This window comes from Mesoplodon bidens (genome assembly GCF_964165515.1).
Source record: "Mesoplodon bidens genome assembly, chromosome: X".
NCBI classification, from domain to species: domain Eukaryota; kingdom Metazoa; phylum Chordata; class Mammalia; order Artiodactyla; family Ziphiidae; genus Mesoplodon; species Mesoplodon bidens.
The window spans coordinates 98572301-98642492 of NC_138163.1; the positions used below are offsets into that span (position 1 = coordinate 98572301).

At 46.5% G+C, this 70192-nt stretch overlaps 4 protein-coding genes across 12 annotated transcripts in view; 1 reads left to right on the forward strand and 3 right to left on the reverse strand.

Annotated features, from left to right (window-relative positions):
• Positions 1–1853: 1853 nt before the first annotated feature.
• On the reverse strand, positions 1854–31116 carry RBM10 (RNA binding motif protein 10). Of its 7 annotated transcripts, none has more exons than XM_081223234.1 (24): positions 30761–31116; positions 28772–28913; positions 16883–17108; positions 15188–15418; positions 13262–13331; positions 11257–11330; positions 9741–9827; positions 7600–7660; positions 7280–7456; positions 6738–6898; positions 6462–6559; positions 6287–6374; positions 5494–5608; positions 5248–5390; positions 5045–5162; positions 4869–4960; positions 4613–4777; positions 3472–3621; positions 3311–3376; positions 3047–3235; positions 2893–2967; positions 2497–2603; positions 2292–2421; positions 1854–2197 (listed from the first exon to the last, which is right to left on the reverse strand). In XM_081223234.1, the coding sequence occupies exons 1-24, from the start codon at positions 30828–30830 to the stop codon at positions 2072–2074; spliced, it is 2961 nt and encodes a 986-aa protein (XP_081079360.1). In that variant the 5' UTR covers positions 30831–31116; the 3' UTR covers positions 1854–2071. The 7 variants fall into 7 exon arrangements, with proteins under 7 accessions (XP_081079360.1, XP_081079359.1, XP_081079363.1 ...); XM_081223233.1 differs by having other exon boundaries at positions 5494–5680; positions 30761–31115; XM_081223237.1 differs by having other exon boundaries at positions 5494–5680; positions 30792–31071.
• Positions 31117–31441: 325 nt separating this feature from the next.
• Positions 31442–33718, forward strand: NDUFB11 (NADH:ubiquinone oxidoreductase subunit B11). The gene is made up of 3 exons (XM_081222315.1): positions 31442–31704; positions 33205–33335; positions 33491–33718. Exons 1-3 carry the CDS (start codon positions 31498–31500, stop codon positions 33615–33617), a joined length of 465 nt encoding a protein of 154 aa, XP_081078441.1. The 5' UTR covers positions 31442–31497; the 3' UTR covers positions 33618–33718.
• A 14294-nt stretch (positions 33719–48012) lies between these two features.
• Positions 48013–48901, reverse strand: LOC308609142 (ran-specific GTPase-activating protein). Its single transcript, XM_081222686.1, has one exon. It carries the CDS (start codon positions 48773–48775, stop codon positions 48155–48157), a length of 621 nt encoding a protein of 206 aa, XP_081078812.1. The 5' UTR covers positions 48776–48901; the 3' UTR covers positions 48013–48154.
• A 14887-nt stretch (positions 48902–63788) lies between these two features.
• RGN (regucalcin) overlaps positions 63789–70192 on the reverse strand; it is a 14848-nt gene continuing 8444 nt past the window's right edge. For all 3 annotated transcript variants that reach the window (XM_081222085.1, XM_081222083.1, XM_081222084.1), the window contains 4 exons: positions 67545–67760; positions 65904–66035; positions 65387–65541; positions 63789–64707 (listed from right to left, as the gene is read on the reverse strand). In XM_081222085.1, the coding sequence (XP_081078211.1) occupies positions 64657–64707; positions 65387–65541; positions 65904–66035; positions 67545–67760 (554 nt within the window). In that variant the 3' untranslated portion in view covers positions 63789–64656. The remainder of the gene's footprint in view (positions 64708–65386; positions 65542–65903; positions 66036–67544; positions 67761–70192) is intronic.

A 70192-nucleotide genomic window follows, 5' to 3' on the forward strand; every position in this document is an offset into this window, starting at 1 on the left:
GTAGACTGTCCCTCAGTTTGGCTTTGTCTGATGTTTCCTTGTGGTTAGATTCATGCTCTGCATATTGCCTGGGAATATCACAAAAGTGATGCTGTTTAATCATTTCATCCTATCCGATGGCTCAGGATTTTAATACTGATAATGTTCACTTTGTTCCCCTCATTAAGATGGTATCTGCCAGGTTTCTCTACTATAAAGATACTATTTTCCCCCTTTGGAATTAACTAACATGTATCTCGTGGAGAGATACTTTGAATCTGTGTAAATATCCTGTTTACATCGAAGTGTAACCGCTAGCTTTAGCACCCAGAGATTTCATAACATTAACAGAACATCATCATTGTGCCGTGATTATTAGTTGACATTCTACTGTATAGGAGATATTTCTCTTCTCCTCCACGTATTTATTCTTTTATCCATTAATTTCTGTAAGTATGGACTTACGGATTCTTGAACCTTATCAAATGCTCTTTCTGTGGTTGAGATTGTTACATTTGTTTACTTTTGGTCTGTTAATGTAGAACACTGCATATATAGCTTCTCTAACGTTGACTCAATTTTGCACTCCTGAGATAAACTATTTGATCGAAACATATTTGCTAAATATAATATTGGATTCATTTAGCTAAGTTTTTTTTTTTAATAAATGTATTTCTTTCTTTTTGGCCGCATCGGGTCTTTGTTGCTGTGTGCAGGCTTTCTCTAGCTGCGGCAAGCGGGGGCTACTCTTCCTTGAGCGGGCTTCTCACTGTGGTGGCTTCTCTTGCTGTGGAGCACGGGCTCTAGGCATGCGGGCTTCAGTAGTTGTGGCACATGGGCTCAGTAGTTGTGGCTCACAGGCTCTAGAGCGCAGGCTCAGTAGTTGTGATGCACGGGCTTACTTGCTCCACGGCGTGTGGGATCTTCCCGGATCAGGGCTCGAACCCGTGTCCCCCGCATTGGCAGGCGGATTGTTAACCACTGCGCCACCAGGGAAGCCGTAGCTAAGACTTTATTGAGGATTTTTAATCTACGGGTGTAAGTGGCTTGAAATGTTCTCTTCTTGAATTATCTCATCTGTTTTGGGGATCAAGATTACACCAGCCTCGGGCCTTTTCATCCCTCTCCTTACAACTTGTGTAGGGTGATGTCACAATGCAGACTACTAAGTGAGGGAGGAGGGGCTTTGAACCACTTGCTCTTCCTACACTACCTCCCTTCCACCTTCTTGTCTTAAAAGCATGTATGTTTGGGGGAGGGGCGGTTCCTGGCCCCGTTTCACAGCCCAGCCCCCCAAGGCCCGGAGAAGGCAGCCCCAGCTTCGTGTTCCACTGCACTCAGACCTGTGCTGAGAGCACACGCATACTTGTGAATCACAGGGTGTAGATTGGTTAGTGGGACTGGAGGGATAGGGTGCTGTGGTAAAAGCCGTGGAGCGGATGGGGACGAGGGTGGACCCAACTGGTGGGGCATCCCTGGGACTGGCAGGCTGATTCTCTTATCTCCACACCTCTGGCGTCCTCAGCCTGTTGAGGGCACCACTGGCGCCAGAGTGGCTATCGTTGTTCACTCAGAGATGCCCTCAGGCATTGTCCCCAGACCCAAGTACAGTTTAGCCTTGCAGCCGTACAGCAAGTGCAGCTGCGGGGTGGCAAGGCCAGGGGATGGGGGGTTCCTAGTCCTGGCTGTGACCCAGAGGGTCTTCAAGCCTGACGGTGCCCTGGTGGTGCTTGGTTTCCTGGTACAGCATGATCTGCTGGACCCGATAATGGTGAGGGGCTGTGACCAAGATCTTGTCCATCTGTGTTTATGTCCCTGTATCTGTGTGGGCCACAAACCACTCTGGGACATGAGAAAGAGACATGCAAGCTGCGGACTTTTCAGCTTTTATTACAAAAAGAAATACATGAACCCAGCCCAGTTTTCCAATAAAAGTCACCAACTCAAAAGTCTGACTTGGTCAGGGCCTCTCTGGATAAGGGGCTGGGATGGTAGACAGGCGCAGGGCCCCCGCTCTGACCACCCAACAATTTCATTCACCCCCGCTCCAGGCTGGACACCCAACATAAGTATAAGTAGGTCTTGCAGCTGCTCACTGGGCCTCGTTGAAGCGGGTCACCATTGTCTTGTGCAGCGTCTCCTTGTATGACTCGGTTGAGGTGACCCCATAGGAGCTGCCTCGGGCACCCAAGCCGGAGCCCCGCACCCGTGTCTGGGCCTGTGTGAGGGAGGCAGACTCTGTCAGGTTGGGCAGGGGCCAGGGCTACAGCAGAGAGTACTGGAGGATGGGGATGGGATCCCCGCAGACTCACCTCAATGGGAGTCACAATGCCCTGTTTCTTGCGGCCCAGGCCACTGCCCTCTTTCCAGCCCATAGCCTGGAGCATGCGACTGCCAATGTTGTCACTGCCCAGCCCATCCCGCGTGGGCTGCTCAAAGTCCCTGCAGGAGACAGTGGCACAGTGTGAGCGACTGGCCTGCCGGCCCCAGGTCCCCGACCCGGCCCCGGGCACTCACACAGAGGCCGCAGACATGCCGCTATACTTCCTCCTCTTGGGCTCCGGCGGCTCAGGGATGCCATACTTCTCTCTGCGTTCAGCTGCGCGGTCCCGGTACTTCATTTGCTGAAAGAGTGTGTGTGAGAATGAAGGAGCTGATCGCTATTTGCAGGAAACATGGGCACAGCTGGGGGGCCCCCACAGGGAGCTAGATCTGGCGAACAGATCTGTGGTCCTGTGAATGCCGGCAGCCAGCATGGGGGAATCGGGAAGAAGCCTTGCAGGGACAAGACGTGAGGTGGCTGATGGCAGCCAGGCTGTGTCTAGCTGAGGAACCTGAGCGCCAGCTGCCTGCACGGACGGAGCGCTTGGTAAGGAACCGAGGGATGGAGCCCAGGAGTGGGTCACACCTCACCTCCATGTCATTCTTCTCAAGTGCCTCCAGCTCATTTTCTGACAGGTGGGCTCGCCGGTGAATCTCAAGGTTTTGCTGCAAGGAGGACAGGAGGAGGAGTGAAGCGGCTGGGCCGGGCCAGGACAGGGTTCCTGGCCAAGCCTCCCTCAGTCACCTTGTGGAGCCCGGAGAGCTGCTGGTGGCGGATGAGTGCCTCCTTGCTGGGGAACTGGCGCCGGCAGAGCAGACAGGCCAGCTTCTGCCAGTCAGTGAGCTTCTCCTCCCGCTCCGGGCCCCCGCGCTCTTGCTCCTCCTCGCTGTCACTCTCCCCGCTGTAGGCTGCCACCAGCCCCCTCGGTGGGCTCTGTAAAAGGTGAGGGCGAGAGATCAGGCCTGGCTAGCTCAGAGCCCCGCCCTTCTTTCTGCCCTGGGCACTCACTGGGCGGTCATCACTGGCCAGTTTTGGGAGGTCCATGCTGGTGTGCTGTCTCTCGGCTAGTGCTCCCTGGGGTGGAGGAACACAGAAATTCAGAGATTCCAAGGAAGGACCAAAGGGATGACGAGACTGGGGGCAGGGCGCGGATGGACAGCCACACACACCTTCTTCTCGAGGATGGCGTAGCCGGCATCTGCCGTGGCCGACTCCCGCCTTTCATCGTCTCGCAGGGAACTGATGGGCTGGAAGCTGTTTTTGAAGTTTTCTTTTTGCTTGTTGAGGCTGCGGGCCCAGCGTTCCATGTCCTTGGCAATCTAGGGGCGAGGGTGGGGGTGAGGCTCCTAGGAATCCTCCGACTGCTGGGGTCACCAACTCCAACCTCGGCCCTTGCAGCAGCCCGCCCCTTCCTGCCTTGCAGCCTCAAGCAGAAGGTGAGAGAGGCCGAGGTGAAAGTCCCCATTCCTCTGTCATCCTGTCATCAGTGCTCCTCAGCACGCCCCTCCCCGGCTGTGCCCCCATTCTCCTCATGGGCACCCACGCTGTTAGGTTTGCCGTGTGTTTTCATTTTATCGTTCTAAAATGCAAAGCATGGCTTGCTCTGTGTATAATTTTAATTTACACGTGTGATACTATGCCACGTTCCATGTCGTTGCCCAACCCCAACCCCCAGGCACAACACCATTTTTAGAATTTACCGGGCTGCCAAAGGAACACGTAGTTCTTGCTTCTAAGTGTTGCACCCAGACTGTCATATTCTTCCTCCACAGACAAGACACTGAGGTTCCCTCCAACTGCCCACCACCACAGAACACTGCGATGGTTGTCTTCCTGCCCACCCCTTTACGGGCCCGCGAGAAGTTCTCTGGGCTGTATATACACAGACAGACGCGGACCCACCCTCAGGTGGGGTTCTGGGCCCAAAGGAGCATGCACGTGCATTTGTTTCCACAGGAAGGGCTAGCCTGGCTTCAGGCGTGCCCCCACCAGCCCACATTGCCACCAACAGCACAAAGGTTCCCACCAGGGGGTGGGAGAGCAGACAGGGTACACTTGGATGGCACTGGCCACCTCAGGGAGGTGGGCAGCCCTACCATGTACCTGGTAGGGAGACGGCCCTGGCTCAAGGTCACGCAGCAAAGAGCAGAGCTGGACCGGGAGCCTGGTCTCTCCTGAGCACAAGTACTGCCCACGTGCACATCCACCGCCATCCCCTCCCTTGGCAGCGGAGGATAACAGATGACAGAATGGCACTCATCAGAAGACACCTAACGGCCAGCCAGTGACTGCTGGACTCCCAGTGTTCACCTGTTGGGCCGTCTTGGTCTTGTGCTTTTCCTTCTTCTCTTTGCCCTCCTTTGAGGGCGCCCCCGTTTCCTTATGCCCATCAGCTGACTGCTCCAGGGCAGGAACATAGGTCCGCCTTTCCCCATCCCAGTACAGGTACTGCTGGCTCTGAGCATTGTAGTAGTACTGGGGGAGGTAGGGGAGAAGGGGCGTGAGGGAAGACCTCGCTCGAGGAGGGGACTGCAGACCCCGCCCACTCCCCAGACTGCCCTATCACCTGAGAGTTGGGGTCGTAGTAGAGGCCAGTCTGGGGGTCATAGTAGTAGCCAGATGTCTCGTCGTACTGGTAGGTGGAGACGTCAGGAACAGCTGGAGAGTGGGAAGAGGGGGTCGCACTCCTCTCTGCTTTGTTAAGGAACTCCCCACCCCTCACCGTAGGCCATGGCTACTCACGGTACTGGCTGTAGGACTCCTGGGCAGAGGGACTCGTGGCTGGTGGCAGGGAAGAGCTGGGATGGGTGGGGCTCTGGAGCTCAGATTTGAGCACAGCGGGTGACATGATGGTGTATGACTAGTCACGGGGCAAGACAGGGGAACAGGGCTCAGTGTCTACCAGTGCCCCCATGGCCCCCAGGACCTCCCTTGATTTTCCTCACCTGGCTGTTGGCAGCAGTGCCCTGGCTGCCACTCGCTTCAGCTGCTGACTGCTGGTAGACACCAGGGGTGGCACCAGGCTGGGTGCGGGAGAAAGCCTGCAGGGACACAGAGTCTGCCCCAGGCTCCAGGGAGGCCTCGGGACCTGTAAAGGGGGACAGGGAAAAAGGAGAACGTGAACGGCAGGGCCCAGGACCCTATGCTTGCCGGTCCCCACCATGGGCTCAGGGAGAGATGCTGAGGCTAACCTGCTCCGGCTGGGTCCCCTTTGGTTCCAGTGATGCCGGGGCCCTTCGCGCCCTTGAGGTAGCCATGGGCATAGAGAGAGGACTCTGTGCCCTGGCTGCTGCCATAGCCCTCATCCTGTTGGTAGTAGCTGTAGTCGACCGGTGGCTCCTCGGGGGTGGCCCAGGCACCCTCCCCACCCTGGGAGGCCTGAGGGGCAGGTGGGAGGGGTTCATTAGCAGAGGAGGGGGCACAGAGGGGAGGGGAACCGGCTAAGAGACGTCTGCCCACAGGTGAAGCAAGTGTCGGCTGACAGAAAGCATGCAGCCCTCAAACAAGGGCCACCCGGCCAGAGCAGAGCAGGGTGGTGACAAAAACAAGACTGGAACAAAGACACGCGCCAGAACGCTCCCAGGGCTGACACTGGTACGTGTGTCGCGTGATACATGTGTTGGGTGTCAGACCAAGCAAGATACCATCCTCCCCTTCTTTATTCTCATCTGCCAATTTTCTTACAGCCACTTATACATTCCCTTTTATCAAGAAAGGTTGTAACAATTCAGGATGATCTACAACTACCAAACAGAACAGACAAGCAGCCGCGACGGCGCTGAAAAGGAAAGCCGGGGAGGAGGTGCCCGGGAAGGCAGCTGCAGTGAGGACCCCACAGCCCCCACCGGCGACCACTGTGAGAGGTTTTCGGGGCCACAGGAAGCCAAAAACAGCAAGCCAGCCCTCCTGTTTGCAGAGAGGGAGCGGGAGGGTGGAGGCGGCCCAGGTACAGGGATGCTGGGGTGGAGGGGAGTCTCTGAGTACCTGCGAGATGGCCCACTGGGCCGCGGCAATGGCAGTGCTGGCCACAGAGGCAGCATTGATGCGACTGCCTTCGTTGGAGGCCATGTCCCTGGGGAGGATGTCAGAGACTGGGAGTGAGACAGGGGGCCCCAAGCTGGGGGGCAAGCTGGGAAAGGACACAGGTGGGGGCCCTGACCTCTTAGAACCCTTGGCAAACTCAACGTTGATGGTCTTGCCGTCGATGGTGAGCGGCGGGTGCAGGGCCTGCAGGATCTGCAGCAGCTGGGCTGCCTCCTGGGGGAGGCGGGGTGGGGGGGGGCAGGGGCAGAAGGGTCAGGCCCGGGGAGGTCCCCGGCTCCATTGCCCCATTTCCAGGCTTGGGGCCGCGGTGGGGGGCTAGGGTCAGGGTCCCTCCTCCCTGCCCCGGGGGCCGGGATCCTGGCTGCCCGGCCCCCCCCTGTGCCGCCCTCACCACGATGGTGGAGAGCTGGATGAAGGCAAAGCCACGGTTCAGTTGGGTCTGCTTGTCCTTGATGACGCGTACGTTGGAGGAGGACAGCACTGCGTAGGGTGCCAGGGCCCCCAGGATGGAGTCCATGGTGCTGTGTGGGTTCAGGTTGCGCAAAATGATGGCTGCAGGAAGGGGCCCAGCATTAGGGAGCACCCCTGATATTCCGCTCCGGCCCTACCCTCTGGTGGCTCCCCACTGCTCCCTCTCCCCTGGCCTCCGCGTCCTTGCGCCTGCTGCTTCCCCTCACCTCTTCCTCTCAGATAAACTCTGCCTGTCAGTCCAAGTCCCAGCTCAGTCGCCCACCTGCTGAGAACCTTCTCAACATACCCCCAAAGTCGAGTTTGGCAATGCTCTTCCTCTGCTCTCCCTACATTACGTGTCTGCCCCCCACCAGGCAGAGGCCCCTGGGAGGATGAAGTCCTGGTCACCACCATCTCTCCGGCCTTGGAGAGCCCGACCTAGACACCCTAAGGCAGGGAGGAAGGAAGGAACAACTGACTCACTGTCATTGGCGTTCTCTGAGCTCGGCTCCGAGCCCTGTGACAGGGCCTGGGAGGCCAGCACTCCCTGGGCCTGGTAGGGCTGTGGCAGCGGCAGCAGGCCCTGGCTTAGCTCCCGACCACCCAGCGGTAGTGTCTGTTGATCCAACCTTGCGCCCAGGGGCAGCTTCTGCTCTGCCTCTGTCAGGGGCAGCAGAAGACAGGCCAGTGACAAAGGGGGAGGGGCTCCCAGGCTGGTCTCCCTCCTCCCAGAGCACCGGCCCCTCCCCCTTCTCCCCCTTCCCAGCAGCGTCCCAGGGAAGAGGGAGCTAGGAGGGCCATACCTGACTTGGGTACACCACATTTGAAGCACTTCTCACGGCGTTTGAAGTTCTGGACGCCACACTGTGAGGCACAGGCCAGGCTATCAGAGGGGGTGGGGCTTTCCACTGCGCCCTCCAAACGTGGATCCAGAGATCCCCCAGGGAACCCGCCACGCCCCGGGCAGGTCCCAGGGTCAGGGGTGGCAGGGGGCTTCGGGGCTCTGGCTGTCATCCTCGGTCCCGTGAATCTTCCCTTTACGTGGTCTCAAATTTGTTCTCAGTGCCAACCCCTCAACTCAGGAATCCGTGACTCCCCCACCTCTGTTACCAACTGCCGCCTGCTCCGAGGTACCGACTCCCAGAAATGCCCCCACCTCCAAAGTCCCTTTGGTAGGTTCCTCTTCCCAAAATGTACTTCCCTATTCAGAAACCTTCGTTATTTCTATCCCTCAAAGCCAGCAGCCCCTCTGTTGCCAGACTCCCACCCCCCCTTCATCTCGAGGACTGGGTTGGATCCTGCCGCTCTTGAGAAATAAATCTGCCTGGGATATTGCAGCCTCTGGAGACCCCCAGCTTTCACCACGTTTCTATCTGTGATCCATGGTCACGTACTAAGCACTGCTCCCGTGCCAGGCTCCGTGCAGGACGTGGCCTCTGCCCTCCTGGCCTAACAGTGGGGAGCAGATGTAGCACAGAGGGGCAGCAGGTGAGTCTGTGGAAATGGTCCCCCCCCAGGGGCTCTGGGAGGGGAGCAGGCCTAGAGGCCCAGCTCACTCAGCTGGGTACACTCAGCAGGGCTGTTTGATCTGGGAGGTCCAAGAGTTTGGTTTGGTTTTGCTGGGAAGCGACTGCTGGCAGAGGCAGCAAGAGATTTTGTGTAGGAGGGTGAGGAGAGAGGCAAAAGCAAAGGCTGGACAGGGGAGGTGACACTAGATCACAGAGGGTGGTCACACTCAAGCTCAGAGTTGTGGGGGTTTTCAGCAGAGGAGGAGGGACGTGGTCAGAAGTGGTTTTGAGGAATGTCACCAATGAGGGAGTGGGAGAAAGAGGCAAGAGGCCAGCACACCAGAGAGGGGCCTGTGGCGACTGTGTGGGGGAGGAGGTGAGGACTGGCCTGAGCAGTGGGAATGGCAAGAGGGGGCATTTCTGTGATGGAAGTGACAAGGCTGGAGAGCAACAGGATGTGGTGGATAAAGGAGAGAAAAGAAGAGAATCCCCTAGTTTCAAGGAGTATCTGAAAATACAGGAGGGATGGAGTCCTCCCGTCACTGTCCCTACCTCTCCAGAGAGGTTGGACACCCGCCTTCTGATATTACTTTTTTGGTTTTGAAATAAGCAGGAACCACTCCCCTTACTGGGCAGAGTTCCTCTTGGGGAGAGGGCCTCCGCAAGCTCTCAGGTCTCCCCTTAGGTCTCAGGGCCGCCAGCCGGCTGCAGGAGGTGAGGCTGTAGAGTCCCAAGGCTGCTTGTGAGGCTGGCCCCAGGGGAGATCTGAACTCACGGTGGCATCCATGGCCCACGATCAGGAGCAAGGCACAACTCAAGGTTCCATCTCTCTGAGCCTCAGCCTCCTCTTAGGGAATATGACTGCAGAGAGCTACAGCTTGTACCCTCAGTCTCAGGCGGACATGGCTTTGTCAGAGGTGGGGGTCACCTGACACAGGCTCTCAGAACACCCTACACGTTCCTTCAGGACAAGAGCTGACACTGAACATTGTTAACGGCGGGCCAGGTGTCATTCCAAGTGTTACCCTCTCATCACCACATTTCAATCCTCCCAACCACCTTTGGGGAGCGGGGTCATTGGTATTTGCGTCGTAGAGATGGGGAGAGTGAGGCAAAGAGAGGTTAAATACCCTGACGAAAATCAAGGCAGATTTGGGAGAGTCTAACTTCAGCTAGTCTGGTTCTGAAGCCCACATTTTATAGATCACACTATGCCTCCACTGTCACTAGTCACTTACATAAACATCTGTTTCAAGTCTACTGGGGCTTCAGGCAAGATCGTGCCGCATGAGGGCAGAGCCTGGCGCCAAGCGAAAGCTCAGTACAAACTGGTGGGTGGGTGGCAAGGAGCAGCGCTGCTTGAGCTGAGCCAGTCCTCCACACCCACGCCACTCAGAGGCCCCGGGGAGACAGAGACGTTGCCACCGCCCCTGTACCTTATTACACAGCCAGTCCTCATTGATCTTGGGCTTGGGGTCGCTGTAGTGCATGGACACCTTCTGGCCCAGGATGTTGAGGGAGTGCTGCGGGGAAAAGCAGAGCACAGTGAGGCCTGGGCAGCAGTGCCCCACGCACCGTCTCAGCACAGGAGAAGAGAGTGAGCGAGCCCTTCAGCTGGATGGATGAGGGACAGGGAACGGAGGGAGGTCGGAGAACTGACGAGGGAAGAAGGAAGGGAAGGAGGGAGGGAAAGCGCCACAGCCCTCGGGCGCAGCTGTTTGCTGCCTTTCCGGGCACGCGCACACACACGTGAACACACGCCACCAGGCACACAGTGCTCGGCTGCCCGAAGCTTGCCGGACAGCGGGGGAAACCCCCACTCGGCCCTGACACTGCCAGGCCACACCCAGGGCCAGCACTACACAGGCTACACTTGGGATGAGGGGGGACGGGGACGGGAGGGGAGGGAGAGGAGGGGAGAGAAAGAGAGAAAGAGAGAGCGCACGCGCACTAGTGCTGGAGAAGGGGAAAAAGAAAGAGCCATATTTAAAAGATGGACGGTCCTGCTGTGAGGCTGTCTTCCCGTGGCTGGCTCGGTCCTGGGTCCATGGCACTAGCCTGTGGACCGGCAGAGATGGCCCCAGGGCCGCCCCTGCTGAGCCTCCCTTCCACCACATCGCCCCTTCCTCCCCTGAGGCTTTCCTTCAGTGCCCCACACCAGTGAGCTGGGCTCTGGGTGGGCGAGCAGAAGCTTTGGGTCTCCGAAGGTCCCAAAGCTGCTGGGTTGGGAGCCCGTGCCAGGCTGGGGGAGCAGGCTCCCCTCCCTCCCGGACAGCACGGCTCCTCGCTGAGAGGGCAGGCCTGTCCCTAGCGGAGTGGGGCAAGTGGTGACTCCTGTGGGGGCTAGGTGCAGTGGGAGGGGTGGGGTGACCGAAGTGAGTCCTGGTGAATGAAACCATCGCTCCCGACTGGTACTTTCGATCAACAGAGCGGTGCGGGCCTGTCCCGTGGAAATCAAAGGACCGAACTCACATGCAGGGACAGAGCTGGCAAAACAGGACTTGCTAGTTAGTGTGCCAACAGCTAAGTTCCCCAATGGCTGGACTTCCAGCGGTGCCCAAGAGTGGAACAGAGTCCTGGCTCTGCCTGACCCCAGAGCAGGGCGGTCCCCCGGGGAGTGGGAACTTAGGTGGAAAAACCCCACCCCCACCCCACCCCCCAAGGCAGCCCTTTCTCTGAAAGCTCAGCCAGGAGAGGAAGAGAGGCAGAGCTAATGCCTGGCCAGTGGGAAGGGCCAGTGGTGAGTGTGGGTTCCTGATGGGAAGCCCAGTGGGTAGCGAGAGATGGGAAGAGGAGATAGTGAGGGTCAGGAAGGGGGAGAGAGAGGGGGTGGGGGAATGGGACACAGGGCCACAGGGCAGGGAACTGTGTCCGTAAGAATCAGGCGATGGGGAGCGCTCGATTACAAAGTAGTATTTGTTTGGGGGGGGGGTTCAAGTGCGGCAAAGCAACCTGATTGGCTTCCATCCATCGTGTAGCGTCCTGCAAGTGACTAAACTCGACGAAGGCGAAGCCCCGGCTCTGACCTGGAGACAGCATTCAGATACAGACGCAGTGGGTTAGTCAACAGCTTTGGACACACGGCGTTCCCGGGGGCGGGACCCGAGGGGAGAGGACTGGGGGGGCAGAGAGGGAAGTGGGGAGAGGAAAAAGGAAGAAAGGGAGAGAGAGAAGCAAAGAAAGACCAGGGTGTGGGAAGCAAGGTAGATGGTCGGGAGGGGCAGGAAAGAGGGAAGCGGGAGGGAAGAAAACAGAGCTGGAGGGCGGTTGGGGGCAGGGGATACACACACGCCAGCTGGGAAGAAAGACAGAGAGAGATGGGGCTCAGGCACACCTGCCCGGACAGCCTGGGGTGACAGAGACGGAGAGAAGGAGCTGGGAGGGAAAGGGTACAAGAGAGGTCTCCAGAGCAGGAAGGAGGACAGAAGGGCAAGGCAGCTGGCTTCACATGGGCCAGAATAAATAACCAAACGGCGGGGCCCAGCACAAGGCCAGGGCAGCCCAGGAGGGGTCCTGTAACAGGTGTTTAATCAAAGGAGCAAAAGAGAAGCTGGGCCAGGCTGCTCGGGGAGGCTTGGAAGGCTCTAGGCCCAACAGGAACCAGAGGGAGTTAGGGACACAAGGTCACCTCAGCCTCACCACAGTCCAAGGGAAGGTTGGCCTCACCAGGGAGCCACCTCAGGGCCAAGCTGGGAAGATTACAGCCACCTACAGTCCAGGTCCTCCAAGACAGCAGGAGAATGGGGGCCAGGATCGTCCAGGTAGATCTTAAAGAATCAGCAGGTGCCTGGGAGAAGTGCCCAGGGCCACAGAGAGGGCTGCACCTGGGACACCGCCTCAGGGAGACCAGAGTCCTGTCAGCTTGGCTGGGGTACAGCAGAGCAAGACCTACATGCTATCAAGAGAGACTCCAGGCCTGGCCAGGGCTGGGAAAAGGATCCAGGGCTTGATACCACGGGGAAGTAGCTCCTTCTTTGGAGGTGCACACACAGTGGGGGCTTAGACACGGCGGGACTTGAGGGGCATGCTTGATCTCCAAAAGAATAACCATTAGGATGCACAGGAGGATGGAATGGTATAATTAAAGAGAGAGAGAGAGAGAGAGAGAGAGAGAGAGAAAGGGAGGGAGAGAGGGAGATAGACAGAAAGGGAGGGAGAGAGGGAGAGAGAGAGAAACGGAGGGAGAGAGGGAGAGAGAGGGAGAGAGAGGGAGAGAGAGGGAGAGAGAGAGGGAGAGAGAGAAAGAGAGAGAGAGATGAAAAGAGAGAGATGGAGGCATGGGGAGGAGAGAGACTGAGATGCAGAGAGAAGCCCAGGCAGAACGAGGCCCCACTGTGCCTGCCCTGGGGAGCCTGAGCCAGAGGTCCTGCAGAGACAACCCCCCACCACCCTACTAACCTCAGGCCAGCTCCAAGCAGCCTGCAAGAGGGAGGGAGGGAATAAGCGAGGCCAGCGATCCTGGCTGCTCCTTGGGATGCACCCTTGGACAAGAGCCATCCCCTGCCTCCCCTCTTGGGACACATGGGTGGGGCCATGTCAGACCTCTTTCTGGTCAGAGGCTGTTACCAGAAAAATGTGGGGGAGAGCAAGGCGCAGGGGAAGGAGAAGAAAGGAGAGGGAAGGGAGGCTACTGGGGGGACGGGGTTACCATCTCAGATACTCAGAGTCCCAAAGAGGAGGTTCCCCGGAGCCTGGCCCTGGCCCTGCCCCCGGGGAGCACTCAGCTCATCTCAGAGCTGCACCCCCTCCCTGACAGCCTCGCACAAAAGGCTACTGGCCGGAGCTGTGAGGAGAGTGGGATGAGGGGGAGAGAAGAAGAGGGTACCCCCAAGCTGCCCATTCCCAGCTGTGGCAGGAAGGCAGGGTAGGGAGGGTGAGGGAAAAGGCAGAGGCAGGAGGGAGACTCGGAGGCTGAGGCTGGCCAGCGGAAGAGGAGGGTACTAGAACAAAAGCTCACCTGAGGATTTGTTCCGCATCAGCCGGACCTCCCGTGCTTGGACGCCGTGGGACTGCAGCTGGCCACGGATCTGTACGGGGAGATACGGATTGGAGCAAGCTCAGCACGAGGGGGCTACTGGGTACCTGGGGCTGGCTGGAGGCCTCCAGGACCCCGGAGGGTCATAGGGGATGTGCACACACTGTCTCCTCTCTGTCTCTCAGGGCTTTCCCCCAAGTGACCACAGCCCCAGCCCCACACCAGTACCCAGTCTCAGCTTTCAGCCCCAGACTTGCAGAGTGAGTCAAATGAGAAAAGGGGCATGGTGCAAGGTGAAGCATGGCAGCATAACGACCCTCAGGGGTAGAGAAGAGCAAGAGAGCAAGCGAGCCAGCAGCTCAAGAGTGGTGGGCAGGGGTGGTCGGACAACAGGCTTGGTGCAGCCACAGAGCAAGGAAAGCTGGCAAGCAATTCTGGCCCTTTGCAAAGGGACTGCCCTCCGGCTTGCATCAAGAGAGACCCATGACACAAGTACGAAACTGTGAAGGACTGGGGTCTGAGCAAACCCCAACCATGTGTGCTAGACCATAAATGGAGCAGTAACTTGGGGTGGAAACCAAAAGGCATGGCCGTGGGATTTGGAAAGCTTCCTGGATGACCTAAGCCAGAGGGAAGCTGCAGATACAATTTGGGATTTGGACCAGGCGAGGCAGAGTCTCTAGGCCAGTGGTGCCTCTCCCAAGCGACTGGGAGCCTGTGCTGGGCATTCTTGGGCAGCAGCCTTAATGCCTCTGGGCCTCAGTTTCCTCATCAGGTTCAACAACAGAAGGGAAATTAAACATACACATACAAGGCTGAAAAAGAAAGACGCAGAGGAGCAGATCAGGACTGCTAACACTAAGGGAGAGTTCAGGAAACAGCTAGAATGTGGGCTCTGGGGTTCAGCTGTCCAGGTTCAGACCCCAGCTCTGCTGTGCCACTCACTGGCTGTGGGACCTGAGGCAAACTGCTTCACTGCTGGGGGGCCTGGCTTCCTCATCCGTAGAATGAAAATACAAAGAGTAGCTTCCCTACAGGGTGGCTGTGCAGATTAAATCAGACCTGACATGTGGCCCACCCTGTGATAAATCCTTCACAGATGTCAGCACTCAGTTACCGTCTGACCCTGAACAGTGCAGCTGGGCCAGACCTGAAAGCTCTCAAGCACACAGGAGGGATTTTCTCTGCGACAACATAGGCAGCCAGCAGGTTTCAGAGGAGAGATGAGCAGAGAATTCACGGGCAGTGGGGAGGAGGAGGAGAACTGGGGAGGCTAGTGAGGAGGCTGTTCTAGTGGCCCACTTGGGGTTTTCCTGCTCTCTAGGAGAGGTCTGCACGAGAAGGGAGGAGGATCGGAGGGAACGTCACACAGGAAAACAGGGTGGGAAGGCTGCAGCAGCAATGAAGTCAAAGGAGAACCCAAGGCTCTGTGGTCGTGCCAGTGAGGAGATCTGATGCTGCTGGCAAAAGAGGGTGGAGGGCGGGGAATGAGAATAAAACCTCAGAAAATCTCACGGGGAGCCTCCCCACCCCCCAGGCCGCAGGGTCTCCACATCATCTCTGCCACCAGAAATATCTGGCACTGGGACTGGTGAGCATCTGGCCTTTGATGGACATTTGCAGAATGGATGGATGGCCAGTGGAATGTGCGGAAGGAATGCTCTGTTCCCTCCCCCACCCACCACCACAGCCCCTGGGCCAAGTCAGCCTATCCAACGCTCCTCCCTTCCAGACTAGGAGACAACCGGGCCTACCTGGGGGACGGATCAGTGCTGGCGGACAGAAGCTAGTGCGGATAAGGCATGAAAAGTGCTGAGGTTGGGGGTAAGGGAGAAGCTGAGGGCCCTGGAGGAGACCCAGCCTGGCCTCCTGCTCTGCCACCTGCCCAGGGACACGGGGGGCACGTACGTCATCCTCAGTGGCTGCCTGTGGCAGCATCCTCAGCATGACGATGTTACTGGCCTTCTCCTCCTCCTCCTCCTCCTCCTCCTCCTCCTCCTCCTCCCCTTGCTCGGTCCGATAGTCCTGGTCCCGATAGTCGCCGTCTCGGGGGAAGCCTGGTGGGCCGGTGGGGCTGTGCCTGTGCCGCCGCCGCCGCCTACGCTGAGTCTCGGAGCCCGGGGAGGCCTCGTAGGAATCCTGGCCAACAGAATGAGACGAGAGACACCAGACGGGCAGTCAGTCTGGGGTGGGCCTAGGAGCTGGCCGCTGGCTCTCCGAGGCAGGCAGGCTCTGAAAGCCAGGGGTGGGCGGGCTCCGGCTAAAGGTTTGGGGCAGGCAAGGTGGGTAGGCCCTGGACTGCAACCCTTCTGGGGTTGGAGATTCTCGCCAGGATGCTTTTGGGGGCTGCTTTGGTGGGGAGTGGGGAGAGGCTGGTGGCAGTATTGGTGTGGGAGAGGAACTCCCCACAGACAGGTGACCAGACACCACTTGAAACCTCCTTGGGAAGAGACCATTTGGGGTTGGCACACTAAACCCTGCTGTTTCTCCCCCCTCCTCCCTCGCCAGCTCAGCTAGCATGTGCACAATTGTTCCCTGTGCCATGGAAGGCCACACCTCGCTTAAGATTCCCAGCTTGGGTCCTGCCACCAAGTCGTGGGTTTCGGAATGGCTTAAGACCTCAGCCAGAGCCAGCCAGCAGGGCCTGGCAAAGGTGCGAGGGCTACAGTGCTGCCTTCCGGTCCCTGATCCTCTGCCTGGCCAGTCCTCCATCACCACCAGGCTCTCTCCTAACAGGGTGTGCTCACTGGATTCCTGGGCGTTGCCCAAACCATCCTTCCAGGACTAAGCAAGCCAGGCCTGGGTCCACACCCTTCCTGCCCTCACAGAGGCCAGATAGCTCAGTGCTCCACTCTTCCTGGTCCACCCAGGGCCCGGCCAGTGCCCTGGAGACATCCAGGCACAGCCCACAGCTGCCACTGAGGAAGCTTGGTTGCCCACCACAGGGGTCTTTCCACTGGACCCCCCAGAGGGTGGCCGGCAGCCCACACTCTGCTTCCCACTGGGAAGGAGAGCTGTCTGCTTGTGTGGACCAGGGCCCTGACACCCCCTCAACTTGGGGTTCCCATAAGGCAAGGCTGCTTCTTCCCGTCAGATCGGGGCTCCCTGATGGTGAGCACCATGCCTCCCCACTCAGGCCAGGGCTAACTATCCAACATGGAAATGGCTAGCTTCTGAGCTCAAAGGAGAGGCCTGAGGGGACTTCCCCTTCTGTCTAGAGGCTCTGCCACCACTGGGAATGCCCACGGTCAACCCCCCAGAGCTGCTCTGCTTGGTGATATCCAAGTGCCCTCCCAACCCTAGATGCCGGGTCCCCAAATTGGCTGGGAGCAGGCAGTATAGGGCTTGCAGTGAACCCTGAACAACAGGGAGGAAGGGAGACAGGTGGTGGCCAGGGGCCCTCAGAAGTATAGAGCCAAGCACGTGGAAGTTAGGGAGACCCAACTTGGGAGAGGAGCCCTCAGAGAGGGGAGTGGGGACAGACCCTCCAGGTGAGGCAAAGCCACCGAGCACAGTCTGAAGGCATGGGAGCTGAGAGCTACCTGCACACGGTGCTGCAGCCAGACAGAGGCCCTGCAGGAGCTGGCCCTCCCCCGCCCTCACCTCTGCACTCTGCTCCTCGGACGAGTCATCATAGTCGTGCTTGCCCTCCTGGCTGCCATACTCGCGGGGATAGGAGCGGTAGTCCATGTCCCGGTAGTCGTGATCCCGGCTGCGGTTCTCCCCACCATCATCCTGTGAACGATCGGCAGCTCCGTAACGGCCAGTCCTGTCTCCACGACCCCCTCTGGGGAAAGAAGGATGGGGAGGGAAGAAAGGGCAGTCCTTTCTGAAAGGTGCAAGAGGTGAGAGTGACCCCACCCACACCCTCCCCCTAGACCCTCAGCACCGCCCCCTGACAGGGATCCCTACATGCTGACCCCGTGGGGCCAACTGGCTCCCACCTCTCCCTCAAATCCAACCCACTTCTCTCCTTCCCTTCCCCACCTCTCCATTCCCTCACTGGGCCCTCAGATGTGGAACCCCGACTGGTTTCCTCACCTCCACCCAGGCCTCCCCTAGTTCACTCTCTATACCCCAAATGTGAATGAGGGTTTCACGAGGCAAAGTCAATCAAGCCCAACCATATTGCTCCTTACAAAACACCAAAATGCTCACCAAGGTCCTACAAGAACTGCAGGGTCCTGCGGGAAGAGGTCCCTGCTGACCTTTTTCCTTCCACCTCATCGTGCACTGCGCTACTCTGCCCCTCTGTTCCACGGTCACCTTGCTATAGCACTGGCAGCTGTCTGTTTGTACGTATGTATGTATGTATTTATTTTGTGCGGGCCTTTCTCTGGCTGCGGCGAGCGGAGGCTACTCTTCGTTGCGGTACGCGGGCTTCTCATTCTATGTATGTATGTATGTGTGTATTTATTCCGCGCGGGCTTTTCTCTGGTTGCGGAGAGCGGAGGCTACTCTTCACTGCGGTACGCGGGCTTCTCATTGTATGTATGTATGTATGTATGTATATATTTATTTATTTCGCGTGGGCTTTTCTCTGGTTGCGGGGAGCAGGGGCTACTCTTCGTTGCAGTGCGCGGGCTTCTCATTGCAGTGGCTTCTCTTGTTGCGGAGCACGGGCTCTAGGCATGCGGGCTTCAGCAGTATGGGCTCAGTAGTCGTGGCTTGTGGGCTCTAGGGCGCAGGCTCAGTATTTGTGGCACATGGGCTTAGTTGCTCCGCGGCATGTGGGATCTTCCTGGACCAGGGCTTGAGCCCGTGTCCCCTGCATTGGCAGGCGGATTCTTAACCACTGCGCCACCAGCGAAGCCCCTGGCAGCTGATTTGTTAAAATTTCTCCTACTGCAATAATTATAAAATAATTATCTCAACATTGATTTAATGTGCATTTCTTTGATGATTTTAAAAAATTACTAGACTGAGTTTTGGGAGATGAGGGAACCACCTGTTCGGTTCACTGCCCTATTCCCCAAAGCTTAGCTTAGTGCCTAATACTCAGCAGGTGCCCAATAATTATTCTTTGATAAGATAATGACTCTAAAGAGCACCGAGGAACCACTGGACCATCAGGAAACTCCCTCTAAAAGTATTCTAAAAGCAACCAATACGTATCTACTTAAAACAAGACAAAAATGGACACCACCATAGACTACTACTAGCAGGATCCCAATCCTGGTCAGAAATGATACTAGAATATCCTATATCAACACCATTGTTAACATTATTCTAAGATACTCGCTATTAAACAATTAAACAAAGGAAAAAAAAGATTAAAAGCTGGAAAGGAAAAGGTAAAATTACCATTACTTGTAGATGATATGAGGATGTATCTGCCTAAGCCTAAGAGAATCAACTGAGAAATGATTATAAATAATAAGATAAATCAGTAAAGATGCTGGGTTCAAAATTAATACGCAGAAATAAAAATTGTGCTTGTATTCAGAGAGCCACTGTTTAGAAATAGGAAGATCCCAAGTATCACTGCATCAAAAAGGTTAAATACCTAGACATGTGCAAGATCTTATGACTATACTTCACACATATAAGCCAGGATACATTTGAAATGGGTCAAAGATTTAAATGGAAGAAATGAAACCACAGAGGAAAAGAAGAATAAAACACGAGACAGTTTTTGTTTTCTTTGTTTTTTTTTTTGTGGTACGCGGGCCTCTCACTGTTGTGGCCTCTCCTGTGGCGGAGCACAAGCTCCGGACGTGCAGGCTCAGCGGCCATGGCTCATGGGCCCAGCCGCTCCGCGGCATGTGGGATCTTCCCGGACCGGGGCACGAACCCGTGTCCCCTGCATCGGCAGGCGGACTCTCAACCACTGCGCCACCAGGGAAGCCCATGAGATAATTTTTTGATAATCCTGAAATGGGGAAAACTATGACCCAAATCCAGAAGCCACAGAAGAAAAGACTATTAAATCTGACTACATAAAAATAAAACATTTCTCCTTGGAAAAAACAAAAACCATCACAAGTAAAGTCAAGACAAACAATAAACAGGGAAAATCTAAGGGGAAAAAAAGGGAACTGAATTCACAGAAAATAATACAGTTGACCCTTGAACAATGCGGGGGTTAGGGGCACCGACCCTCTGCTCAGTTGAAAATCCGAGTATAACTTATAGTCAGGCCTCTGTATCTGTGGTTCCTCCACATGCTCAGATTCAACCAACCATGGATCCTGTAGCATTGTACTATTTACTATTGAAAAGAATCTGTGTATCAGTGGACCTAGGCAGTTCAAACCTGTGTTGTTCAAGGGTCAACTGTACAGATGGTTTATATTTGAAAAGATGCTCTATCTCACTCATAATGAAAGATGACAATTAAAACTATACTGGATAGGTCATTTTTATAACACTTAAAATTTATTTTTGTATATTTTTCCTAAAGCATTTTTATTGTGATAAAATATATATAACAAGAACTTTACCATTTTTTAAAAATAATTATTTTTATTTTTATTTATTTACTATTTTTGGCTGTGCTGGGTCTTCGTTGCTGCACGCGGGCTTTCTCTAGTTGTGGTGAGTGGGGGCTACTCTTCGTTGCAGTGCGCGGGCTTCTCTTGTAGTGGAGCGCAGGCTCTGGAGTGTGTAGGCTTCAGTAGATGCGGTACATGGGTTCTCGAGCGCAGGCTCAGTAGTCGTGGTGCACGGGCTTAGTTGCTCCGCGGCATGTGGGATCTTCCCGGACCAGGGGTCAAACCTGTGTCCCCTGCATTGGCAGGCGGATTCTTTTTTTTTAATTAATTAATTTATTTTTTTTACAACTTTATTGGAGTATAATTGCTTTACAATGGTGTGTTAGTTTCTACTTTATAACAAAGTGAATCAGTTATACATATACATCTGTTCCCATATCCCTCCCCTCTTGCGTCTCCCTCCCTCCCACCCTCCCTATCCCACCCCTCCAGGCGGTCACAAAGCACCGATCTGGCAGGCGGATTCTTAACCACTGAGCCACCAGGGAAGCCCAAGGACTTTACCATTTTAAAGTGTACAACTCAGTGGCACAAAGTACACTCAAAATGTTGTACAGTCATCACCACTATCTATTTCTAGAACCTTTTCATCACCCCAAACAGAAACTCTGTACTCTAATTAAACAATAATTCCCCACACCACCTGGCAACCTCTACTCTACTTTCTGTCTCTATGAGTTTGCCTATTCTAGGTACCTCATACAAATGGACTCATATAACATTTGTCCCTTTGTGTCTGGCTTATCTCATTTAGCAGAATGTTTTCAAGGTTCATGTTGTAGAATGCATCAGAATTTCATTTATTTTTATGGCCATATATGTATGTATGGTATATACCACATCTGTTGATGGACACCTGGGTTGTTTCCACCTACTGGTTGTTTTGGATACTGTGAACAATGCTGCTATGAACACTGGTGTACAAGTATCTGTTTGAGTCCCTGCTTTCAGTTCTTTTGGGTACACACCCAGGAGTGGAATTGCTGAATCCTATGGTAACTGATTTTTTGAGGAACTGCCAAACAGTGTTCCATAGTAGCTGTACCATTATACATTCCTACCAGCAATGCACAAAGCTTCCAATTTCTCCACATCCTCACTAACACTTGTTATTTTGCATTTTTCATGTGCTTATTGGCCAATTATACATCTTCTTTGGAGAAATGTCTATTGAAGTCTTTTGCCCATTTTTGAATTAGGTTTTTCTGTTGCTCTTGTAGGAGTTCTTTATACATCCTGGGTGTTAATCCCTTATCAGATATATGATTTGCAAACACATTCTCCCATTCTGTGGGATGTCTTTTCATTCTTTTGAATAGCATTCTTTGATGTATAAAAGTTTCTAATTTGATAAAGTCAAACTTATTTTTAAGAAATGATAATTTTAGATTTACAGAAAAGTTCAAAGATAATACAATTCTCATATACCTTTCACCCAGTTTCTCCTAATGCAAAGAGAACCATGGTGCATTTGCCAGAACTAAAAAGTTAACTAAACTGTAGACTTCATTAGCATTTCACCAGTTTTTCCACTACTATCCCCTTTCTGTTCCAGGATCTAATCCAAGATACCACATTGCATTTAGTCATCATGCCCCCTTAGTCTCCTCTGGCCTGTGAAAGTTTCTCAGTCTTGCCTTGTTTTTTTATGACCTTGACACAATTTTGAAGCATAATGGTCAGTTATGGTTTTTTGAAGAATACAATAGAGGTGCCCTTCTGATCACATCAGATCTCAGGGGCATGCTATCAACGTGACTTACCACTGGCGACGCTGAACTTGATCATCTGGTTATGGTGGGGTCTGCCAGGTTTCTCCGCTGTAAAGTTTCTTTTTCCTTTACACTCTATTCTTTAGAAGCGAGTCACTAAGATCAGCCCACACTCAAGAGGAGGAAAATTAAGCTCTACTTCCTAGAGTCGGGAGTATCTACATATACTATTTGGAATTCTTCTGTAAGGAAGATCTGTGATCAAATGTTTTTAACTCAACAAATCTGCAAAAGTCCAAATGTTTGACAACAAACTGTTGGTAAGGCTGTATGGGAAATAGGCACTCTCATATTGGTAGTAGGAGTGAAACTGGAACAATCCTCATGGAGGGGAATTTGTCAATAGCTGGCAAAACTAAAAATCTATATACTCTCTGACCCCCCCAATTCACCTTCTAGGAATTTAATGTACCGATACACTTGCACATATACAGAAACAGTATTCTCAATGCAACAATGTTTATAACAGCGAAGGACAAGAAACAACTTAGAGAAGAGTCAGGAAAATTCTGTTTAAAAAAAGACTAATGATGGAGAGAGGAACCCCACCAAATATTAAAACATATTATAAAGATGGAGCAATTGAAACACAAATGGACAGATCGGCAAAATCAAATAGAGTTCATAGCATACAAACACACATATGGAAATTTAGAATCAGCCCAAGGTTGCATTTCAAATGAACAAGGAGAAAATGGATTAGTCAATAAATACTAGTTGTGATAACTGTCTAGCTCAGGAATTGCTAAACCACAGCCAGGGGCCAAATTCAGTCACCTAAATAAAGTTTTCTTGAACACAGCTATACCCGTTCATTTACATATTGTCTGTGGTTGCCTTCCGCAGACTGGTTGTGACAGACTGTATGGTCTTCGATGCCAAAAAATATTTACTATCAGGTCCTTTACAGAAAAAGTTTGTTGACCTTTAAGAAAATAAAGTTGTTTATCTACCTCATTTCTTACACCAAGTAAATTCTAGATGGATCAAAAATTTAAGTCCCTGAATAGACACCTTAAAAATATTAGAAAGAAAATGTAAGAAAAAACTGATTACCTCAAGAATGGGGAAGATCTTTATAAGTAAGGCATAACCCAGAAGTCATAAAATTAAGAAAAAAGATAAATCTGGCTTCATAAAAATTTTAAATATCTAGAGTATAAAAAATACCATAAACAAATAAACATGTGATAAAACAAATATGGTAAAATGTTAATGGTAGAATCCAGTGGATGGATATAGAGGTGTTCACTGTAAAATTTTTCAACTTTGCTATATGCTTGAAATTTCATAATAAAATACTGGAAACCCCCCAAAAAGCTAAAAGGTAATTAACAAATGGGAAAAATAAAATGTTTCCAGACATTTCAGTTGGTTTGCAATTTTTCAAAATTGTTCATTCATTTATTCATTCAACAAATAGTAATGTAACATTTGCTGTGTGTCAGGTGCTATTCTAGGTGCTGAGGATACTGCTGTGAACAAAATGAAGTCTCTGTCCTTGTGAGCTTGGCTTAGAACCCAAATTGTTTCCTTAATGATAGATGCCTAGACAAGAAGTGGCTGGTGTGAGAGATATGAGTATTTTTAAGGTTTTTGATATGTACAATGTTTTTCATTGTTGCTTAATGTAGGTATCCCTCGATATTTGTACTCTAATTATCAGAATATAAGAACTGAACAGATTTGGGGACTTCCCTGGTGGTGCAGTGGTTAAGAATCTGCCTGCCAATGCAGGGGACACGGGTTCGAGCCCTGGTCCAGGAAGATCCCACATGCCACGGAGCAACTAAGCCTATGCGCTGCAACTACTAAGCCCGCGTGCCACAACTACTGAAGTCTGCGCACCTAGAGCCGGTGCTCCTCAACAAGAGAAGCCACTGCAATGAGAATCCCGTGCACCGCAACGAAGAGTAGCCCCCGCTCGCCACAACTAGAGAAAGCCCCCACACAGCAACAAAGACCCAACACAGCCAAAAAAAATAAAATAAAATAAAATAAAAACCAAAAACACTGAATAGAGTTGAATAAATGTTCAGATGAAATCTTGAACTGACACTCAGCATCTAAACCAAATAAATTTGGATATTGAACTCTTGCTATCTAAACTCAGGAAGGGAAAAGATTTGGATAGTAAGGGATACTTTTCATTGGCCAGAGAGCACTTTGACTAAATACCTTCCAAAGGTAGTCCCCATTCACAATACATTTCTAGGAAGCTGGACTGAATCATAATATAAGAGGATCTCCACAAAATGAGTATAACATAAAATGCCGTAATTGGCAGAAGTAGACAAAATGACAATGAAAAACCCAGGCCCCTTTAAAGGTGAGCTTTACCAAACTTTCAGGGGACAGATAAGTCTTACATGAGTTCCTCCAATAAAGAGAGAAATAGCAAAAGATGCCCAATTCATGTCATGAGGCCATCTTGATTCAATGCCAGATAAATACCAGAAAAGGAAATTATAGGACCCCATCACTGATGGACACAGATGCAAATATCCTAAATAAAACAATTATCTAATCAAATGTAACAGTGTTTTAAAAGTATACACAACATTATTTAAATAATTTTTCTTCCAAAAATTCATGAGTAAACATTAGAAAAACAAATTGAGAAACATCTACAAAACAACCGACATGTACTCTTTAAACATCAAGTTCATAAAAGACAAAGACTGAGTAACTATTCCAGATTAAAGGAGACTAAGAAACAAAGTAGCTCAATGTGATGTGTGATCTTGGATTGGATACTGGATTAGGGAAAAACAGCTATAAAAGACATTTTTGGAAGAACTGATGACATGTGAATATAGACTTTAAGACAAAAGTATTGTATCAATGTTAAATTTCTTGATATTGACAAGCATCCTGTGATTATGAAAGAGAAAGTGGAACAAACATGCTGTAGTACTTACCGGTCATGTCTGCCACTAACTCAAATGAGTCAGAAAAAAAATGTTATGTATAGAAAGTGGAGGAGGGGTAGAGGGAAGGGAGAAGGAAGAGGGGAAGGGAGAGGGGAGGAGAAAAGGGAGAGGGGAGAAAAAAAGAGGGGGAAGGAGGAAGGAGTAGGCTTGTAGGTAGGTAAAGCAAATGTTGGCAAAATGTTTACAATTAGTGGTTCTGGGTAGAGGATTAAGGGAGTTCGTTGTACTTGCAATTTTTTTTTTTGTAAATCTGAAGTTTTTTCAAAATGAGAAGTTATAAACATACACATACATACCATGATCAAGGAGGGTATATCTCAATAATATCAAGGATGCAACTGAATGCAATTTATGAAGTTGATGGACAAAAGGAGGAAAAAAATCACGTAATTATGAAGTTCAATACTCATTTCTGTTCAGTCTTAGCAAACTAAAATTAGAGAACTTTCTTGATTTATTAAAGACTATATTCTAAAAGCCTACAGTATACATCACACTTGATGGTTAAGCAAAAGGGGTTGCCTATCAGGCCTGGATTGACTGTCTGTCTGCAGATATCCTTTATGGGAAAGAAAATAAACTATAGTGTTTAAGCCATTATTCTTTGGATTTTCAGTTACAACCTGCCAAAATGAATCTATACTTGTGATTCTTAACTAAAATGAATCTTAATCAGCATCACGGATATTATTTAACATGGTATCAAAAGTCCTGGTCAGTGCTATAAGTGAGGAAAAAGAAATAAGAAAAGCCAGGATTGGTTTGTATACAACATGGCTAACTACTTAGAAAGACCATCAAAGCCAACAATGAATGAGTAGAGATAACAATGGAACACAGCAGAGATAAGATAACTTACAAAAACCAACAGCTTTCCTCTACCCCAGTAAATACCAGCTTGGAAAATAAAAAGACGAGATGCGAATAAAGACTACTGAAGCACCTAGGAATTACTTTAACAAACAATACACGACCAGATTAAACTTAAAAGCTTTTGCACAGCAAAGAAAACCATCAACAAAACAAAACAAAATGACCGACTGAATGGAAGAAAATATTTGCAAATTATATGACCAATAAGGGGTTAATATCCAAAATATATAAACAGCTCATACAACTCAATATCAAACAAACAAACAGAAACAAACAAACCCAACTTACAAATGGACAGAAGACCTGAATAGACATTTTTCCAAAGAAGACATACAGATGGCCAAGAGGCACATGAAAAGATGTTCAACATCGTTAATCATCAGAGAAATGCAAATTAAAACCACAATGAGGTATCACCTCACACCTGTCAGAATGGCTATCATCAAAAAGAACACAGACAACAAATGTTGGTGAGGATGTGGAGAAAAGGGGACCCTCGTACACTGTTGGTGGGAATGTAAACTGGTGCAGCGACTGTGGAAAACAGTATGAAGGCATCTCAAAAAACTAAAAATAGTCCACTCCTGGGTATATATCTGAAAAAAATGCAAACACTAATTCAAAAAGATACATGTACCCCAATGTTCAGAGCAGCATTATTTACAACTGCCAAGATATGGAAGCAACTTAAGTGTGCATCAACAGATAAATGGCTAAAGAAGATGTGGTACATATATACAATGGAATACTACTCCGCCATAAAGAAGAATGAAATTTTGCCATTTGCAACATGGATGGACTTGGAGGGTATTAATGCTAAATGAAGTAAGTCAGAGAAAGATAAATTCTGTATATCACTTATATGTGGAATCTAAAACTTAAAACAAACTAATGAATATAACAAAACAGAAACAAGTTCACAGATTAGAGAACTAGTGGTTACCAGTGGGAAAAAGGAAGGGGGGAGGGACAAGATAGGGGTAGGGCATTAAGAGGTACAAACTATTATGTATAAAATAAATAAGCTATAAGGATAGATTGTACAACGTAGGGAATATAGCCAGTATTTTATAATAACTATGAATGGAATATATAATCTTTAAAAACTGTATCACTGTGCTGCACACCTGAAACTTATATAATATTATACATCAATTATACATCAATTTAAAAAAAAGGAATACCAAAGACCTGCATTTTGGTTTATTCAGATTTTTATGTCCTTTAAATTTTATAGATCTTTGTGACCTGTTTCAGAGGATGAGATGACTACTTACAAAACTGACAATTCTCCCCAAATTAATATATAAATTCAATGCAATCTCAATCAAAATTCTTGAACTTTTTGAAGGACTTGATAAGTTCTTTATATAAAGCTCCAAAATGACTCAATCAACTTTGAAAAATAAGATCAAAGTAGGAGCTATTAAGACATTCTATAAGGCCACAGTAAGAAAAACAGTAGGGTTCTGCACCAGAATAACAAATAGACCAATGAAACAAATCGGATCACTCAAGGCAGATCCATGTACATGAGGAAACTTAAAATGAGATGAGGTACTGCAAATCAATAAAGAAACAATGGAGTATCTGGGGGGCTGTACTGGGAAAACTGCCCACTATATGGAGGAAAATAAAACCAGAACCTACATTATAACATATTCAAAAGTGGCCTCTAGATGGATTTAAAGATGTGAATGCAAAAGGTAAAACTATAGAGTGAGAACAATCTTTGTGACCCAGAGATAGGAATAGAGAAGATTCTGAAAGGACAGGTTATAGGACAAAAAAGTGATGAATTTCAGCACACCAAAATTTAAAACAGGTATCCATCCTTGAGGCAATCATTAAGTAAAAGGCAGTAGGCACACCCCATGGTGTCTTCGGGACCAACTAGAAGCAAAGCACTAACATACACATGGCAATACAGACAGATCTTAAAAATGCAGGGCTGAGTAATACAAAGTCCAGGAAACAGAATGAAGACTGTAATATTCTTCCATTTGTGTAAATTGAAAACACACACACTCGAAACAACAGTACATATTTTAGAAGGATACATTTCAAACACAACAGAGCAGCTGCCTACAGCTATGGGTATTGGAAATAAAAAAGGAAAAAATAAATATGGCAAGAGAAGGTCTTGTACCAACCTATGATAGAAATGTACCTTGAACTGGAAAAGTATGATTAACTCAAACCTCTGCACTTGAGGTCCTTTAAAAGCCAAAAGAAAGCCAGTGGCTTTATATGGTAATAAAGTCTGAGGCAAGTATCTTACCTACTCAAACTCAGAAACTACCACAGAGCTCTTCCAGTGAATACCATCCAAAATCGAATGCCTTTCAAAAGACATTCTGAAAGAAAGTCAAGGCTGAATAACACTAGAGGATGACCACATCTCAAGTTTGGGCTCATCACTTTTCAGAAAACAAAATATTGTAATTCTATATTTTTGAAAAGGTAGTGGTAGCAGAAACCCTTTGTAAGACATTAAAAAAATTATTTCCTCCCTGACTTTTCATAAATCTACTGACTCTTAATAGAGGCTCTCTGGGACAATTAGGTCTACTTTCCTCTACAATCTTTAAATGTCAGGAGTAAATCATCTTCGTTAGAGGTGATCCACCAGTATGGTAAGGGAATGGCCCAGGATCTCTGTATTTCACCAAGTGTCCCAACTGTTTTTTGTTCGTACCAGAGTTTAAAAATAACTGTATAAGAGTGTCCCATTCCAAGACAAGTATCACACCAACTTCAGCCCACCCTGTCCCTGAATCCTAAATCTTAAAAATGCAGTGCTGAGTAATACTATCTGACCTGGCTTGCCCCATACATTTTCTGGGCAAATTCCTGACTTTGAAGGCACCACTCCTCTCCATCCCTCAAACCCAAAGCTACAGCCCACACCTCTCTCCTGAGAATCCACAGCACTTACAACCCACCCACTGCTCATCTGTCATGCACCTCTGCCTCTCCTCCTGCAGTGGCTGTCCACACCTTGGTGAATGGCACCATATACCTATCTGGGTCATCCAAACTGGAAACCTAGGCATCAGTCTCCATTCCTCCCTTTCTCTTGATCCCTTCCCACCCTGCAACCAAACATGGCACCTATCAAGCTGTTTTGTAATGAATGACCTGTAAACTGTGTGGTCTCCCTTGTGAGACCCTAAGTAAGGAGAAGGCTACAATCTTATTTGTCTCAATTCACCAATGCACTCCCAGAGCCTAGCACAGGTCCTGGCTCACAAGTGCCAAGTAAAAATGTCTGCTGAAAAGAAACCAATCATCTGCTGTGCTGTTTTTTTTTGTTGTTGTTGTTTTCTGCACAAAAGCCCTCTCCTAGCACTTTCCTGGATCAACTCTCACACAGGACAAGCCTAGGTTGCTTGGTAAAGGTGGGAGCAGGTAACTCACCGTCTTTCATACTCCATGTCCTGATAGGGCCTGCGGGGGCTGCTGGGGCCCCTCCTCAGCCGCTGGCTCCGTTTCACTTCCCAGCCACCCCCGCTGCTGCCACCATGATCTGCCAGCCTGGGTGATGCCTCCTGCAGGGACTCTGGAGAGAGCAGAAGGAAGGGGTCAAGGCAGTTGGGGCAGAGAGGGCCTCCTTGAGAAACGCTTATTGTGAAGGCTTTCTGCTGTCCCTGAGCCCAGCGACGCTGTTTCCCAACTCCTAGCGCTCCTGTGGACCAGAGCAGGAAGGCAGTCCCTATTTGGCCTGCTGCTTCGTTTCCCTACAAACGTGAGGCTACAGCCGGCCGCCCTAGAAACAGCATGGCCTTCAGCAGACAGCATCTTGCAGAGACCCGGTGGTGCCACCAATTCTGTGATCAGGGCTTTGCCATCTGAGACTGGGAGACAAGTCAAGCCCGGAGCTACCTGCCCAGGGGGGCTCTAAGTGCTGGATGACTTGTCTGAGATCAGGCACATGAGGCATGGAGGCGAGACTTCACAACGGGAGTCCCAGGCACCCACCAGGCTTCTTCCATGAGCCCTCAGGTGCCATTTCATCCTCCCAAGAAGACGCTGGCTGCCCACTATGAGGCAGCAGGAGACCACGAAAGGCTCAGGGGGCGAAGGGGTAACTTGGCAATGAGACAGCTGCCGCCTCCCTAGGCTCCCAGCCAACACAGTTTTGGCCCTCACAGGGCAACTGGCTCAGCCCTGAGCCCTGTCTCTTATGCACAGCCAGGTCCCCCAAGGCGGCTCCCTCTCCAGGGCTCCGGGCCCAAGTTATTCAGACGTAATAAGGAGCCCTTTCGGAGCCTGTTTTGAACCGCTGTTACTCTGCTGGGATGGAAGGGCAGTCCCTTCCCGCAACCCTCAGGGCTGCGGTGAGAACGAAGGAAGGCCTGAGAGCCATGTGACCGGGCCAGGGGTCACCACGAAGTATCCCAGAATCTTCAGGCCCCACCCTCTAAACAAGAATCAGGCAAAGTCAGGCGTTAACAGCACCTGCCCAACACTAGGTTGCCACCACACCTTTCCTCCTTGTATACACTCACACCAATCTTCTCTTCCTCTTCAAGCCACAGGGAACCAGAGTTACCTGCTCCCAGATGGGTAAGAGTTCGAATCACAACCAGGGGCCCCAGTAGATGAGAGCCAGAGACAAAACCCTCAGTAGATCTGGAAAAGGGGCCAGAGTCATACACTGGTATCCACAACAGATAGGGACCAAAGTCACAGACTCGAGCCCCGAATAACTACGGGCCAAAATCACAGACAGGAACCCACAATCAACACGGGCCATAATCACACACGGAGGCCCCCTTTCACAGGATGAGCGTCAGAGTAACAGATACGAACCCCCCCCCCCAAAAAAAGAAGGGGAAATAAGTCTTACACACGTTCCTTGCACTCCCCGCCCCCACCCAGTAAGTGGATTAGGGCCAATCGTAAGAAGACTTTCTATGGATAAGGACCCCTCCCCATGGATAAGGACCAGGGTTAGACACACACTCCGAGGATAGAGACCCGAGTCATACCGACGTTCTCCCTCCTCCCCCACCCAAGAATAAGGACCAGAGCCACAAAACACTTCCCCATGGGTAGGTAAGTACCAAAGTCACACACGAGAGCAGAGAGCACACTTCCATGAATAAAAAGCAAAGTCGCAGACACCCGCCTCCCACAGATAAAGTTCGGCGTCGCAGACACACTGAACCACAGTAGCCCACTCCCATTCGTCCCTCCCTTCCCCCAACCCGCGTGCACCCATCCAGTGTCCCAATCGCGCACGCGCCTCTGCTCTCTAAAGGAGAAAAACAAAAAACAAAAAGACACCCCCTCCCCGGCTCAGCGTGCAAGCATCGATCGGTTCTTCGCGAAGCCCAGACCCGCCGCCCGCAGTCCGCCCTCCCGCCTCCTCTACGCACCCCGTCCCCCACCCGGGCCCCTTACCTCCGCCCCCACGATCAGCGTCGACGCTCACCTTCTCGGCCCGGGCTGTCAAGGGAGGGCTCTCGGACATCACCTCGGCCCGCCGCCACCTCCTCCAACTCTCCCAGCTCACCCGGAGCCGATCCGCGCAGCTACCAAGTCCGAGGCTAGGGGCGGAAGGGCGGAGGAGAGGGGGAAGGGCGGAGGAGGGAGGGAGGGAGGGGAGAAGCGCGAGGCGCGCTACCCTCCCCTGGAAACCCACTGCCGCCCACTCCCAGCCGGCCGCGATCACCAGCACAAAATGGCGACGACAAGAAGGGAGCCGGTGCTTCGACCACCATCCACCTACTAAGGGAGCGGGCTCTGGCCTGCCCAGTCTATTGGTCGCCGTCCGCCAACGGCCAGCCCCGGCTTGCTCTGATTGGCAAGTGTACACCACCTCCCCGCTCCCCCGTGTGTACGCCCACAAGTCGAGAAAAGGAGCAGCAACTGGCCAATCCAGCGAGGCGCTTTTAAGAAAGCTTGGCTTCCTTCTAAGATGAAAGACCAACGGAAGCTCCGCCCTTCTCGCAAGAGGGCGAGGGAGCTCTCTGTGCGATTGGTTGGAACGGAATCTACACAAGTGCTACATTTATTTTCTCAGCTCGGGACCTATTTAGTGCGGCGGGGGCGGAGCGACAATTCTCGCGCTCGGACCAGCTGCAGCTGCGCAGTCACATTTCCGTCCCCGCCCCCGAGAAACTGCAGAACGATCTGTCATGGCGGCCGGGATGTTAGGTTTGTGCGGCCGCCGCCTTTTGGCGGTGGCGGCGAGGCGAGGGCTCCCGGCTGCCCGTGTCCGCTGGGAATCCAGCTCCTCCAGGGCTGTGATCGCCCCGTCCGCTGTGGCGGGAAAGCGGCCGCCGGAACCGACTTTACGCTGGCAGGAGGACCCAGATCCCGAGGACGAAAACCTCTACGAGAAGGTGAGAGGGAGGGGAAACGGGACGCCGGAAGGGTCAATCGGGGACCGGCGGATGGGGCGCCGTAGAGGACGTTCTTAGTCGGCTGAAGATTGCGCAGCTGGCGAAATCCTCGAAGATTTGGGAATTTTGCCTAGCTTGTTTTCCTCCTTTGTCCCCCGATCACCTTCGGGTTCAGGGCCAGAGGCGAGATCGGCCTTATTTTGCAGACAGATATCAACCCTGAAGTGGACATTGCTCAAAACACATTTGAAGCAATATAACAACAGTAATACTAAACACTGATATAGTGCTTGTTCAGGTGTTTGAAACACTTTAGAGATATTAACTCATTTAATCCTCATAACAGCCTTATTTCGAGGTAGGTAGTATTAGTGTACCCATTCTACAGATGAGGAAACTGAAGCATAAAGATGTTAAGTGACTTGTCCAAGCTCACATAACTGAATGTGTGGTGGAGCCAGGTCTGCTGTGCTATACCGATATCAGAGACTGAAATCAGAACGCCTGGGTTGGAATACAGGCAGTGACCTTGGGCAAGTAGCTAAACCCCTTGGTGCCTCAATTTCTATGTAAGATGGGGGAAGTGTTAGGACACCTTCTAAGTAAATAAAATACTACAGTACACCTGCCTCGTGTAATTAAATGAGTCAAAATGCTCAAAACAGCAGGTGGCACTTAGTAAGTACTCACCATCAGAAGGTGTTAATTATTCTTGCCACTTTCCACTTCACTGGGATATTGTGCAGTTTGTGCTTGTGAAAAGGCCTGGCATATAATAGGTACTTCATTAATACTAATCTCTGGTTGACGGGCTGGGATATATAGGATGCTTATTCATTTATTCATTCATTCTGTAACTATGTATTGAGGGCCTGCTGTAATGCCAGGTTAAGTTCAGGGTGCTTAGGGATTCAGCAGTATGGAAATCAGATAAAGCCCTTGCTTTCACAGAGCTTACGCGGTAGTGGAGAATACTGAAAATAAACATGTAAAATGTCAGAAAACAGTAATATAGAGTATGTAATCAATAATATAAGATGATGTGATCAGAGGATTTGGAGGATATGCTACTTTGTTAAACTAGTAAATGCTAGAAAGTTAAGCAAGGTAAGAGGATGGAGAGTGACTTGGGGGTAGGGAGTTAATAGGTTGAGCCATTTTTGACCTGTAAAAATGGCAGTTTTCTATAGTTCAACTTAATAGATAAGGTGACTAGGGAGTGCCTCCTAAGGGGAGTGAAGATGAAGCCAAAACCTTGAATGAGGAGACAGATCCAGCCACGACTAGATCTGGGGGAAAGGCTTTCCAGGCGGAGGGAACAGCAGGTGCAAAGGCCCTGTGGTGGGAAGGAGCTTGACAAGTCCTAAGAATAGAGAGGAATTTAGGGAGGGAGGGGAGATTGGTCCAAGGTGAAATTGGAGACCAGGTTATGCAGTGCCAGCATAAGGCTTTGTGGAGCAGCAGGAAGCCCTCATTGACCTCTTCTTCTCTTTGCCATAGAACCCAGACTCCCACGGTTATGACAGGGACCCTGCTGTGGACCTCTGGAACATGCGGGTCATCTTCTTCTTTGGCTTCTCCATCATCTTGGTCCTTGGCAGCACCTTTGTGGCTTATCTGCCTGACTACAGGTGCATGGGGTGTCAAAGAGAGTGGGACGGGTCGGGGCAGAAGCAGGGGGTGGAGATTGAAGGAGACTGCCAGAAATCCTGTCCTTGGGGAGCTAAGATGGGGATTGGTGTCCATTGAGGCTCCCTCACGTCTACCCCCACGCTGCTGCCTCCAGGATGCAGGAGTGGGCCCGTCGGGAAGCTGAGAGGCTTGTAAAATACCGAGAGGCCAATGGCCTCCCCATCATGGACTCCAACTGCTTCGACCCCAGCAAGATCCAGCTGTCAGAGGATGAGGACTGACCGGTTACTGAAAGGGGCTTAAGAAGCACCACCTTCTCCACCCCTTGTCTGCCATTCTGCCCTCTCTTCAGAGCACCTAATTAAAGGGACTGAAACTGTGACTGGCTGGTGTTGCTTTTGTTGTAAGGGGGATGTGGGAGTGGGATGTCAGGCTTTAAAAGCCTTTTCTGGGTATTCTGGTTATCTGTTGCCATGTGACAAACACCCTGAAGCTCAGTGGCTTAAAACGACAATTTACTATTACCTTTCATGGTCCTGTGGTTGACCAGGCTCAACTAGGTGGTCCTTCTTGGGGTCTTGGGTGGCTTGGGCTGGAATCATCTGGAGGCTCAACTGGGCTGGACGTCCAAGATGGCTTCTGTATTCCCATGTTTGGTACTTGAGTCTTCTATGTGGCCTCTCTCTCCAGCAGAATAGCCTGGGCTTTTTATGTGGTGGCTCAGGCCTTCTCTGGATCAAGGTGTAGCATATGAGAAGAAATTGACGGCAGCCGTATTTAGAAAAAACCTACCACACTGGGACCGCCTATGTTGGAAGAAGGGCCGGGGCGACCAGGGATTGAGGGTGGTGGGTCAGAGCAGGGCTTTTCTATTGCTGAGGATGAGTGTTTGTGTCCCTCCCTGCCTTCTTCTCTGTTTCTCTCAGCTCTGGGGTTTCTGCCTCTGTCTTGTGTCTTGGTGAGTCTGGATGCCTCTCGCTTCCCCTCTGCCCCAATCTGGATGGTCTCTAACTCAAGATGCACATCTCTGTGTGTGTGCGTGTGTGTCTGTTTCTCTCCCTGGCCCCTTATCTCTCTCTCTCTGTCTTTCTGTGTCTCTCTTTCGAGCAGGAAGTCTCTCTCCACTGCCCACCCCATCCCCCATTCTTTTTCTCTGGGAATAGGCCATGTCCTTGCGTCAGGGGCTCATTCTCAGGCTCTCTCTGTCTCCGTCTCTCTGGATCTGGCAGATGGAGTTGGACACTTGCTCTGGCTCTGTCTTTGTTTCTTTCCAGGGAGTCTCTCCTAGATCCCTGTTAACTCTGGGCATCTGGGCTCCCCTTCGTGCCCCTGGCATCTCTGCCCTCTCCCCTGTGGCCCCCTTCCACAGCTCACACTTTGAGATTCCCATATCACATGCTCATTACTACCATCTCTGTGCATGTCCCTGCCTGGGGTGTCGGAGAGTGCAGGAGCCCCCAGTCACTGGCTACCGGAAGAACATCTGGCGTGATGGACCCACCACTACAGGTGATGCCCCTAACCCTAGCTTCTGAGTCAGGAGGAGTCCTAGTTCACTTGTATGAGGCTAAGGTGGGAGCGCTGTCCAGGTGAACCTTCCTGGAAGTGAGCAGTGTCACTCCCTGAATGCTTCCTTGTGGAGCCAGTCTCCCAACTCGAGGGCAGCTCCAAAGCAGAGTACTAATGTGTAAAGGGAGCACTCTCCACTCTCCAGCCGACAGGTACAGGGACTGAAAGGGGCGTGTTATCCCAGCCACCGAGTACCTGAGTATATGGGGGGAATACCCCCATAATAATAATAGTAGCCTGTTGCAGCCATAGCTACCCTTGGCCCAGAGAATATGTCCCCCCACTAACCCCCACCAGGATGTAAGCTCCACGAGGGCAGGTATTTCAGTATATCTGTTCACTGAGAGCAGGGATTGGCACAGTATGTGCTGCAACACATTGGTATTGTTACCTCTGGTATAGGTGCCATTCCCTACCATCAATGCCCTTCAGGCTTACAGCCCCTGAGGAAGAGCATTTCTGATCGCCCCCTCCGCCCCCCCCCACCCCGCCTCCTCATCAAACTCTCAGGCTCTCAAGAAACCTCCATTCTGGTCAAACAAGAAGCTGCACTTAGACCAAATCCTAAAATTCATGTCCTTGCCCCCTTTCTGACAGCAACCTTTCCTCTCCTTCATGGGCCCCAGCCACACTGGCCACCTCTTCTTAAACCATTAAATTAAAATGTACATACAGAAAAGTGTACACACCGTAAGTTTACAACGCTCATATACTTTTTACAAACTAGACACACCCATATGACCAGCACCCAGGTCCAGAGAGAGAATGTGCTCCCTTCAAGTCCACCCACCTCCCCCAAGGGTAATCACTCTCTGGAATTCTAACAACGTTCAATCTCATGATGTTTGTGAGATGGATCCACGTTATGTAACCAGTAGTTTGCCCATCCTCACTGCTGTATTCTCTTACATTGCCATGAATAGACCACACTTCATCTATTCCACTGTTGATGGGCATTTGGGTAGTTTTCTATTTGGGGCTATTAAGAATAATTCTTCTGTGAACATTCTTGTATATATCTTTTGATGGATATATGCACTCATTTCTCTTGGGCCTATACCTAAGAATGGAATTGCTAAATCATGGGAGTAGACGTATGATCAGCTTTGTAAATCATGCCAATTCTCCAATCTACACTTCCCCAGTGGTGAATCCTCAGCATCACTCAGCACTCCCCATCTTTTTCATTGTAGCCATTCTGGTGACTGACTGACATTTTAAGGACCACATTGGGATGAAGGAGTGGGAGTTGAGTGCCTACGATGTGTCAAACCCTGACAGTGCCAGGCATGACAGATACCAGGATCCCTGTCCTCAGGAATTTCCCAGGGTGGGAGTGGAGGCCAGTGTGAGTGGTCAGAGACCTTACACTCAATGTTTTCACCATACTGTTTGGCCCCAAGGGTATTTGAACCTTGATGTATGGGGCCCAGCTTTGCTCTGGCAAAATAACAGGTACGAACCAGCTTCATCTTTCAGTCTAATAGAGCACGTACTATGTGCAAGGCCCAGTGAACAAGACAGTCACAGTCCCTGTGGCAGACACTGTCAGCTTCCTCACCGCTCCGGTGTGTGCTGGCCAACTGCCAACTGCCAGGGTCTGCATCTCTTGGCTGGAGGGCTTCCTCTCAAGCCGCATAAGGCCATTCTGCCTCTGGGCTTGGCAGGCTGGAGGGGTCAGGAAATGAACACCTCCTGGCAGCAGCCCTCAGCCAATGACTGACGAGAGCTGGTAGATAAGTACCCCTGCCCCCTTGCCCCTCAGATGGGACATCCCCGAGGTGTGTGTTCTCCACTGGCCTCCAGAACTCCGCAGTGGGAACAAGTCCCAGTTGCCCACAGCACTAAGTCATTTAATAACACTCTTCATCGGCTGCCCTCCCTTCTTTGTCTCACTTCCTCACTTCCCCGCTGCCTGACAGGTGCTTCCTGGAATCACATCCTAGATAAACTACTTGACTTCAATCTTTGTCTCAGGGTCAGCTTCTGGAAGGACCCAAACTAAGACAGTCTCTGTCCTCATGGACTTTACCTCAAGGCCGTGGGTGAGACAGAGGATAAACAAGCATGGAAACCAACAGATGAGATAAATTCTGCCAGAAAGCAAGTGTGGCTGGAATATTGTGCTTACTAGAATCACTGGAATCATCCAGCAAAAGAGTGGTTAGAGACAAGGTTATAGAGATGGTCATGGGCCAGATCTGTAGGGCCCCATGGGCCATGGTTAGAAGGAGTTTAGATTTTTTTAAAAAATTGAAGTATAGTTGATTTACAATGTTGTGTTAGTTTCAGGTGTACAGCAAAGTGATTCAGTTATATATTTTTTCAGATTCTTTTCCATTATACGTTACGACAAGATATTGAATAGTTTCCTGTGCTAGACAGCAGGTCCTTGTTGGAAGGAGTTCAGATTTTACACACTACACAAAGTTGACCAGAAGCTGACTGAAAACCCAGCTTAGCAAAGCCCATCCCAGACAATTCTGGACTGTCTAAGGGGATTGCATACAGTTTTTCTCCTGGATTACCCAGGAAATAAAAACAAAATATCTGACTGGGTTCACAATGACTATTACTGATAGACATAATCACTGCAGAACAAACTGACAACAGCTAAAACCGTGAACTTTAAAATGTGTTAAGGGAAAACAGAACCAATGCTCTCAACCAAACATGAACCTGCAAACTGCAATCCTGAAATATTAGACTTGGTGAAAACTTGCCATAAATAAAGCTCAGAAGAACAGGAGCTATTCATTCAACAAATACTTATTGAGTGCCTACTGGGTGCCAGGCACTATTATAGGCAGTGGGGATACAGCAGGAGCAAAAGATTCAAAACTTCCTGCCCTTGTGGAGTTTTATTCTAGCAGAGGGAGACAGACAATAAACAGGACAATAAATTACATTATATTTGTGTATTGGGAGGTGATAAGTATGCATTAAATTAAAAATAAATGCGGGGGGCTTCCCTGGTGGCACAGTGGTTAAGAGTCTGCCTGCCGATGCAGGGGACACGGGTTCGTGCCCCGGTCCGGGAAGATCCCACATGCCGCGGAGCGGCTGGGCCCGTGAGCCATGGCTGCTGAGCCTGCGCGTCCGGAGCCTGTGCTCCGCAATGGGAGAGGCCACAGCGGTGAGAAGCCCGAGTACCGCAAAAATAAAATAAAATAAAATAAAGGCGGGGGAGGGATAAATTAGGAGTTTGGGATTAGATATGCACTACGATATATAAAATAGATAAACAACAAGGACCTACTGTATAGCACAGGGAACTATATTCAATATCTTGTAATAACCTATAATGGAAAAGAACCTGAAATATATACATACGTATATATGTATACATATGTGTATATATATATATAAATATAAATATATATATATATAACTGAATCACTTTGCTGTATATCTGAAACATTGTAAATCAGTTATATCTCAATAAAAAAATAAATAACAGCAGTAAGGGGGATCAGGAGTGCAGGATGGGAGAAGATTGTATTTGAATAGGGTAGTCTGCTTAGGCCTTGTTGAAAGGCGATTTTTTTTGTGTGTGTGTGGAAAAACATGTGAAGAAAGAAAGAGATGAACTACAGATGCAAGAGCATTCCTGGCAGAGGGAACAACCAGTACAGTCCCCGAAGCAAGAATGTGCCTGAGCTGTTCAAGGAGCAGCCTGAGGGCAAGGAGATATCAGGGGCGAAGCTATTATTGCTGAAATATGACACAGGTAAGAATATTGATGTGTGGATCTAATTATCACTGTAAAGGTTAACCCAAAAATGATTCATCCCATTGAAAACAATTTCAGAAAAGTGAAAATGGACAAAATTGGCTATGGGTTAACTTCACCACTGTACGGCATTGAACAAGAACTTACATTGGCTCAGAATTAACTCCAGGGCAAACTTCCTCAATAGAAATTAATCTGAATTGGTATAATTCTGATTTTAAACGTTAACATTTGTAAACAGAGCCAATACACTTGCGGTCAAAAGCATGGGAGTCAGAGGGTGAATCCAGGGCCAACCAGGATCCAAGCAAGGCAGCCTGGAATCAGCCATCATTGGAAGGGTTCATTCACTCACTTATTCATTCTTTCATTCCACAAGGGAAGGGTTCCTTCATTCATTCCACAAATATTTACCAAGTGCCTGCTGTGTGACAAGGGATACAGCAGCAAATAAAACAGGCGAAAATCCTTGCCCTCTTGCAGCTGACTTCTAGTGCAGGACACAGATATTAAATGTAAAGAACAAGTAACAAGTTGGAGTAATAATTGCTAGATAAATAAGTAAAATGTATAATATAGTGATAAATGTTAAGGAGAAAAATGACACAGGAAAGGGCATAGTGAGTGTGTGTGTGTGTAAATTTTAGCTAGAATGGCCATGGAAAAGGCCTCACTGAGATGACATTTAAGAAAGACCTAAGGGAAGTGTCTAACTGAAGAGAGAACTTTGAAACAAGACCTATGATTGCAAGACAGTCACAGGGGTTAAGGGCATGGATTCTAGAGCCAGACTGGGTTCAAATCACAGCCCTCTCCATATCCAATGTGTGACCTTATATTCCCATTTTCCTCCTCTATCAACTCGGGCTAATGACATTAACTACCTCCTAAGGATCTTGAGAGGATTAACCTGAGAGTACTTATAACACTGTCTGCCACAGATTAGGTGTTTGTAAATATTGGTTGAATGAATGAATCCTCATTAACATTAATGTAGTGGCCATGGAAGTGCCCTATAAAATGAACTTGTGGTAACTATGGTTTTGGGGATGTTCAGATTGTGGACTCGGTATGGAAGGTGGTTCTGGAAACCTGGCAGACACTACTGAGAGGTTTAGGGTGTGGTATTGAAAGTTGTGGTTCCAGTAGGCAAGGTTTGAAAAATTACTTAGGCCAGTCAGGTACTTTAGGTAGCAGTTGTCAGAAAAGCTGCAGGATTCTTGGAGTCAGTTGCCTCAAAGGTAGAGAGAGTTTGGGGAACTCTGACAGGGTCAGAATGAGGATCCAGGGTCTCAGCTGAACTTTAGGAAAAGAGCAGCCACGAGGTGTCAATTAGAGGACCTGAACTGGGGCCCTGAAATGCTGTAGCCTTGTCTTTTATCCTGTTTCCAACTCCCTCACCTCCTTCAAGTGTTTTGCTAAACATCAACTTCTCAAAGAGGACTCCCCTCGTTTAAAAGTACAATCCCCCTTACTATTCATTCTCTAGGTTTTTTTTTTTCTTTTTGAGTTTTTTTCCCTCCACAGCACACACAAACTGCATTAGTTGTGTTGTCCTTGTAATTGAGGTCATGCTACCAGCAATTAAACAAAAATAAACTAGGTTGTTATTTTAATGAGGGGGAGAGAGAAAGAAAGAGGAGAAAGAGGAGAGAGGACGGGGAGATGGAGGAAATCTTCAAAAACCCTAAACCCATCAAGACGAGGCAGGAATGGTGGTTTGGGGCCAGGTGTCACACCGAGGTTTGGCGTGTGTGTGTGTGTGTGTGTGTGTGTGTGTGTGTGTGTGTGTGTGTCTGTATTTGAACAAATTCCATCTAAATGAAAAACATTATTTACACAGTTTCCAGCCTCTGCTTCTGCCAAGATTCTAAGTCATAACAACCTCTGGGCCACTATTTTTCTCACCTAGAATCCACTTTCTCCCTTTTTCAGAAAATTCCACTTGCCCTACAAACGTGGCCTCTTTGGGGGGAGATTCATTTTGAAAAAACAAGCTCAGAGGGGTCATTTGGGATCTGACCCTGAAAAATGCTTTTGATTAATAAAATTTACCTTTTTTTTTTGTGGTATGGGTTCCTCTCACTGTTGTGGCCTCTCCCATTGTGGAGCACAGGCTCTGGGCGTGCAGGCTTAGCAGCCATGGCTCACGGGCCTAGCCACTCCGTGGCATGTGGGATCTTCCCAGCCTGGGGCACGAACCCATGTCCCCTGCATCGGCAGGCAGACTCTCAACCACTGCGCCACCAGGGAAGCCCTACCATTTTTAATTTAAAGTCTATTTTGTCTGATATATAGTTACACTTGCCTTTGTGTGTGTGTGTGTGACCATTTGCTTGAATTACCTTTTTTCCATCCCTTCACTCTCAGTCTATATGTGTCTTTAAGACCAAAGTGAGTCTCTTGCAGGCAGCATATGGTTGGGTCTTGTATTTTTTCATCTATTTTATCTATGTCTTTTGATTAGAGTATTTAATCTATTTACACTTAAGGTAATTATTGATAGGTAAGGATTTACTATTGCCATTTTCATTATTCTCTGGCTGTTTTTGTAGATCCATTGTTCCTTATTTCTTATCCTGCTGTCTTTTTTGTGTGTTTTGATTTCTTTCAGTATCAGTATGTTTTGACTTTTTATCATGTTCTTTTGTGTAATTACTGCAGGTTTTTCCCTTATGGTTACCATGAGGCTCATGTAAATTATCTTGAAATTATAACACCCTATTTTTAGCTGATAACTTCAATAGCACTCCTAAACTTTACACTTTTCCTCACAATTTAGGTTTTTGATGTTACAGTTTATATATTTTTTACATTGTGTAACCAATAAGAGTATTGTAGTTATGGTTATTTTTACTACTTTTGTTTTTCAACTCAAACTAGAGTTGTAAGTGAATTACTCACCACCATTACCATATTACAGAATCTTACAGAAAACACAATTACAGAAAGTCTAAATATATTTTGAAAAAATCAGACGTGCACACATGCAAGTAAAATTTCCCGTGCAGTCTGAAGGAAAGCCAATACCTAAGCGCTAGGTGAGAACTCCAAAGAAGCAGCTCGCTGAGTTAATCTTTAAAAGTGTTTTGGACCCACCCCCAGGTTTTTGTTTTTCCAGAATGCGGCTGCGTAGGGACTCTTTCCCTCTGCGCTTTTACAGTCTGGGAAACCTACACTGCGCCACGGTCTCTCTTCCCTGGTGGAGACTGGGCTCCAAACCGGACACCTTAAAAGGACCAGCAGAGGGAAGCTGGGATGCGCGCAGAGCCTGTTTGCAGGCACGCCCGTCTTCGTGTCAATAGATGTCTGGGAAGAGGTGGAGCCAGTCGTGACAGATCTGTGGGCCAGTGACAGCCCTTGGGTTAATCAGCTGTTCATCACAGCAGCTTTGCCACCTCTAGAGGATGGGTTCTCCATCTGAAAGGGCAGCAGATGGCCAATCAAGAGCTCTTGCTCCTGGGGCGCTGGGTGTGCTGAGCGAGAGGGTGGAGGACGGATGGACCAGCCAGCCTGTTTGTGAGTGCAGGCTCTGGACCCGCCGCTCATCTGCGAGCAGGGGGCGGGAATGGGGACTTGATTGATAGCCCTTCCAACGAGTCAGAATGTCTGAGCCACGGGGCCCTGCGTAGCACGGGTCTATTGGCTGTCGAGGGGAGGGTCTTGCTTTGACTGACACATTTATCATCCAGTAAGCAGGTCTACTTGAGCTGGGGGCGGGGCGGCTAGTGGCAGAAAAGGCAGGGTCTTGTCCTTGACTGACCCTTGTTTTGCTTAACGAGGAAAACCAAATTCCACAAGTAGCACTCCCCCTTTTCTGTTTTTATTTTTTTTATTTTTATTTTTTCCCCTTTTCTGTTTTTGAAAAGGCTATGATACTTTAAAAAGTTGGAAAATCACAGCTTTAGAGCAATTTAGCTTTCTCATGCTGGACAGAAATGGTGGCCTCACTGTACCTGTGAAAAAAAGAGCAGCCCTTAGAAAAGGTGATCTTAGTGGTGGGGACTGGAAATGGAAGTGGTTCTCAGAAGCAGCTGAACAGCAGTTGGCATAGAGTTGGAACTTGATTTGAATTTTAGGGCTTGAGAGATGGTGATGGAGAAGGTTGTCTGATAGAGGGTCTCTGGTGAGAGTGAATGGGGATTTCTGAGGACAATGATGGTGGCCTGTGGGAATCTGTAATGGATGGTGAGTGGTTGAGGTCAGTCTGGGTGACTGATGTAGACACCCATAGTATGGGCCTGTTCTCTGATGAGACCAACTAGAATCAAGCAGCAGATGGAGTCTGTGCTGCTCAGATCACTGCCATTGTCCCTTGGATATGGTAACACATCCACCATCAGAGACTGGGTACAAAGTAAAAATCTCTATGTTTCTGATGCAGACTGTTTGCAGTCTGACAGTGATGCACCCAACAGTGCTCCCTACCATCAGCAGGTATCTTATATTGTTGAACATTGAACAGCCTCCTCAAAAATGGACTCAAAAGGATTTCAGACTCTACCTCTCTCTACCTCTTCCTGGTCCACACGCTTAAGTAAGTCAGTTTGGTCACTGGATGTGGCTGTCACCAGAAAGGGATCATCGCCTATTGGATACCTTCTGGGTAATGGTCAGGACAAAAGGGGTGGCAACTCAGCCCAAAAGGGGACTAGGGGATTTGAACTTCATTCTGGTTCAGTCACCTGGATTCCTTTGTTGGATGGACATGGTCGTAGGTCATAACAACACTGACCACTTGACTGAAGACACTGCTTACCGAATTCCCCTCCAGTGGCCCACAGGGGCCAAGATAGAAGACATTAAAAGAAAATCTCTGTAAATTTTATAAAAATGCCTTTTGTCCTCTTGCACCTGACCCTGCATCTGGATGAAAGGTCTGTGTGCAAACAGGAGATGATTGAATAAAAGTGAAGTTATAGGCACTGCGATGGGACACACTGATTTCATGGCTATGGAAGGAGTGTACTTGGGAAAGGAACATCTTAGACCCTGAGAGGTGCGAGATGGGGAGTCAATTAATGTTCTTTGTCCCCTAGGTTGAGCACTACAGCCTGGCAAAACAATCGTGTGGTTTCCCAGAGTCAAGCAGACAGCTGGCAATCTGACCTGCTACCAGGTGTGTCATCACTTCCTTGGGATGACAAAAACAGAAAAACTCATGAGAACATGGCTGGTCCTAAACTAGTCTGCTGTGCCCTAGGCCATCAATGTCACCTCCTGAAGACAGACCTCCCTCATAACTGTACAAACACATGGGTCAGCATGACCTCGTTCAGATCTGACTGATACAAATTCATCTGCTTCCCCCAACACCTGAATGGTCTCAGATTATGCTGTGTTTAGCGATTGATGTTACCACCTATTGGACTTCACCAAACCAATGTCATGGTGTTCCCAGTTAAGTCTAACAACAAATTCTGAACTGAAATGAACCGTGTTCCTTTGGGTTATGTGTTTGTATATGGAGGAAAGACTGAGGCATAGAACGTCTCTCCACTGGGGATGGGGTTTGCTTTTGGATGCTGTCATTATTGATGCTGACACCAAACATCCGAAAGTCAGTCTAAACTCCTTTGTGTGGGGTGCAGTATAATAGCCTGACCTTAGACTACTTCCTGGTTGTCTAAGATGGGCTCTGACCACTTATTACCTTGGCCATTTCTCAGGGCTGTGTTGACAGTGAGGAACCTTGAGGGATGAGGTAATGTCTCCCTCTGGGACAAAGAGCAGGCTGGATTCCCCAAATTCAGCTTTTCATGGCTGTGATGTAAACCCACTGTGTGTGCAGCATCCACCAGGGTCCCTCTATGTCACCCCTGTGGGACTTCGAGGACATGGGGTGCTGATATGACGTACGTGCTGCTTGCTGCACCGTGAATAGTAAACTCCTTTGTCTTTGCCCCAGGAATCTCGTGTCTTCTGTCAGCATCTCTAAAACTTGCTGCCTTCTAAGAGGGTAAAATCTCAGACCCTTTACAGAAAAACCTTGACCCTGACAGTCAAGGACTGAGGGGTGGTTCTGTATACTCTGATAGTCCCTATGATTTGGCCATTGGCAGTTTTGGAAGGTCAGTGATCAGCTGCCAGTGATGTTGGGAATGTGGCTCCATTAGTGAGTCCTGAGGGAATTAGTGATTGAGGCCTGCGAGGCTGCTGATTGAGGATACGTGACTGTCGATCACTGGGAGAGGGGCTGTGCTGCTCGTGTTTATGTGGGCCAGTGACGGGTGACACTCTGATGGGGGTTTCTTTGGCTCCTTAATTGGATTCTTTAAGGGTCAGTGTTTGGGGCTGTGTGTCATTGGTGTTTGGAGATTTTGGAGGACCCTGTGAGAAATAGAGCTGCCCTTCAGGAAGATATGGAATCTTCAGGAAGATATGGGATAGGATTTTTCTTAGATAATAGTCACCCTTTAGATTCAGACCTACCTGCATTTGGTACTTAGCTCTACCATTTACCAACTGTGTTAGAAAAAATCACCCAGTTCTCCCTCTTGCGTATAGGGAGACACAGGGAAGGGAGAGGATGGGATTTCTGACACTCTGGTCACCACTGATCTATGTTTCTGTTTTTGTGCCAGTACCATATTGTCTTCATTACTGTAGCTTTGTAGTATAGTATGAAGTCAGGGAGTCTGGTTCCTCCAGCTTCATTTTTTTTTCCCTCAAAACTGCTTTGGCTATTCGGGGTCTTTTGTGTCTCCATACAGATTTTAAGATTTTTTGTTCTGGTTCTGCAAAAAATGCCATTGGTAATTCGATAGGGATTGCATTGAATCTGTAGATTGCTTTGGGTAGTATAGTCATTTTCACAATATTGATTCTCCTAATCCAAGAACACAGTATGTCTCTCCATCTGTTTGTATAATCTTTAATTTCTTCCATCAGTGTCTTATAGTTTTCTGCATATAGGTCTTTTGTCTCCCGAGGTAAGTTTATTCCTAGGTATTTAATTCTTTTTGTTGCAGTGGTTAATGGGACTGTTTCCTTAATTTCTCTTTCAGATTTTTTCATCATTAGTAAAAATCATCATTTTTCATCATTTTTTCATCAGATTTTTTCATCATAGGAAAGCAAGAGATTTTTGTGTGTTAATTTTGTATCCTGCAACTTTACCAAATTCATTGATTAGCTCTAGTAGTTTTCTGGTGGCATCTTTAGGATTCTCTATGTATAGCATCATGTCATCTGCAAACAGTGACAGTTTTACTTCTTCTTTGCCAAACTGTATTCCTTTTATTTCTTTTTCTTCTCTGATTGCTGTGGCTAGGACTTCCAAAACTATGTTGAATAATAGTGGCGAGAGTGGACATCCTTGTCTTGTTCCTTACCTTAGAGGAAATACTTTCAGTTTTTCACCATTGAGAATGATGTTTGCTGTGGGTTTGTCATATATGGCTTTTATATGTTGAGGTAGGTTCCCTCTATGCCCACCTTCCAGAGAGTTTTTATCATAAATGGGTGTTGAATTTTGTCAAAAGCTTTTTCTGCATCTACTGAGATGATCATATGGTTTTTATTCTTCAATTTGTTAATATGGTGTATCACATTGATTGATTTGCATATACTGAAGAATCCTTGCATCCCTGGGATTAATCCCACTTGATCATGGTGTATGATCCTTTTAATGAGTTGTTGGATTCTGTTTGCTAGTATTTTGTTGAGAATTTTTGCATCTATATTCATGAGTGATATTGGTCTGTAATTTTCTTCTTTTGTAGTATCTTTGTCTGGTTTGGGTATCAGGGTGATGGTGGCCTCATAGAATGAGTTTGGGAGTGTTCCTTCCTCCTCAATTTTTTGGAAGAGATTGAGAAGGATGGGTGTTAGCTCTTCTCTAAATGTTTGACAGAATTCGCCTGTGAAGCCATCTGGTCCTGGGCTTTTGTTTGTTGGAAGATTTTTAATCACAGTTTCAATTTCAGTGCTTGTGATTGGTCTGTTTATATTTTCTATTTCTTCCTGATTCAGTCTCAGAAGGTTGTGCTTTTCTACAAATGTGTCCATTTCTTCCAGGTTGTCCATTTTATTGGCATAGAGTTACTTGTAGTAGTCTCTTAGGATGCTTTGTATTTCTGCAGTGTCAGTTGTTACTTCTCCTTTTTCATTTCTAATTCTGTTGATTTGAGTCTTCTCCCTTTTTTTCTTCATGAGCCTGGCTAATGGTTTATCAATTTTGTTTATCTTCTCAAAGAACCAGCTTTTAGTTTTATTGATCTTTGCTATTGTTTTCTTTGTTTCCATTACATTTATTTCTGCTCTGCTCTTTATGATTTCTTTCTTTGTACTCACTTTGGGTTTTGTTTGTTCTTCTTTCTCTAGTTCCTTTAGGTGTAACGTTAGATTGTTTATTTGCGATTTTCCTTGTTTCTTGAGGTACGCTTGTATAGCTATCAACTTCCCTCTTAGAACTGCTTTTGCTGCATCCCATAGGTTTTAGATTGTCGTGTTTTCATTGTCATTTGTCTCTCGGTATTTGTTGATTTCCTTTTTGATTTCTTCAGTAATCTCTTAATTATTTAGTAACGTATTGTTTAGTCTCCATGTATTTGGTTTTTTTTTTTTTTTACATTTTTTCCCTGTAATTGATTTCTAATCTCATAGTGTTGTGGTCAGAAAAGATGATTCATATGGTTTCAATTTTCTTAAATTTACTGAGGCTTGATTTGTGACCCAAGATGTGATCTATCCTGGAGAATGTTCCGTGCGCACTTGAGAAGAAAGTGTGATCTGCTGTTTTGGATGGAATTTCCTATAAATATCAATTAAATCTCTCTGGTCTATTGTGTCATTTAAGGCTTGTGTTTCCTTATTAATTTTCTGTTTGGATGATCTGTCCATTGGTGTAAGTGAAGTGTTAAAGTCCCCCACTATTATTGTGTTACTGTCAATTTCCTGTTTTATAGCTGTTAACAGTTGCCTTATGTATTGAGGTGCTCCTATGTTGGGTGCATATAAATTTATAATTGTTATATCTTCCTCTTGGATTGACCCCTTGATTATTATGTAGTGTCTTTCCTTGTCTCTTGTAACATTCTTTATTTTAAAGTCTATTTTATCTGATATGAGTATTGCTACTCCAGCTTTCTTTTGATTCCCATTTTCAGGGAATATCTCTTTCCATCCCCTTACTTTCAGTCTGTATGTGTCCCTAGGTCTGAAGTGGGTCTCTTGTAGACAACATATATATGGGTCTTGTTTTTTTTTTTTTTTCAAGTTTCAAACGTGTTGTTTATTTGCTATTTTGATGACTATAAATAAGTGTTTCCACTATGGAAAAGAAAGTTAGCACAGTACATTCTCACGACTGGGTAATGGATTTTCTGAAGTCGTCTTCATTAGGGCAAAAACTTAGAAAAAAACAACCTGAATGTTGGAAGTCAGTTCTTTATATAAAGTCCCTTGTAAAAAAAAAAAAACAGAATAAAAACAAACCAAAAAGAAGGGTGCAGGGCAAAATTTAAAAAAAGAAAAAGGGAAAAGACAGGGAGAAAGGACACAACGGGAGCCGACTCATTGCTCCTCCTCAGCCACCTCCTTGGTCTCGTTCTCGGGCTCCTTGCCCTCCTTCACCGAAAGAGCTTCTAGCTTCTCAGCTACTTTCTCGGCACTATCATTTTTGCCAGATCCTTTCTTTTCTCTCTCTTCAATCTCTTTCCTGCATTCTTCAAACTTCGTTTTGAATTTCTGTGCATTCTCGGCGTTAAGGAAGCGGATGGCCAGCAGCTCCTGCTTGGGGCACTCGTCGGCGAAGTCTGCGTGGGTATTCCAGACCCAGGCACGGTCACTGCCTGCATTCGGCTTCAGCTCCATCATCGGCGTGATGTAGTGGTTGGCGCAGATCTTGAGGGTCTTGTCCCTGCGCATGAGGAGGCGGATGGTCCCCTTCTCCTTGTGCTTCAGCAGCTTGACGTCCCCAGTGCCCCGCTCCTTCCACTCCGGGAGGTCATTCTCTGAAGCAAACCGGAACAGTTTGGCCCGCATTTTAAAAAGCTCCTCTTCATCTTCTTCCAGCGTTTTAATTTCTTGCTCCGGAAGAGAAACTATTGGTTCAAACTGGGGGTCATGGTTGGACTCGTCGGCATTCTCGGTGGAGGTGTCGTGGTCCTCGTGGGTGTCCTTGGCGGCCGCCATGGGCGCGGCGGCGGCGGCGGCTCGGCTGGCTCGGTCGTCGCGGGCTCCGCGGCCTCTCGGCGGCTAGTCGCAGCTCCTTCCTCCGCGTCTGGCGCCGGCAACTCCCGCCCGCCCTCTCTTCCCTCCGCCCCGCGACCCGAACCCGGGTCTTGTTTTTGTATCCATTCAGCGAGCCTCTGTCTTTTGGTTGGAGCATTTAATCCATTCACGTTTAAGGTAATTATCAATATGTATGTTCCTGTTAACATTTTCTTAATTGTTATGGGTTTGTTTTTGTATGTCCTTTTCTTCTCTTGTGTTTCCCACTTAGAGAAGTTCCTTTAGCATTTGTTGTAGAGCTGGTTTGGTATTGCTGAATTCTCTTAGCTTTTGCTTGTCTGTAAAGATTTGAATTTCTCCATCAAATCTGAATGAGATCCTTGCTGGGTAGAGTAACCTTGGTTGTAGGTTCTTCCCTTTCATCAGTTTAAATATATCATGCCACTCCCTTCTGGCTTGTAGAGTTTATGCTGAGAAGTCAGCTGTTAACCTTATGGGAGTTCCCTTGTATGTTATTTGTCATTTTTCCCTTGCTGCTTTCAATAATTTTTCTTTGTCTTTAATTTTTGTCAATTTGATTACTATGTGTCTCAGTGTGTTTCTCCTTGGGTTTATCCTGCCTGGGACTCTGTGCACTTCCTGGACTTGGGTGGCTATTTCCTTTTCCATGTTAGGAAAGTTTTTGACTATAATCTCTTCAAATATTTTCTCGGGTCCTTTCTCTCTCTCTTCTCCTTCTGGGACCCCTATAATGTGAATGTTGTTGTGCTTAATGTTGTCCCAGAGGTCCCTTAGGCTGTCTCAGTTTCTTTTCATTCTTTTTTCTTTATCCTGTTCCATGGCAGTGAATTCCACCATTCTGTCTTCCAGGTCACTTGTCCGTTCTTCTGCCTCAATTATTCTGCTATTGATTCCTTTTAGTGTATTTTTCATTTCAGTTATTGTATTGTTCATCTCTGTTTGTTTGTTCTTTAATTCTTCTAGGTCTTTATTAAACATTTCTTGCATCTTCTTGATCTTTGCCTCCATTCTTTTTCCGAGGTCCTGGATCATCTTCACTATCATTATTCTGAATTCTTTTTCTGGAAGGCTGCCTTCATTTAGTTGTTTTTCTGGGGTTTTATCTTGTTCCTTCATCTGGTACATAACCCTCTGCTTTTTCATCTTGTCTATCTTTCTGTGAATGTGGGTTCTGTTCCACAGGCTGTAGGATTGTAATTCTTCTTGCTTCTGCTGTCTGCCCTCTGGTGGATGAGGCTATCTGAGGTGCTTGTGCAAATTTCCTGATGGGAGGGACTGGTGGTGGGTAGAGCTGGGTGTTGCTCTGGTGGGCAGAGCTCAGTAAAACTTTAATCTGCTTGTCTGCTGATGGGTGGGGCTGGGTCCCTCCCGGTTGGTTGTTTGGCCTGAGGTGACCCAACACTGTAGCCTACCCAGCTCTTTGTGAGGTTAATGGCAGACTCTGGGAGAGCTCACGCCAAGGAGTACTCCCCAGAAGTTCTGCTGCCAGTGTCATTGTCCTCACAGTGAGCCACGGCCACCCCCCGCCTCTGCAGGAGACCCTCCAACACTAGCAGGTAGGTCTGGTTCAGTCTCCTACGGGGTCACTGCTCCTTCCCCTGGGTCCCGATGCACACGCTACTTTGTGTGCGCCCTCCAAGAGTGGAGTCTCTGTTTCCCCCGTCCTGTCGAAGTCCTGCAGTCAAATCCCGCTAGCCTTCAATATCTGATTCTCTAGGAATTCCTCCTCCTGTTGCCAGACTCCCAGGTTGGGAAGCCTGACGTGGGGCTCAGAACCTTCACTCCAGTGGGTGCACTTCTGTGGTATAAGTGTTCTCCAGTTTGTGAGTCACTCACCCAGCAGTTATGGGATTTGATTTTATTGTGACTGAGCCTATCCTACCATCTCATTGCAGCTTCTCCTTTGTCTTTGGATGTGGGGTATTTTTTTTTTTGGTGAGTTCCAGTGTCATCCTGTCGATGATTGTTCAGCAGTTAGTTGTGATTCCAGTGCTCTCTCAAGAGGGAGTAAGCGCACGTCCTTCTACTCCACCATCTTGAACCAATCTCCCCATCTTCTGTGCACCCATTTTAAAACAACCCTTTATTCTCTGTGGTCCTGGGGGACTCACAAATACGGAGCCCTGTTTGCCCTCAAAGCTAAATGATTTAATCCTCAATTTTGAAGATATTTTTGCCAGGTATAGAATTCTAGGTTATCTTTTTTTTTTAATTCATTATTTTAAAGATGTAATTTCACTGGTCATTTTTATATTTTCCATGTCTCTCTTTGAGTTTTTGACCTTGTGGAATACCATTATAATAACTTTTAATGTCCTTCTCTTCTAATTTTAATATCTATGTCAAATCTGGGTTGGTTTTGATTGATTATTATTTTTATGTTTTCCTACTTTAGCATGAATGGTAAGCTTTGATTGGTTGCCAGATATTGTGAATTTTTTCCTTTTGGGTGTTGGATACTTTTGTATTACTATAAATATTCTTGGACTTTGTTTTGGGATGTAGTTAAGTTTCTTAGATACATTTCTATCCTTTCAGGTCTTGCCCTTAGGATTTGTTAGATGGGGTCCTGAGCAATGCTCAGTCTAAGGTTAATTATTCTCCTGAGACAATTATTCTGAGGCAAGACCTTCCTGAGGACTTTACCCAATGCCTTATGAATTAGGTTTTTTTTTTCCAGTCTGGCTGGTGGGAGCAGGTCCTATTCTTGCCCCTGTGTGAGTGCCAAGCGTTGTTCCCTCTAATCCTTTCAGATGGTTCTTTCCGTGTTCTCCTCACATGCATGCACTAATTGGTACTCTTCTGAATATGCAAGAGTACTATCTTCATATCTCCAGGCTTCTCTTTCTGTATTAGTCAGCAATCACTAGGGAAACAGAACCAGCAGGAATAATCTAGAACAATAGGAAACAATCTAGAATAACGTTAGACCAAATATATGAATACTGTGGCCTAGCCAAGTAGACACATACAAAATTAACTGTCACATTCTCTGCGCAGCTTTTTGCTCTTTGGTACTCTGTTCTATCAACTCTAGCTGCTTCAATCTCCCATGAGATTCAGTTCCAAATCCTCAACTCAGGGAGTCAGTTGGGCTCTGCCTCAGTTCCTCCACCCTGAACCATGGCCTGAGCACTTTCTCAAGGCAGTCTGGGGGAATCATAAGTACTCACCTCATTTGTTTCCCATCTCTCACTTCTTGGATGCCTGCTCTTCAATGCTTAAAACCTGTTCTTTCATTCATTCCGTCAGGTTCCTTTGATTGTTTCAGGTGGACTTGCAAATCTGGTCCCTGTCTATCTTTGATGGAAGCAGAACCAGAATCATGCATTCTTCTCCAATATAACCTCTCAGCGTGACTTAGAAGAAATCTAGACAAAACCATGCAACTTACTTTCAAATAACTTGGGCCCCTAAAAAAATCTTAATTGGGGACTTCCCTGGTGGCACAGTGGTTAAGAATCCACCTGCCAATGCAGGGGACATGGGTTCGATCCCTGGTCCGGGAAGATCCCACATAAGTACTTATATGAAAACAAACTCAGAATTGCACATTCTTCTCCAAAGTAATTTCTCAATACCAGTTAGAATAAATCTGGTGAAACTAAGCAGTTTGTGTGCAAATTATTTATTTATTTAATAAATTTATTTATTTTTGGCTGCGTTGGGTCTTTTTTGCTGCGCGTGGGCTTTCTCTAGTTGCGGCTAGTGGGGGCTACTCTTCACTGGGGTGTGTGGGCTTCTCATTGTGGTGGCTTTTCTTTGTTGCAGAGCACGGGTCCTAGGCGTGTGGGCTTCAGTAGCTGTGGCACAAGGGCTCAGTAGTTGTGGTTCATGGGCTCTATAGCGCAGGCTCAATAGTTGTGGCGCATGGGCTTAGTTGCTCTGCAGCATGTGGGATCTTCCCAGACCAGGGCTCGAATCCATGTCCCCTGCATTGGCAGGCGGATTCTTAACCACTGCGCCACCAGGGAAGTCCCTGCAAATAATTCAGAATCACATATTTCCTGTAAATAAACTCTTTACAGTGAGTTAAAGCAAATCTAGGTGAAACTAAGAGCTTTATTTAATTAATTAATTCATTTATGGCCACACCACCTGGCTTGTGGGATCTAGTTCCCCAACCAGGGATTGAAACCAGGCCCTTGGCAGTGAAAGTGCAGAGTCCTAACCACTGGACCACCAGGGAATTCCCAAGAGCTTTATTTTAAAACATATTCAGAATCACAAATTTTTCGCAAAAGTAATATTGATAGAGTAAATGAAGATGAAACTAAGCTGTATATGTATAAATAAGCACAGAATCACACATAATTCTAAAAAATAACTCGTGGTGATTTAGTGCAACTTAAATGGATTTAAACAATATAAGTGAAAACAAGCTTAGAATCACACGTTCTTCTTAGAAGTAATTCCCCAAAGCAGGTTAGGGCAAACCTAGATGAAGAGAAGCAGTACGTTTTAAAACAAGCTCAGAACCTCACACTCTTTGCCAAGGAAACCAATTCTTGAAAGAGCAAATTTAGATTAATCTAAGCAGTATAAGTAAAAATGTGCCCAGAATCACACATTCTCCTCCAAAGTAGCTTCTTACTGTAAGTTAGGGTAAATTTAGATGAAACTCAGCAGTATTTGTGGAGACAAGCTCAGTGAAAACAACATCAAAATAACCCATTTTTCTTAAAAGTAACTTCTTATGGCTAGAGAAAATCTTATTATTATAAACAGTATATGTAAAAACAAGATTAGAATAACACATTTTCCTACAAAGTCAGCATAAGGTTAGGTTTAGGGTTAATGTTAGTGTCAGGGATATGGCTAGGTTTAGTATCAGGGTAAGGTGCAGGATCAGGGAAACAGTTAATTTCATGATTAGGGTCAGGGTTAGTTTCAGAATCACTATCAGGATGAGTCAAGTTCATTGTCAGGGTCAGAATTAGGGTTATGTTTAGTATTAACATCAGGGTCAGGGTTAGAGTTAGATGTCAAGTTAGGTCAGGTTCTGGGTGAGGGTCAGTGTTCTGGTTAGGTTTAAGTCACGGTCAGGTTCATGGTTAGGGATAGGTTTAGGGTAAAGATCAAATTTAGGATTAGGTTAGGGGTTAGGCTTAGAGTCAGGGTCATGATCAGGTAATGTTTAGGATCTAGTTTATGGTTAGCTTTAGGGTTAGGGTTTATAATCAGGTTTAGAACCAGGTTTAGGATTATGATTAATGTAAGGGTCGAGTTCATGGTCAGAATCAGTGTTAGGGTTAAGTTTAGGGTGAGGTCAATGTTCAGTTGTTCAATTTCAGGGTCAGAGTTAGATATGGGTGAGAAAGAGGGCCAAGAAGTTCTTTACTTGAGATTGGTTAGATAGCTGGCTACAATTGGGATTGGGGGGCACATCTTGGGGATCAGGATCACCCCAGTTCCACAGTAAGCCTCTTCTAAAGTCTCTGAGTCCTCTGTGTTGGCCTCCAAGGACTTCCCAGAGACATCCCCCACAGTCTCTGCACCCCCTGACAGGTCCTAGAGGCCTCCTGGTGCTAGTCCTTCTCTTCCTTGACCTCCTCAGGTTAAGAAGGGGGGTCAGAGGACAACCAGGTCTACATTAGACAGCTAGCTGTTTACAGGTGAGGGAACATAGTGTTAGGCTTCAGATGGCTCCTGGTCTGCTGAAATTCCACCTGAAAGTCTTCTTCCTTCACTGCAGGGACCCTAAGGGACTCAAGTCACTTCACATGCTATCTGATTTCTCCTAGCTGATAACCAAGGCCAGGATGTCACTGGGTTGCAGTAACCTGGTTAACTTGCTGCAGTTGGAGGAGGAGTTTGGTCTGGAGGTAGGGACCAGCCCTGAATGTCAGGACATTCTTCAAAAAGGCCTCTTCTCCCTCTGAAGAGGCCACAGGGGCTCCTGGCACTGGTCCCACTGATTGCAGAGGTAGGAACCCAGGGCCCAGCAAGCCTATCCTCTGTTGAAGCCTTCAAAGGACCAGGGAGCCTGTCCTACTTCTTTCTGACCTCACCTGCTGAGAACCGGGGCTGGGAAGCAACAGGGTAGAGGTGGAAGAGTTAGCCTCCTGAGGTGTGAGGAGCTTGATCTTGGGCTTTTCCTAGAGCTAAGTGTCTGGAAGGGACCTCCTAAAAGGTCTCTCACCTTGTGTGGAGGTCCATGGGGGCTGAGCAAGTCAATCTAGCTTCCAGAGTCAAGCTGAGCAAGTCAGTCAACCTTCCAGACCATGGCATCAGAGAGTAACAATGTCAGATCACAAGCTGGCTGAAGAGGGTGGAGCTTAGATGAGGTTTCAGATAGTCCCTGTTCCATAGGAGGTTCCCCTGAAAGATGTTTTTATGCCTCACATTGGTCCCTGGGGTCATTCCATGGGATTCCATTGCTCCCTCACATGATAAACTGGGCCACAGATCCCTGGTAGTTATTGGAAGACCAGCTGGATGCAGAGAGGGGCACTGCTTGGGGCCTCAGATCCATCGAGTTCTTGCATTGCCCCTCCTGAAAGGCCACTCACTGCACCCACCACGGAGAACCCCAGGGTTGACTTGTGCCATTTTCATGAATTCTTTTCTCCCCTGCATAAGAGATGAAGTCACTAAGTGCCCAGGTGCAGGCTGTGTGTCTAGCCCACTCTGTTGCAGGAGCACGTGCTGGTATTTGGTTTTACCTCTTTTTCCCAGTGGGTTCTTCCTAAAAAGCCTCTGTACCCTTGGTGTTGGCTCCTGAGGTTGTTCCACTGCTCCCCAACCTCCTCTACCCAAGAAATGGGGCTTCTAGGTGCCTGGGTCATTATCGACAGACCAACCAGCCACAGAGGGTAGAAAGGGCCTGCTCAGGGTCTGTTACTGTTCCTGGTTTTCCTAGGATCAGTCCTGAATGGACCCTGTACCTTCTTTGTAAGACTCCAGGGTCTACCTTTGCTGGTCTCTCCCCATCCCTTTCTCCTCTGCATGAGAAATGGTATCATGAAATACTCGGTTGAGGTCAGGTGGCTAGACAGCTTTGGTGACCACTTGTGAAAGTTGGGACATCCTCTGCAGTGAAAATTGGAGACTTCATCTCATGACTAAGAATAAGGATTTAGATTCTGGAGCTGAAATTGGGACTTAGCATCTCGATGCGTACTGGAGGTTTGGCCTCTAGAGGGGAAACTGGGGAACCTAGTTGATCATGGCACAGGTTGGGAGGCAGAGGTCCTGACAATCTCCGGCAGGAGAGGTCAGGGCTTGGTCTCTGGAGAGAGAGGTTGGAACCTAGTCTCTGAAGCAAAAGGTAAGAGGTAGGTTCTGGAGCTATTTGTTAACCTCTGGGGGTGGGAATTGGGGCACTAGTAGTTGGCAGCAGAGGTTGGGAGTTGGTATCTGGCAAGGGGGAGACAGGATCTAGTGCCTGGTGTGAGGAGCCTGGTGTTATTTACCTCCTGGCCTGAGGACATTGGACTCAGTGTCTGATGGGTGCAGGTCAATGTCCAGAAATGTAAAGGGTCTGAGATTTTACCCTACTTGCAAGCTAACAATCTATCCTGTTTCATGGATGCAAGCAGAAGACATAAGACTCCTGGGTCAGAGATAAAGGATTTTACTCTTCACAGCAAAAGCAGTAGCCAGAGTGCTAGTGTGTTGTTTGAACTGGTTCTCCAAGGGGGTAATACAGGTGGGCTTAGATGCATGCCTGTGCACATAGTGGGTGTTGTTATAGAAGAGGAACACTGAATGTGGGGGATTAATTGCTCCTATAATGAGCAGCAACAAACCTGCTTTTTGTCTGGAAGGAAATACTACCTCATTTCTCAAGGGAGCTTGCTACAAATACAACTCTGAAACTGTGTAAAGAGTGACTAAGGCCTTGCATTCTTGGCATGCCCAGCGAGAAATGTGCAGGTACCCTCAGGGATGATGAAAGATTTCCTTTTAAGTCAAGCTGACCAGATGACCTGCTTTGGGGTTTGACAAGGTGTTCTGATTTGGTGGTTGATCTTACTTCTGTGTTCGTAAGTTAACCAGATGTCTTGATTCACTGCCAAGTAGACGTCGTTTTAGAAGTTTGGTTGATTAGATGGCCATCTGGACAATTAGCCAGAAGAGACTCAGTGCAAGGGGGTTAATGTTTGTCATGGGGGAGGCTTCCACCACCAGGCTAGGGGGCTAGAGCCTGGGTCCCACTAGGTTGAGTTCCTGGGGCTAGGGGTCCTGGAGAGAGCAGGAGAGCCACTCTGGGGGCTTGGGATCACCTGAAATTCCAGGAGATTTCCTCCTCACAGAATACCCCACCTTGGTCCCTGGAGCTCCTCAGACATTTCACATATCTACCTCTCTGACCTACCTTGAATGACCTACCTCCTCAGCCATTCCACCTCTATCACTGTTTGGAAGTGAATGGGTTAAGAGGCTAGCCAGCTGTATTGGGGGGAAGGGGAAGGTGCTCTGTTTTGTGCTTCAGATCATCCCTGGTCTCCTGCTGGCCCACAATAAAGCTTTCTACATCCTTCTTGGAGTGCTGGAAGTCTCCTCATGCCAGCTCTGTTGCTCTCTGAACTCCCTTGAGAAATGGGGTTGGGAAAGGACCAAGCAGAGATCAGACAGCTAGTGGACTGCAGTGAAGACGGGGGAGAGGCTGGCTGAAGCTTCAGACCCACATGCTCCCTGGAGATCCCCAATGAAAAGGCCTTTGCAGATTGGGTTTGAGCTGAGATATTCATAAACAACTTTATGGAGTTGCTTTTCCCAGCTTCTGACCTGCATGTGCATGAATTGGATCCTGATTAACATACCAAAGACTGTGAGAACTGAGCTAGTGCTAGATCCCTTCCCTGGTCCCAGACTGACCACTGGGGGGTACACACATGAGACAGACGTGAATAACAGTGAAAAGCCTGTGAAAACTGAACTGACACTGGAACCACACTCACAGAAGATAGGATGGAACTTGTGGATGGAACCTAACCATGCAGATAGTCTGCTAAAACAAATGTATCAACATTCTTCATAGGATTTATTTATTTATTTATTTATTTATTTATTTTTAACAACTTTATTGGAGTATAATTGCTTTACAATGGTGTGTTAGTTTCTGCTTTATAACAAAGTGAATCAGCTATACAAATACATATATCCCCATATCTCTTCCCTCTTGTGTCTCCCTCCCTCCCACCCTCCCTATCCCATCCCTCTAGGTGGTCACAAAGCACCGAGCTGATCTCCCTGTGCTATGCGGCTGCTTCCCACTAGCTATCTATTTTACGTTTGGTAGTGTATATATGTCCATGCCACTCTCTCACTTTGTCCCTGTTTACCCTTCCCCCTCCCCGTGTCCTCAAGTCCATTCTCTAGTAGGTCTGCGTCTTTATTCCCGTCCTGCCCCTAGGTTCTTCATAACCTATTTTTTTTCTCTTTTTAGATTCCATATATATGTGTTAGCATACAGTATTTGTTTTTCTCTTTCTGACTTACTTCACTCTGTATGACAGACTCTAGGTCCATCCACCTCACTACAAATAACTCAGTTTCATTTCTTTTTATGGCTGAGTAATATCCCATTGTGTATATGTGCCACATCTTCTTCATCCATCCATCTGTCGATGGAAACTTAGGTTGCTTCTGTGTCCTGGCTATTGTAAATAGATCTGCAATGAACACTGTGGTACATGACTCTTCCTGAATTATCTTAATAGGATTTAAATAAGACCTAGAGTCTCATAATATAATATTCAAAGTGTCCAGGATACAATCCAAAATTACTCAGCATACAAAGAACAGTGAAATATTCAATTCAAGTGGGGAATGACAATCAACAGGTGCCAAGAATGAGATAATGCAGATGTTGGAATTATCTGCCAAGCACTTTAAAGAGCTATTATAAAAATGATTGACTGAGCAATCATGAAAATTCTCAAAACAAATATGAAAATGGAAAGTATTGGAATAGAAAAAAGACAAAGATTAACCAAATGGAAATTTTAGAGCTGAAAAATAAAATAACAACAACATCAACAAAATCACTTGATGGACTCAACAGCAGAATAGAGATAACAGAGAAAAAAGCCAGTGAACTTGAAGATAGATCAATAACAATTATCCAATCTGAACAAGAGAGAAAAAATATTTTAAAAAATTAACAGGAACTGTTAATTTCAGGAATTGTACTTCAGGAACCTGTGGGACAACAACAAAAAGTCTAATATTCAAGTAATTGGAGTCCGAGAAAGAAGAATGTGAGGTAGAAAAAAGTATTTTAAGAAATAATGGACCCCCAAACTTCTCAAGTTAGGTAAAAGACATAAGCCTACAGATTCAAGAGGCTGAGCAAACCCCAAACAGGATAAACCCAAAGGAATCCATATCCAAACACATTATAATCAAACTGCTGAAAACTAAAGACAAAATGAATTATCTTGAAATCAGTAAGAGAAAAATGACTCATTACCTGTAGGGGAACAATGATTTCAGCAACTGCAGATTTCTCATCGAAACCATGAAAACCAGAAGGAAATGGCACAACATTTTTCAACTGCTAAAAGGCTGAAAGAAAAGAACTACCAACCATGAAGTCCATATCCAGTGAAAATAGCCTTCAGGAGTGAAGGTGAAATAAAGACATTCTCCTATGAAGGAAAATTAAGAGAATTCATAGCCAGCATACCTGCTCTAAATGAATTGCTAAAGGAAGTTCTTCACACAATAAAAAGGATATAGGAAGGAAACTTGGAATATCAGAAATGAAGGAAGAACAACAGAAATGGTAAGTATCTCGGTAAATATAATAGACTATTCTCCTCTTGAGTTCTTTAAAACATGCTTGGGAGTTCCCTGGTGACCTAGTGGTTAGGATTCCAGGCTTTCACTGCTGTGGCCTGGGTGCAATCCCCGGTTGCGGAACTGTGACTCCTTAAGCCATGCAGCATGGCAAAAAAAAAAAAAAGAATAAAACATGCTTGACGGTTGAAAGCAAAAAAATTAACATTGATGAATTTTCAGTGTATATAGATACAGTATACAATACACTTATACATGAAGGAGGAAGTGTAAAGGGACCTATATGGTGGTAAGGTTTATACATTCCGATTAAAGTGATAAGATATTGATTCTAAATAGACTATGAAGAACTAACTAGGTATTTTATAATCCCCAAAGTAGTCATCAAAATTAATGCAAATAGATATAGTCAAAATCATGATAGGTACAAGAATAAGTTCAAATAACCCAAAAGGAGGCAGGGAAGGGCAAACAGAAGAACAATAAACAGGAAAAAGAGAGAGAGAGAAAGCAAATAATAAAATGGCAGACTAAATGCAAACATACCAGAAATTATACCAAGTGTAAATGGTTTAAACACATCCATTAAAATATGAGATTGTCAGAAGATTAAAAAAATGACCCAGTTACACCTGAAACTAACACAATATTGTAAATCAACTATACCTCAATTTAAAAAATGACCCAGCTATATATGCTATCTAGAAGAAACTCACTTTAAATATAATGATATAGGTAGTACTTGAAAAGTAAAAGGTTGGAAAAAGATATACCATGCAAACTTGAACTAAAAGAAACCAACAAAGTAGACTTTATTTATTTATTTATTTATTTTTGGCCATGCCATGGGGCATGCAGGATCTTAATTCCCTGACCAGGGATCGAACCCATGCTCCCTGCATTGGGAGCACAGAGTCTTAACCACTGGACCGCCAGGGAAGTCCCTGACAAAGTAGACTTTAGAGCAAAGAAAATTACCAGAGATAAAGAGAGACCTTACATATTGAAGAAGAGTCAGTTTACCAAGAAGACAAACAATTCTAAAGGTATATGTACCTAATGACAGAGTTCCAAAATACACAAACCAAAAACTGTCAGACTGAACAGAGAAATAAACAAATCCAAAATTATAGTTGGAGATTTCAACACTCCTTTCTCATTAATAGAACTAGAAGACAGAAGCTTAAGAAGGATATAAAACTGAATAACACCTGGGGGCTTCCCTGGTGGTCCAGTGGTTGGGAATCCGCCTTCCAATGCTTAGATCCCTGGTCGGGGAACTAAGATCCCACATGCCGAGGGGCAATTAAAACCCACACACCCCAACTAGAGAGAAGCCTGTGCACCACAACTACTGAGCCCATGTGCTCTAGAGCCCGCGCACCACAACTAGAGAAGCCCGTGTGCCACAACTAGAGAGAAGTCCACAACAAAGAGCCCGCACACTGCAACGAAGACCCAGCGCAGCCAAAAAAAATAATAAAAATAAAAATAAAATAAAATAAAATAAAAAATTTTTAAAAATCGAACAACATCATCAACTGAATCTGTCATCTGTAGAACACCCCACTTATAACAGCAGAATACACGTTTTTCTCAAGTGCACATAGAACACTTAGCAAGATAGACCATGACCTGGGTCATAAATCAAACTTTAATAAATTTCAAAGACTTGAAATTATAGAAAATATGCTCTCTGACCATAATGGAATTAAACCTGAAGTCAATGCCAAAAAGATAACAGTAAACTCTCCAATCATTTGGAAATTAAACAACACACTCAAAAAGTCTCCAAGGAAATTCGAAAATATTTTGAACTTAACAAAGATGGAAATACAACATATCAGTCTTTGTGGGCTGCAGAAAAAGAAGTGCTGAGAGGAAAAATTATAGCATTAAATGCTTATTTTAGAAAAGAAGAAATGTCTCAAATTCATAATCTAAGATTCCAATTTAAGAAGCTAGAGAAAGAACAACATAAATCAAAATAAAGCAGAAGGAAGAAAATAATGAAGATAAGAGGATAAATCAATGAAATAAAAAATCAGTTCTTTTAAAAGATCAATACACTGATAAACCTCTGGCAAGACTGACAAAGAATAGAGAAGACACAAATAACCAGTACCAGGGAGAAAGGGGGATGTTACTACAAACCTCATAGACATTATTTTTTTAAAAAAGGAAATACTATGAACAACTCTAAGCACATAAATTTGACAATTTATACGAAAATGAATAGTTCCTTGAAAGCCAGAAACTATCAAACCTCACCAAGATTAAATAGATAACGTGAGTAGCCCTATAATTATTAGGGAAAGTTTAAAAAACCTTCTGAAAAAGAAATCTCCAGGTCCAAATGGCTTCACTGGTGAATTTTGCTAAATGTTTAAAGAATAAATAACCATAAATAGACACTATCTTTTCCAGAGAATAGAAGAGGGATTACTTTCTAACTCATTTTCTGAGGCCAGTATTACCCTGATGTCAACACCAGGCAAAGATAGTAGAAATAAAGAAAACTAGAGACCAATATCCGTGATGAACATAGATGTAAAAATCCTCAACAAAATTTTAGAATGTTGAATCCAGTAATATATAAAAAGAATAATATGCCACCACCCAGGGTGGGGTTTATCCCAAGGATGCAAAAATCTATCATATTAATGTCTAAAGAAGAAAAACCATATGATCGTATCAACAAATGCAGAAAAAAATGGATAAAATACATCCAGAATACTACTACTGGGCTTCCCTGGTGGCACAGTGGTTAAGAATCCATCTGCCAATGCAGGGGACATGGGTTCGAGCCCTGGTCCGGGAATATCCCACATGCCGCAGAGCAACTAAGCCCACGTGCCACAACTACTGAGCCTGCGCTCTAGATCCCACGAGCCACAACTACTGAGCCCACGCACCACAACTACTGAAGCCCGCACGCCTAGAGACTGTGCTCCACAACAAGAGAAGCCACCACAGTGAGAAGCCCGTGCACCGCAACGAAGAGTAGCCCCTGCTCGCCGCAACTAGAGAAAGCCCGTGTGCAGCAAGGAAGACCAAACGCAGCCAAAAGTAAATAAAAAATAAATAAATAAAATAAAATAAAAAACCAAAATACTACTACTACTACTAATAAAAACTCTCAGCAAACTAGACTAGAGGAGAACTTACTCAACATGAGAAAGGGCATCTACAAAAAATTCTGCAGCTAACATCATATTTACTGAAGAAAGACTCCATGCTTTTCTCCTAAGATTGAGAGCAAGGCAATGATATCCACTCTTATTATTCCTATTCAACATAATGCTGGCAGTTTTAGTCAGTGCAATAAGGTAAGAAAAAGAAATTAAAGTATACATATTGGAAAGGACAAAATAAAACTGTCTACTCACAGAAGACATGAATCCCAGAGAAGTTATAGAGATACTCTTAGAACTAATAAGTGAGTTTAGCAAAGTCATCAGATACAAATTCAAGCTACAAACACCAATCATACTTCCATAAATGAGCAATGAACAACTGGAAACAAAAAAATTTAAATAATAATAACACAATAGCTCCAGAAAATGAAATACTTGGATATAAACCTAACAAAACATGTACAAGATCTGTATGCTTGGGACTTCCCTGGCGGCCCAGTGGATAAGACTCTACTTTTCCACTGCAGGGAGTGGGGGTTTGATCCCTGGTCAGGGAACTAAGATCCCACATGCTGCATGGTGCGGCCAAAACCAAAAACAAAACAAAACAAAAATCTGTATGCTGAAAACTACAAAATGCTGATGAAAGAAATCAAAGAAGACTTAAATAATTGGAAAGACATGCCATGTTCATGGGTTGGAAGATTCAAAATAGTAAAGATGCCAATTCTCTCCAAATTTTTCTACAGATTTAAAGCGATTCCAATTAAAATTGCCCCAGGATTTTTTTGTAGATATAGTCAAGCTGATTCTAAAATTTATATGGAAGGCCAAAGGAACTAAAAGAGCTAAAACAATTTTGAAAAAACAAAGTTGGAGAAATCACAGTACCCAATTTTTTTTTTTTTTTGTGGTATGCGGGCCTCTCACTATTGTGGTCTCTCCCGTTGTGGAGCACAGGCTCCGGATGCACAGGCTCAGTGGCCATGGCTCACGGACCTAGCTGCTCCGCGGCATGTGGGATCTTCCCAGACCGGGGCACGAACCCGTGTCCCCTGCATCGGCAGGCGGACTCTCAACCACTGCGCCACCAGGGAAGCCCCACAGTACCCAATTTTAAGGCTAATTTATAGTGACAGAAATCAGATGAGTGGTTTCCTGGGGATGGGTGCAGGCATACAGAAGGACCAAAGGAAAAGATTACAAAGGGACACAGGGAAAATCTTGGGGTAGTGGATAGATTCATTATCTTACTTGAGGTGTTGGTTTCATTAATGTGTATATATATGTCAAACTTATCAAATTGTACACTTTAAATATGTGTAGGTCAATTATAACTCAATAAGGCTATTTTTAAAGTATTCTTTCCAAAGTGATACATTACATCTACTAGGTGGCAGTCGGAACCACAGATTTTGCCAAAATGTTTGATTCTTATCCTCCAGAAATATTTTAGTTTGTAAAATAACATACAGGAAAAGTAATATGAAGGTAGGTCGGCACTGCAGCATATTTTACAAGATTATGATGAAAATAAAAAGGAACATAATCATAGCAAGTCATTACCAGACTACTAATTTATTAGTGTTTTAAAGCTTTAGGTATAGTTAAGTATGGAATGCAGAGTAAAGAGCAAATTATGGTCCCTTCCCCCTTCCCCAATTCCACCAGCAATTTGCAAAGAATCAAGAGGCAGGTTGACGGTTGAACACCTCTATATTTCTATAGCACTTTTGCAGAAGGCCTTATAGTATGTTATCAAAACCACCTGCCACCCCTTGTTAAAAATGCTCTATGTTTTAAAAATTGTAATTAAAAATTTAATCCTATTAATATCATTGCTTCATTTTTTTTTTGTAACTAGACTGAAATTTCAGCACCAGAATTTTCTAGTTGTCTTCTAAGTCTCCTCCACTATGAAGGAAGGCCTGTCACTCATCCTGCATAGGGATAGGGAGGAATTCCTTTGACCCCCAGGCCAGTTATCTGTTAAAAAAAGAAAAGAGAGAAACTCTGATACAAGGTAATTCACAAGTACTCTCCAAAAACATTTTTGTGATTCACAATAATATATTTAGCCACCTATTATCTTGTTTTGTTTCCTATAATATAAAGGAACTATTTGATTAGGTATTTATGGTCCAACCCAATTATTCACGTAGATAATAATTCAACTAGCAACCATTTACAACTAGAATTGAAAACTGAATTTATTTCTATCTTCTTCCCATCTGTTAAGAAAGGGGTTTGCGCCAGATGATTTCTACATTTCTTTTCAGCTCAAGAGATCTATAACTCTTATCCGTGTTTATTTCACTGACCAAAAAGTTAAGAACCTGAAAATATTCTTGCAACATCAAAACAATCAACTAATCTTATAAATGTGTTTCAAACACTGGTTTTCCAAGCCTATTCTACTGATTTATAGAATTCCAAACACCGTTGAAGCAAAAAAATATTTTAAAGCACTGTACAAAGTGGGCTAAACACATTGTCCTGCATTTCAGGTCTAGAAAATCTCAATAAAATGTTTTTAAGTCTAGCATGATGAGCTTAAATGACAAATACAGTTGTATTTGGGAAGTATGAAAAGGCACCAATCATTCAGTTACTTAACCGAAGATCTCCCACCTCACCCTCAAAATAAAAGAAATAGCCAGATCACCTTGAAAATTCCACCAGCTTCAGGTTGCTGCAGTAGACCCTCGGGGTCCATCCCATCCCGGGCACTGGTCACATACATTTCAGAGTAATCCTTCCCTCCAAAGCAGCATGAGGTTGTTTTAAGAACAGGCAACTTCACAGTTCGGAGTCTTTTCCCTAGGTCACCAAATATTTCATCTAAAGTCTAGCTCTAGCAAATTTTCACCCGCACAACTTTTCGGGACCCCTTGTGGAGCAATAGGAAAGTTCAAAGAAGATTTGGAGGTCAGACTTTGTCCAGGTATTTCACCTACCTTCCCTGACAATTTCTTCTGGGCAAAAAAGATTTACCTCTACAGGAAAAGGAGTTATGACTATAATATTTTGGGCTATATCTTTGGCCTTTATTTCCAAAATCATCCAATTGAGACCTTTGAATGTATCTCTATATAACTTTATTAGTAATGAAATTTCTCTGGCCCCTAGTGTCTGGTGTTTTCTAGACATGGCGGGGGGTTTTCATTTTGCTGTGGGCCTACCTGTCTCAGGATCCAAACGGATCACTCTTCCTCCATTGTAACAGGCCACCCAGAGCTTCCCCTCAACATCAATACACATTCCATCAGGGATTTGTTCTTCTTTCTCCAGCTTGTAAACACTTCTGCGGTTGGCTATGGTTAAAAAAAACAAGCAAACAGACAAACCAACCACACACACCCACCCCAAAACCACAGGCCACTCAATACTGAGCATCAAACAATGAGCAATCAAGTTGATTATAAATACTGATCGTTTCTGCTTATCCAGTGTCTGGCAAATGGGTACCACAGGCGGGATGATTCAGGAGGAATCCTAACTCTAAAAATGTCTAAAAACATGAGTGAGCACCCCTCAACGAAGGATTTGTACTGTAGGATTTGGGGTGGATTCACTCCCTTTAGTTTGGGTACAGACACAGCCACCTAAGCTTTCAGAGGAGGAGAGAAAAAAGAAAGCAGAATTCTTAATAAAATAACAAAAGATCTTTTTGAGAGACCTGAACTGAAGCCCTGCATGCCCACCTCAGACACACTTCAGTCTGTGGTTAGACCTTTGCTGTTTTACTTCCAAAAATGCCTACTTTGGGGAATTCCCTGGCGGCCCAGTGGTTAGGACTCCACGCTCTCCAGCCAAGGGCCCAGGTTCAAGCTGCCAACAGTTCACACACAAAAACTAACAAGGTGTATGAGTTCTGTTTCTGCCCAACTAAATGCTCCAAAATCACCTTATTTAAATATTAGAAGAGCTTGTTTCTGAAAAGGGGTATTCTGAAACCAACTGGCCAGCCTTAAAGGGAATCATAATATACAAAAAACAAGCATCAAAATCCAGAGGAACATTACACTACAAAATCCAGGTCATTACAGTAATCAGATTGAGGTATAAGGGAAAAAATGTTAAAACCATGTGTAAGTAAAGTGGGTAAAAACAGTCATGAAAAAGAGCACTACATATTTCAAAGTAAAACATCTGTGCTGGAATATTTTGCCTCTGATTAAATCTACATGAGACTCATGATTTTTTTCAAGTCATTTTTATGATTGGTTTTGCTCTTGTGGTCTGGCACCTTTCATGAAAGTTTCAAGCACTCCTTTTTAAATTCTTTCCAATAATTCCTTCCCTCCCAGGTTCCAACTATGGCTCATTTAGATCCCGTTGGTGGAGTTGAACAATCTGCAACTACTTTTTTTACCTTTCCATTTTGAAAGGTTGTTAATTTGTCTTTAAGTACGTGCCTATAGTTAACTAAAGTACAAGTAAGAAATATCAACCCCAAACTCTAATTTTCTGTTCTTTTGTCCCATTCTGCTGTATACTATTTGCCTTTAAGCACCAGCTGGTAGAACAGGATCCGTTTTACAGTGAGCCTCTTTCTAGCGATGGTTGCAAGAAAAAGGATTAAGGATCTAGCCATATTATACCAACTGTGGCCATATTTAGTTGTGCTGAGAGCCATGGCTTGACTGGCAGCATAGTCAAGTCTGTGTAATCATTACAATATTGGAATCATAACATTAGGCAGTTCTCTGTTCGAAAAGTAAGGACCTTTTCAAATGGGTTAAGGGCGAGGCAGCCTGCTAGTCATATGCATATGAAAAAAATACCAGCAATATTAAGAAAAATAATGAAAAAGTACATACAGATCTTCCCTGTCTGCAGGTCATAGTCAAAAGCATCCACGGAGTAGGACAGGCTATCGATGTAATAGAAGATTTTGTGGTCCAGAGACCAATCCAAACCATTGGAGATGTCCACCTGGTCAAAGTACTTTTCCACATGGTGGTCGGGAAAGAGGGAGTACAGGGACCCTTGGTGCCGCTCCAGAACTGCTGGAGCTGTTTCCTCAGCCATGGTACCTACAAAACCCAAAGAGCACGGAGCTCAGCTGCACAGCATCCCACCCATGCACTGCACCATCTTCTCTCACCAGGACTCCTTCCCTGTGATGAAATCAAGGAAATTATTATACAATCCCAATCTGGGTCCTATGGGTTTTTTTTTTTTTTAATGACAACTACCTTGCTTATAATGCAAATTAAAACTACCTTGAGAGGTTCTGGTTCCAGACATCTGCACCAACCTCATTTTCTCGCACTGAGCACAACTCTAAGACCTGGACAAAATGCATGGCATAGCTATTTGACAACTCTGCAATGTAAATTATCAGGCGGCTCAGAGAAGAGCACAGAATTTGAAGTATCACCTAATTGGTGGCGAGTTCTTGATTTCTCCATTTTATCCTCTAGTATGTCCTGGCCTGAACTCAACCCAGCTTGAAACTTGGAAGTGAGCACCATGGTGCAGGCAGAAAGAGGTCCGAGAGAAACCTCTAGATCTGGCGCAAGGAGCAGAAAACACTCCTACGGCTCAGAGAGAGAGTGGAAGAAACCCCCTGCTCATTTTCTACTCCTTTTTCTCCATTTTCTCATGCACCAGCCCCCAGGCAATTCTGCAGTGAGGGTAGCAAAGGCAGAGAGTGGTCAGCAACAGGAAACTACAGGAATCAAAACTCTGAGGGAAGGCGACATTCCTCTGCATTTAGTGAAGCTGCAGGGACAAAAGGGCAGATCAAACATCGTTGCTTTCATGTTCTCTCTCTCTCTCTCCCCTCCTGCCACTTGGCCCTGGAGGCAGAACAGTCATAGAAGTGGGTGGTTTCTGACTGGAGGAATGAAAAGGAGCTACAGGAAGCTGGAAAGTACCAGAAGATAGTAAAGAGGGATGATACTCAGGAATGCAACCCCATAAAGTTGTTTGTGATCTGCTGGGCTCATCTGTTTGTACATGCATGGATCTGATTCTAATTAGCATGCAAAAGATTTGGAGAATGGAGCTAATGGATAGAACTCCTTCTAGGTCTCAGACTGACCACTGAGTGGCACACCTAATGGCACCTAATAGAAAGTAGGTTGGAACTTGAGGTCTGAACCTAAACATACAGATTGCTTACTGAAACGAACATATCAACATTCTCCATAGGATTTAAACAAGACCCAGCATCTCATAAGGTAATAGTCAAAATGTCCAGGATACAATCCAAAGTTACTTGGCAACACAAAGAAGCATGAAAATCTCAAGTCGTATAGGAAAAAGAATCAAGAAGCAGACAGTGAGATGGCACAGATGTTGGAATTACTTGACAAAGACTAAAGCAATTCTTATAAAAATGCTCAAATGAACGATCTGCAAAGTCTTAAAACAAAACTCAAAATAGCAGCAAAGGAGGAGAAATATAAAGAATCCCCGAGTGAAAATTTTAGAACTGAAAAATAAAATTAATCAAATAAAAAACCCACTGGATGGACTCAATAGCAGAATAGAGATGACAGAGGAAAGAGTCAGTATATCTGATGCTAGATCAAGAAACTATCCAATCTGAACAACAGAGAGAAAGAGAGACTGAAAAAAAATAGAGTGTTAGGGACCTGTGGGACAACAACAAAAGAGCTAACACATGTGTCACTAGATTCCTAGAGAAGAGGACAAAGAATACACGGCCAAAAAATATTTGAAGAAGTAATGGCTCAAAACTCTCCAAGTTTGGTGAAAAACATAAAACTATATATTTGAGAAGCTGAGCAAACCCCAAACAGAATAAGCCCAAAGAAACCTATACCCAGACACATCATAATCGAATTTCTAAAAACTTAAGTTAAATAGGGACTTCCCTGGCAGTCCAGTGGTTGGGACTCCATGCTTCCAATGCAGGGGGCATGGGTTTGATCCCTGGTCAGGGAACTAAGATGCCACATGCCATGTGGTGTGGCCAAAAAAAAAAAAAAAAAAGAACAAACAAAAACACATAAAAACCAACAACCAAACTTAAGTTAAATAGAAATCCTTAAGATTAATGAAAGAAAAATTACATACATACAACATATAGGAGAATAATGATTTCAATGACTGTTGATTTTTCATGAGAAACTGTGGAGGTCAGAAGAAAGTGATACATTTTTAATTTGTTGAAAGAAAAAAAATGTGTCAACCTAGAATTTTACATCAAGTGAAAATATCCTTAAAGAATGAAGGTGAAATAAAGACATTCTCCTGTGAAGTAAAACTAAGAGAATTTATAGCCAGCAGACTTGTTCTAAAAGAATTGCTAAAGGAAATTCTTCAGACAGAAGGGGCATACCAAAAGGAACAACAGGAATGAAGAAAGAGCAATAGAAATAGCACGTATATGAGTAAATATAATAGACTATTCTTCCTTTTAGTTCCTTAAAATATTTCTGATGATCGAAAGCAAAAATTACATTTTCTGATGGGATTTTAAATCTACGTATAT

Bases quoted from the DNA above. Each gene is read 5' to 3' on its own strand.
- LOC308609142 (XM_081222686.1), bottom strand. From the start codon at position 48,775: ATGGCGGCCGCCAAGGACACCCACGAGGACCACGACACCTCCACCGAG.
- RBM10 (XM_081223233.1), bottom strand. From the start codon at position 30,830: ATGTCCGAGAGCCCTCCCTTGACAGCCCGGGCCGAGAAGGTGAGCGTC. The intron at 6,899-7,279 runs GTGAGTCAGTTG...CCCTTCCTGCAG, and splicing joins CTCAGAGAACGCCAATGACA to CCATCATTTTGCGCAACCTG. The intron at 5,391-5,493 runs GTTAGCCTCAGC...CCCCCTTTACAG, and splicing joins AGGGGACCCAGCCGGAGCAG to GTCCCGAGGCCTCCCTGGAG.
- NDUFB11 (XM_081222315.1), top strand. From the start codon at position 31,498: ATGGCGGCCGGGATGTTAGGTTTGTGCGGCCGCCGCCTTTTGGCGGTG. The intron at 31,705-33,204 runs GTGAGAGGGAGG...TCTTTGCCATAG, and splicing joins ACGAAAACCTCTACGAGAAG to AACCCAGACTCCCACGGTTA. The intron at 33,336-33,490 runs GTGCATGGGGTG...TGCTGCCTCCAG, and splicing joins GCTTATCTGCCTGACTACAG to GATGCAGGAGTGGGCCCGTC.